This window comes from Neovison vison, chromosome 7 (assembly GCF_020171115.1).
Source record: "Neovison vison isolate M4711 chromosome 7, ASM_NN_V1, whole genome shotgun sequence".
Lineage (NCBI taxonomy): Eukaryota > Metazoa > Chordata > Mammalia > Carnivora > Mustelidae > Neogale > Neogale vison.
The window spans coordinates 193004720-193076808 of NC_058097.1; the positions used below are offsets into that span (position 1 = coordinate 193004720).

Below are 72089 nucleotides of genomic sequence, written 5' to 3' on the forward strand. Positions count from 1 at the left end.
AGATCTGGTTCCCAAAGAAGACTGACCTCTCTTCTCAGTGTCTCTAGAAGATTGCAGACCATTTTACTTAAGGGTGGGGGGCATCAATTCTGAGCTTAACCAGCATGGTAGACAGAATAGACCTCCATTATTCATTTGCCTTATTGCTTACTGTAGTGTTACTCTAGTATTACTAAAGCTTAACTGCTTGCTGAATACATTCCATCATGCCATAATTTATTTTCTATTTGCACTCATCCTATCTTTTTTCCCCTCAAATAATTTCCTTCAGGGTATTTCTCATATAGCTAGTTTAGAAGCCCACTAATAAAAGCAGAGTTACAGTTGTTCTTCAAGACAGTTTATGTTTCAAGGACCTCACATCAGAGGTTGTCTTACCTCAGAGTTGAGATAGAGACATAAACCCAGGGAGACAAGGCAATAATATAGGACAAGAGTAAAAGAGTTACTACTTCCAAACAATATATTTGCATAGAACACACACAGACATGCACACAGACACACAGACACACAGACACACAGACACATACACACACACACATGCTGGCTTTTCTCTATAAAAGAGCACAGATCATATATCCAGGATGAAAAGATAAGATGGATTTTGAGACACGTGAATATTTTATTAAAAATTAATTGAGGGGGTGCCTGGGTGGCTCAGTCAGTCAAGCTTCCTACTCCTGATTTCAGTTCAGGTCTTGATCTTAAGGTGGTCAGTTCAAGCGCTGCATTGGGCTCCATGCCCAGTGTGGAGTTAATTTATAAATAAATAAATAAATAAATAAATTTATTTCAGTATCAAGCAAGCAATTAAAAAGAAACAAAAAAGTAAATTTATTTGTTTAGTTATTTATATTTAATACATGCTCATATTAGTGTTTATTATATGCCAGTAACACAAATGTTTTACAAATATCTACTCATTTATTCCTCTAGCCATCACAGAGCGGTTAAATAACTTTATCAAGCTCACACAACCCGTAAGTAGCAAATCTAAGATTTGAACCCAGTCACCTCTTACAGTAACTACTGTGTCTTAACTGTTATGTTAACAACTTCTCAAGATCACAGATATTCTTCTGTAGAATTAGCTAGCTTACCCGCAGGCACTTTTTTCCTAGAATTTTTCCCGACTCTCTTTTACATGAAAGAACGTGATTTTAGGAGGAAAAAATAAAGCTTTGCTTTAAGGATTTTTCCAATTTTCACAATTCTACTAGATCTTATCGACCAAGCCACATTCTTTTCCTTTTAGCTTGAAAGGAACTGATTTCATTTCTTAAAGTGCACAGATTTTAGAGAGTGACTGCTCCTCCGAACACCAACTTAGAATAACATCCCCTGGTACCAATGAAGACGTTTAACTACCTCCTTTAAAGAAAATGATAAGAAAAGTAAACAAACCAAATAGATCACAGAAAATGTCATAGCTGTGATTTTATTATCCTTCTATTGGCTTCCTTAAAAAGGAGAATAAAGATATCCTGGCTTCATACATCTCTCAAGTCAACTCACGTATTCTGATAGCATCTGTTTTGGACAAGAAAACCAAGATGTTGGAGACCAATTATACCATGCCAACTGAATTTCTCCTTGTTGGATTCACAGATTATCTCCCTCTCAGAGTCACACTATTCTTGGTATTTCTCATAGTCTATACACTAACTTTGGTGGGAAATATGAGTTTAATAATCCTAGTTAATATCAACTCAAGTCTTCAAAACCCCATGTACTTTTTTCTCAGCAACCTGTCTTTCTTAGATATCTGCTATTCTTCAGCAATCGCCCCTAAAATGTTGGTCAATTTCTTAGCCTCCCGGAAAAGCATCTCTCCTTATGGCTGTGCCATACAAATGTTTTTCTTTGGTTGTTTTGCTGATGCCGAGTGCCTTATTCTAGCAGCAATGGCATATGACCGTTATGCAGCCATCTGTAACCCCTTGCTCTATTCCACACTTATGTCCAGGAGAGTCTGTGTCTGCTCCATCCTGTTGGCCTACTGCAGTGGAAGTATGACTGCGATGGTACACGTGTGCCTCACGTTCAGGCTACCATTTTGCGGCTCCAATATTGTGAATCATTTTTTCTGTGATATCCCACCTCTCCTAGCTTTGTCGTGTGCCGATACCCATATCAATGAGCTTTTGCTCTTTGCCTTGTGTGGCTTCATTCAGACGAGCACTTTTGTGGTCATATGTATCTCTTACTCCTGTATCCTTATCACTGTTTTGAGCATCAAGTCCTCAGGGGGCAGGAGCAAAACATTCTCCACCTGTACTTCCCATTTCATAGCAGTCACGCTGTTCTACGGAACGCTCCTGTTTATGTACTTACGTCCCACGACCAGCTATTCCCTAGACACGGACAAGGTCGTTGCGGTGTTTTATACTGTTGTCTTTCCTATGTTTAACCCGATAATCTACAGCTTCAGAAACAAGGATGTAAAGAATGCCCTCAAAAAGCTTTTAGAAAGAAACTGGACTTTTAAATGAATAAGAATTTAAATTATTTAAGAATATTCAAGATATAGCTTGCCCTTCCACTGTCATCATGCCATGAATGCCTAGTATGTCAACTCTTCAAAATTTGTTATCATTTTTCAGAATTAAAGATAACTCTTTCATCCCCAATATGTTAAAATAGTTTCACCCTCTCATTCAGAAATAGGCTATCCAAATCATTCTACTCTGTGAAAGATACTTGAAATAGAATAAATAAAAATAATTGCTTTCCAGTTAGTGTGCACTAAATACTTTGTGCAATACTTTGTGACTCATTATGTTCTTTATCATGTTATATCAAAGATATATGTTGAATTGTCTGTCAACCGCCCCATATGAGAAGCTCCTTGGCAGCAGGGGCTATTTTTCTTGGTTTATTGTCCCAACTCCCATATAGTATTGGATACACAGCACATTCTCATTACATGTGTGTTTAAAGGATGAAAGGCTGGAATAAATAGGTGATGTAAAGATGAGTGAGTAAATTTAGCTTTCTTTGGGAAACTGAGTCTAGATTCTGTACCTGCAGAACATTCTTCATCAGGGACATTTGATGTCATTCATAATAAGCAATGGTGATTTCACTGGCTCTTAGGAAATCAGAAGTCACATAGCAATGATCCTTTTAATATTAGGACAGTGTGAAGTTATAAGACTCTGATTGTCTTTGGGCTAGATTGATTAGTGTAAGAGATCCTCTAGTGTTCCATTCATAGTGGGTACATATGAAAACCAAAAAAGTTTGTGGAGGCCATCAAGATTATAAGCTGTATATATTACTAATTATTTGGCCATATGTTACTGAGTTACTCTTTGAGTCCCTGTCTTCAAGAAGAGGTGAACAATTGTTCTAATTATTTTATTCGGCAAATTGACAATGCAAACCAATTGAAATGTAGACACTCCTTGCTCTGGGATCACTTTTGATGATTAAATTATCAGACATTTTCTGTGGTTGATTTTGCTCCTTCAGTCTCCATTTCCATTGTTTTATCTTGACAAAGTTGAAAGAATAAGTTGTGTACATGTGAATATATAATATTCTGCATTTTCTGGTAACCCTGAAAATATGAATGACTGAATTAGTTTATACTGGTTGTAACCCTATAAATGGAGATAAGTCAATGATAAGATATTGCCCATTGCCATGGGTTGCTTTGAGGATTAAGTGAACTAATATTTGTAAAGCTATTAGCATATGTATGATCTGAGAATTAGGTGATCAAATATGTACCAATCTCCTAGAATACATGTAAAGCTTATACTGCCAGTTTTAATGTAATGGTATATCATTGTTCATTATTTTTCTACTGGTATATTACTATTTGATTTTAAAAAACAGGGAAGGTTTGATTCCCAGAAGAAATTAAGCACTTTGAAAATATCTGTGAAGCATTCCAAACATTCTGAGATGTTGCCAGAAAGCGAAAAAGAAAAAACAAAACAAAACAAAGCAAAACAAAAAAGAAAGAAAAGAAAAAAAACCCAAAAAAACAAAAATGCAGAACTCAATATTTAAATTAGTGACCTTCAGCATGTTAAAACACCTGTCCTACTATGAAGACTGTCCAAGGGCACAGTACAATACCATTAATTTGTTCTTATTTTTTAATAGTTTCTGAAACTTACGGGCCAGTTCAAAGTTTTCTTTTTTAGTGTGATTTCCTTTTTTAAAATTTGTTCCTTTTTATTTTTTTAATTTTTTATTTTTTCAGCATAACAGTATTCATTATTTTTGCACCACACCCAGCGCTCCATGCAATCCATGCCCTCTCCAATACCCACCACCTGGTTCCCCCAACCTCCCACCTACCGCCCCTTCAGAACCCTCAGATTGTTTTTCATAGTCTCTCATGGTTTACCTCCCTTTCATTGATGGGAGTGTTGTGGAATGAATTGATTTGTTCTCATCTCTGTCCATTGTGTTATGGATATAAGGTTGCATTTAAAAAATGATCAGTTTCCTTAATAGGGCCTATTAAATCTGAGACTGTTTTCATTTTTTTTAAATAAGTTAGTTTAACATAAATAAACTATAATGTATTTGGTTTTGTTGTTCCTGCTGTCATTGATTTTATTTTTTTAAGTTTTTGTTTAAATTATAGTTAGTTAACATACAGTGTAATATTAGTTTAAAATGTACAGTATAGTGATCCAACACTTCCATAGGACACCCCATGCTCATCATAGCAAGTGCCCTTCTTAATTCCCATCACCTATTTAACATACTCCCCCTGTCAATCTCCTCTCTGGTAACCATCTATTTGTTCTTTATAGTTCAGAGTCTGTTTCTTGGTTTGCCTCCTTCTCTCTCTCTCTCTCTCTCTCTTTTTTTCTTCTTGTTCATTTGTTTTATTTTATAAATTCCACATATGAATGAAATCATATGGTATTTGTCTTTCTCTGACTGACATATTTCATTTAGCATAGTACTCTAGCTCCATCCACATTGTTGCAAATGGTTAAGATTTCATTTTTTTTATGGCTGAGTATATCCCATTACATATATATCACATCTTCTTTATCCATTCATCAGTTGATGAACACTTGGGCTGTTTCCATAGTTTGTTATTGTTGACAGTGCAGCTATAAATAGCAGGGTACATGTATAACTTTGAGTTGATGTTCTTGTATTCTTTGGGTAAATACCTGCTAGTGCAAATGCTGGGTCAGAGGGTAGTTCTATTTTTAACTTTTTGAGGAACCTCCATACTGTTTTCCTGAGTGGCTGTACCATTTGGCACTTTCAACAACAATGCAAGAGGATTTTCCTTTCTTTACATCATCGTCAGCACTTATTGTTTCTTGTATTGTTGATTTTAGCCATTCTGAAAGTGTGAGGTGGTATCTCATTGTAGTTTTGATTTGTATTTCCCTGAGGACCACTGATATCAAGCATCTTTTCATGTGTCTATTGGCCATTTGTATGTCTTCTTTGGAAACCTGTCTATTCATGTCTATTCATGTCTTCTGCCCATTTTTTTTTCCAATTTATTTATTTTAAGAAAAACAGTATTCATTATTTTTTCACCACACCCAGTGCTCCATGCAAGCTGTGCCCTCTATAATACCCACCACCTGGTACCCCAACCTCCCACCCCCCGCCACTTCAAACCCCTCAGATTGTTTTTCAGAGTCCATAGTCTCTCATGGTTCACCTCCCCTTCCAATTTACCCAAAAGCACATACCCTCCCCAATGTCCATAACCCTACCCCCTTCTCCCAACCCCCTCCCCCCAGCAACCCACAATCTGCCCATTTTTTGACTACACTGTATGCATAAACTATAAAGTTGTTAAAAGTTTAGTGATTTTATTAATTATTAAGAGTTTATTAATTGTTAAGAGTTTATCTAGCCTAGAGTTCCTATTGACATTTTGGGCCTATATTTCTTTACTGGGGAGGACGAGAGGCCTATGCTGTACATTTTAAGGTGTTTAGAAGCATCCTGAATTTGTATTCACGATATGTCATTAGCATTCTCCCAATGTAGGACAACTAAATGTATCCAAACATTGCCAAATTTCTCTTTGGAGGCAAAATCACCCCCTGAATGAGAACCACTGAACTTAGTCAAGACTATTTCTTTGTCCATAAAGCAAGTGAAATACATAAGAGTGAGGTCACTGCCTGAATATATCAGAATAATAATTTGCAAAGAACATCTTAGATGAGATTTTATCTTCTTCTGCATTATTTCCCTAACGTTGATTTATTTCAAAGATCCACTACATGAACACAGAAAATTAACACATAATTTAATAAAGTAAGCACATAAATTTAAAGCTGAATGAATATATATTAAGAAGTGATCTATAGTTGAGAAAAATTATAATAAAGTGGTGTATTTTGGTCATCACATCTCATGAGATTTATTTGTCTGCTTTTATGTTGAGAGAGAGAGGATGTTACCAGAGAAGCTATATTACATTTCAGTTACAAGAAAGCAAAATAGTATACAAACTTAAAATCCTAAAAATATTGTTCCTTCTGTAATAATATCTGCATATTTAATGCAGATCTTTTTTCAGGTCAGAAATAAAGTCTATGTGATAATTCTACATCTTTATTACCTTTACATTGAGCATTGGAGTGAATTTCATGGCAGGAGTTTAAAAATACCATTTTTTCTGTGACCTGAAACCAAAACCAATTGTTGGTCATATTTAAAAGATATATTTTTTAATTTAATTTTATTTTATTTTCAGTGTTCCAAAATTCATTGTTTATGCATTACACCCAGTGCTCCAGGCAGTACGTGCCCACCTTAATACCCACCACAAGGCTCACCCATCCCCCCAACCCTCTCCCTTCTAAAACCTTCAGTTTGTTTCTCAGAGTCCACTTAAATGAAAATACAACTGTAAGTAATTTTTGTCTGAGAAATAAATAAAAAATACTTTTCTGAAATACATGAGATGTTTGTCAAGTTGATAGAGACTGGGGGTGAGTATTAATTGAGAATCCATGCTTTCTCTTAGTCAGCTGCTAAGCATGGTGAAGACATGCCATAATTTATAAAAGATACATTGTTATTTGTTCTAATTAAGTATGTATATGCCCCCTTGCATTGTTATATAAACATAGACATCATTGTTTATAAAAACCAGGATTTTATCATAACTTAGCATTTTTCTCCTATAAGAAGGTAGAAGATTTTATGTTTCATAAAAATCATTTTTGTTTTATGTGTTCTTGAACAAACTAAAGGAAAATTTCTTTTTTTTCTTGGCACCACCTCCTGGTGTCATCCCTCCTCACAGATGGAAGCAGCATCAAGTATACTGTTCTCATCAGCATTTATCCCATTTTGAGATAATGTATGATAATCTGGCTGGATCAGCCATCATTATTTGAGAAGCAGGACATGTGGCTTTTAACGTGTATCCATAGGGAGGCAACAATCCCTCCTTCTTCCCATCAGAGGACAGGGTCTAATACCCATATGTCATGGCCAAACTCTGTTTTAGCCCTTTCCTACAAACTCAAAATTCACTAGCTGGGGAAGCACCAGTTTCTAAGGCTTGATTTTGAGGCTGAAAAACAAGCCTTATAATTGAGACCTTGCAAGAAGATGAAATCCTTGTATTTCCACAAAGGGGCACTACCACACATCAGGGTGAGCCAGAGCTGAAGTCCAAATCTTTCAGGTGTAGCTATAGAAATAATGTCAGAATATGTGACCTGAATTGCCCTGTCAGCACTTGTTCTGATTGTATATTGCTCTAGTGGCTAAAAACAACCACCATTCATTTTGCTCAGGAATCTATCATGTGGGAAGAGGTAGATAAGGATAGTCTCCTTGTCCCCAATGCCTGATGTCTCATTTGGGGTCACCTGAATAGCTGAAATTGGAATAGCTGGACATTGGCAAGGCATCTCTTTTCCACGTAGTCTTAGGACATCTTGTTCTGGTCTTTCCAAGTGTTCTCTACAATAAATGGTCTTGGGATAATCCAAGAGCAAGTATTCCAAAAGCCTAAGGCAGATGCTACTAGCTTCTCATGTGCTAGCCTCAGAAGTACCAGAATATATACACAAGGGAATACTACGCAGCCATCAAAAGAAACGAAATCTTTCCATTTGCGACAACATGGATGGAACTAGAGCATATCTTGCTTAGTGAAATAAGTCAAGCGAAGAAAGACAACTATCATATGATCTCCCTGATATGAAGAAGTGGTGATGCAAATGGGGGCTTAAGTGGGTAGGAGAAGAATCCATGAAACAAGATGGGATAGGGAGGGAGACAAACCATAAGTGACTCTTAATCTCACGAAACAAACTGTGGGTTGCTGGGGGAAGGGGGGTTGGGAGAAGGGGGGTAGGGTTATGGACACTGGGGAGGGTATGTGCTTTTGGGTAAATTGGAAGGGGAGATGAACCATGAGAGACTATGGACTCTGAAAAACAATCTGAGGGGTTTGAAGTGGCGGGGGGTGGGAGGTTGGGGGTACCAGGTGGTGGGTATTATAGAGGGCACAGCTTGCATGGAGCACTGGGTGTGGTGAAAAAATAATGACTACTGTTTTTCTGAAAATAAATAAATTGAGAAAAAAAAAGAATTGTAAAAAAAAGTGAATATGGTTTCAATCCTGAGGAAAAAAAAAAAAAAAAAAGAAAGAAGTACCAGAATATCACTCTTTTTGTCTTCTGTTAAGAAGTAAGTCAGGGGGGCACCTGGGTGGCTCAGTTGTTTAAGCAACTGCCTTTGGCTCAGGTCATGATCCTGGAGCCCCAGGATCAAGTCCCACATCAGGCCCTCTGCTCATCAGGGAGCCAGCTTCTCCCTCTGCCTCTCGCCCCTTTCATGCTCTCTCTCTCTCTCTCAAATAAATAAAATCTTTGAAAAAAAAAAAAGAAGTAAGTCAGGAAGATTCCTCCAGATTCAAGGGGAGGTGTGTCCATGAATTTACAGCCATCTTTGGTCCATCACAGCATTGTATCATAATTGATTTTCTTAACTTCTCAACCCTATATACTTTTCATAGCCAACAAAGAATGTTTTGAACAAATTGGCCCTTCACTCTAATTCTTTCTTTCCTATTCCAAGGTGGTGTCTTCCATGATTTCTACCACACTATGTCAGTGATCCTTTCCATTTCCACTAAAAAGTGCTGTCGACATGATCCCTGACATTGCTGCAGGAGCACATATTTAGGATTTAGGATTGTGAACAAAGCAAAAAACGGTGTAGTGACACTTGATGCCTTTTACTAAACCAGGAACCAACCCATCTAAGATTCCTCCAAGAGAAGATGTCCAAGGATGGTGATGTACACTTTAGACAACCATCTGGGTTTTTTTCCCAATCCAGAAGGCTGTTGATGTTGATCTATATGCAACACAAGTCATGAACCATGATGCATATACCTCCTTGGCTGCTTAACAGAATAATTCTGAAGTATCAAATTCTCCAGGTCAAGCATTCTAGGCTAATTCACTTGCCCCCCACAAAGACTGGGTGGTCTTCTTGATTATATAGTATAGCATAACAGGCAGACTTTAGTTGTTTTCATCAGCTCACTTACTTCATCTGATAAAAAGACCACCACCGAGGTTATAGTTAGATGTTTTTCATTTCTTAGAAACCTGAGAAGCACCACTCCTTAACATCCAAACCAAAATGTGATGGTGAAATTGTAGGTCATGGAAAAAGTATGGAAACATGAGGATAGTTAAGCAGCAAGTCCTAGGGTACAGACCATGTTCACATGTGGCTGACAGGGGTGGACACTTGTCCACATAAAGAGATTAGTCTTATAGGAATAAATCATCCAGTAAGTAAGGTGTCCTGTGAGTCAAGCAGTCCATAGCTGTTATCACCATCATGAAAATAAATAATATAAACAAGGCTAAAATCTGTGGCTACAGCGTAAAACTGGGTAATTTTCTTAGAAACATTTTCCAGTGACCATCTGGGCGGGTATGGTACACAGAATTATGACCACCCAAAGATGCCAGCTCAACACTTATATGTCGGGAAACATCAGCATCCTCATGACTTGTTGAAGATCAAGAACTTCTGGTCCAAACCTCATAAGTGAAAATACAATAAATTAGGCAGGAGCCTAATCTACTAGCTCAGGCTTTCCGGTTAAGGAAACACCATCTTTTTTTCCTGGCTTAATCGGGGAAATGGAGTCCAGTTGCTGATGAAGATTTTGACATGTGGCTTCCCTGCTTCCTCACCTCAACACTTTCCTTTACTGTTTTCACATTGGTCTGTAGCTGATTTCCATATAACATTGCAAGAGGACAGCCTGTAAGGAATCACTCCTGAATAAGTTTACCCTTACCTGTCATTTCTAATAGCCCATCTGTCTTAGCTTTTTATATTAACAAGTACCACTTCACATTTCACTAGTGAATATATTTTCACAGAACTTATGTCAGCCACTATGATCAGTTTGAATGCTGGCATCCATTTATAGAGGAATAGGCAATGGTTGATTATTCTGCTTATGGTGCAAATTTTTCATTGATTATTCTGGAATGCAACTCAATTATTCATTTATATCTGACACCTTCAGTTATTCACACATGCACAATCTTAATTGATCCCTTCATATTTTATAATTTTTACAACTGTTATTTATTTCTACCTAAAACTGTAAAGATGGTGAGTACAGTAATACAAAATAGATTCAGTTTTTCAGCTAATCGTTAATGTACAATTTGATACACCAAGCATTCTATTAGGCACTATTAGAGAAAGACATGGAAAGATTTTGACTATGGTGCTCTGACAAAAGTCTTGTACAAGGAGGTAAAGTCTGACCTAGTTCTATAAAACAAGGCTAAAGAATGTCTGTGATCTTGAATGGGAAGGAGGCTAAATGTAATGTTTCCCAGACATAGGTCTAGATATTGAAGAATGCTGAGTATATTCTAAGAACGGCATGCTAGTGATTCTTCTTAAATTTTTCAATTTCCAATCCTTACCTGAATAAAAAATCATTCTTCATATGCTTGAACTTGAAAGTGAAATTACTTTCACTTGAAAGTGAAGGTACTTGAAAGTGAAATTACAAAAGCTTTTAAACTAATGATGGAAATTCTAATGTGTGTTCTAGGGTGCCTGGGTGGCTCAGTTGGTTAAGCATCTGTCTTCAGTTCGGGTCATGATCCTGGATCCTGGACGAGTCCCACACCGGTGCTCCCTCTCTACTTCTTCCCTCTGCTCCTGCTGCTTGCTCTCTTTCTCTCTCATAAGTAAATAAAAATGTTTTTTTTTAAAAAACCTAATATCTGTCCTAGATTATCTATTATTCTACAATTTATATTTAGAGTTATATGGATATTCTCTCTCACCCTCTCCTCTCACTCTGTCTCTTCCCCTGTCCCTTCCTTCCTTTTCCCATTCTTTCCCTCCTTCCTCCCTTCCTTCCTTTTTTCATTCCTTCCTTCCTTCTGTCCTTTCTTTCTGTCTTATTTAATACTGGATTTCATAGATGCATATAGAGAGATACATTTTTTAATCCAATGTCACCAGAATTCCATAAATGACGTGTGAGAGGCTGAATATAATGAAGTTTTCAGTGTGTAATCAGCAATTAATATAGTGATAAATCAGTATGTCAAACTTCAAATATCATTTATCTAAAAGCTAGAAATTAACGTGGATAGTTATTTTGTTTTGGAATATTGAGCAAATTATTCCCCATCTATTTCTTGAAATGTGAATTATTTGTTTACTTCAAGAACCACTTTTCCACACAGAAATGTCTTTTCACTACCAATTCTATTATTTTATTCAACAAGCAATGTTTTGCTGTAATAGACATAAAAAATCAACTTTTCTTCTTGCATTTTGATTCAGAGTGCAAAACAGGATAGTCTAATTATAAAGCTAGCAAATTATAACAATCACTTCTCTAAGGGCTCTTTAAAATTGCCATAATATATAATCTTATTTAATTAAGCTGATTATGTTTTCAATTGAATTTATAGATTTCTCTTTGTTTTCTCAAGCATATTGATCAACAAATTAAATCAACATAAGAATACAAATGCTTTATATTTTAATACATGACTATATTAATATGGTGAATTCCAAATTGTCTTATTACTTTATACTCTCTAAAATCATACTAACACTCCCTTTAATTTTCAACAAAACACTCAGTTCTAGGTCAGTTTCTGATTATGTATTTGAAGTTGGTTTAGCAAACATGATTAATCTGATGATATAATATAACAAGTTTTCTTAAACTGTGGGTTTTGTGAATTTAAGTTTATCATTTTTATAATAAATCTAACCTTCCTTGTATCCAAAATACTTCCCCATTTTTGAAGGAACTAACCCATCTCAAGAAAGTCAGAGATTCCATTTCAGAAAACTTAAGTTGTATACCAGCCAAGATATTTTTGGCCAGCAAATATAGGATTTTCTTCTTGCCATTGACACTGATCCCTTGTTCGAGTTATTGTAGCAATGACTTCACAAGTTATGAAACAGTTGGTTTTAGAGTACGTGCCATTGATTTGGCTACATTTAACCATATTGCTTTTTTCCCTCCTGCTTCTAATTTGCAACTCTAATTCATTATGTAGCTAATTCCATTCCTCACTTACTGTTTTGTTGGATTCCAAAATTCTTTTCTCTCATTACAAGGCAATATATTCTATTTTGTATCTAAAGACACTCTAATGTTGATTTATTGGAATCTTCACAACTGCATATAACTTGTGATAATTATTTGGTTTTTGTACAATATTTGGATTGACATGACTTCATGCTTTAATCTATCTGTATATATTGTGACTTACTCTGCTTTCATGTTAAAATTAACAACACACCTTCACAAAACCAACGACCACCTTCTCCCAAACATACAGTAATAAATATATTATTTGTATGATTAAAAGAGCTAAATATAAATTATGCAAAAAGCTAGTAAAGCTATGTGAAACATATGTAAAATCTTCACAGTGTCTTATGGGTCTACTCTTCAGTAGAATGGAAACTACAAAAGAATTATAAGACATAATCCACAGTTCTATGATGTCTATCGAATTATTAGAGAAAAGAAAAGCATACTATTTTATAAAAATAAACCGAAGAGAGTACAAAGTTCAATTAGTTCTGTATGTGTGTATGTGTGTAAAATCTCATAAAAATTTAATGCAAATTATTGTTAAAGTTTGGAGAGTATGATATCCTCCGTTAATATATATCAATTTCATAAGGAACCAACAAGGATGATAGAACATGTGTGAATGTCCCCATTTTATAGGAAAAAATATATAATCTCAGCTGTTTCATCATTAGAACATTTGAAGATTTGTCTGGGTAGCATATATTTCTTTAGTTCCTGCATTGTATTTATTCTCTGTTTTGTGTCTATATGCCAAGATGTATGAGTGATTTATTTATAAAAGGAAGAGTGAAGTTTTATCAAAGTGAAGGCAAAGGCATCTAGAAGACCTTCAGGGGAATGATTATCTCCAGTCTCCAGAGACCAGAAAAGATGCTAATGATTCAGCCTGTGGACATCTAAGATTTACATCCACACATAAGCTACAGTTCATGTCCCCAAAAGAAAAGCAACCAAACATTAAAAAATCTTTACCCTCAAGAATTAGTCTTTAAAGAATCATGAAAACCTGGTCTTCTCACTAGATATTCTACTTATTCTGGACTTTGTTTTGTTGTGAATATGTTTGAGAAGTGGTAATGTATGTTTATTTAAAACTTTTAATATTTCTTATCTCCCTATACTAAAATAATCTCTCATCAGCTGTACGATTTCAGAATTGTTTCCAAATAGCCAGAAAACAATGTCCTTACTTGTGGGTTATTTATTTTTCAAAGTTTTCAAAGGTTCCCATTTTATGGGGAAAAGAGCAATATTTACATAATACCTACATTCAATATTTTCCTGTATGCTTGTGTATTTATAGTATTTAATATTTTTTGTATGTAGTAATGTAAGACTAGTTACACATTTATGGAAAACTCTTTTTAAAATAGAATATCTGAGAATTACAATGTATTTTAACTATACAAGGAAAGCCATTCCTTTCATATCTATATAATAGTATTTGGGAAATGTTTTAGATATAATTTTATTTTATAAGTCCAATGGTAGTATTTTAAGAATTAGTTTCTATTTTTCTTGAGTGTGTCACTGTATCCTGTCTCTAATACAACCAGGGCATGCACACAGACATTTGATTCTCAGAGCTTAAGATTGTTTTTGCTACAAGCTGATACTTCCCACTACAACCCCAGTGTGCTGGGATACAACAGACTTCAAATCAATGTGTATTGTTTTTAAATTAGACTACCTGAGCTATAAGGCTATTGTTGATAGCGGATTATTACATTTTTATTTGTGATTATTGTTTAAGTTTTATTTTGGGGGGTTATCTGATTTTTTTGCTTCCTTTGTCTTATAAGCAAATTTTAACCATGAACTATTCAGTATATGTCATTTCAAATTATAAGTACATGTATATACTTATGAGGTTATAGAATTATGAATTTAAATATGTAAAAATATTCCATATAATGCTTAATCAGTTATATATTTATTTGTATATAATATTTTATAATAACAAGACCTATCTGATTGGTACAGTTTCAGTATCTTGCTCTCACACCCTGCCCCTTGACATTGGGTTTTGGGGGGAATTAGAATTAATGCTGATAAAAAAACAAAGATGCAAGGTGAAGTTATCCAAAGATGCAAAAGAGAAGTGCCTATGCCCTAGCATGAAATAGAAGTTTGGTATAAGGCATATTTGGGTTTGACTGTCAATTTTACCAATTAATATTTTCTTGATATAAAAGAGTTTCCCTCTCTCAATATTCATGATGTGGAAACTGAGAAGCTGGGCATGAAATCATTTCTAGTTCCAAGAATTTGAGTCACTGTAAGTAGATTGCCTAGTACATGTATACCCCACTGCTGAAGTTAATTTCTTCTCTTCAACCAACTGCAGGGTAAACATAAACACCCCAATACTATTACGGATACTGGATCATGGAGGAAACTGTACGTATATCTTTTTCATCTGAGTGATATCACCTTGTTCTGCAACTGAAAAGCTATATAAACCTGAATGCATGGCAGGTTGGAACCATACAGGGGTGAAGGAATTCCTTCTGGTAGGTTTAACTGAAAACCCTAATTTGCAGATCCCTCTCTTTTTGCTTTTTACCTTTATTTATTTCACCACTCTGGCAGGTAATTGGGGGATGATTATCTTGATCTGGTTAAATACCCAACTTCATACTCCAATGTACTTCTTCCTTAGCAACCTCTCTTTTTGTGATATCTGCTATTCTACTGTCTTTGCTCCAAAGATGTTGGTCAATTTCCTATCAAACCATAAGTCCAGCACATTTGCTGGTTGTGTTCTACAGAGTTTCTTTTTTGCAGTATATGTAACCACAGAGGGTATCCTCCTGTCTATGATGGCTTATGACCGCTATGTGGCAATAGCTAATCCCTTGTTGTATACAGTCATAATGACCCAAAGGGTTTGTGTTCAGATGGTCCTTGCATCTTACCTGGGTGGGCTCATTAACTCACTCACACACACAATCGGTTTGCTCAAATTAGATTTCTGTGGTCCTAACGTTGTGAACCATTATTTCTGTGACATTCCCCCTCTTCTGAAACTCTCTTGTTCTGATGCCCATAACAATGAAATTCTGCTTTTAATATTCTCTGGGGTCATTGCAATGTTCACTTTCACTATCATTATGGTCTCTTATACATGCATCATCATTGCCATCCAGAGAATCCGCTCTGCTGAGGGGAGGCGCAAAGCCTTCTCCACTTGTGCCTCTCATCTGACTGCTGTGACATTGTTCTATGGGTCTGTGACCTTCAGTTACATCCAGCCAAGCTCTCAGTATTCCCTGGAACAGGAGAAGGTTTCTGCTGTGTTTTATACGCTGGTGATCCCCATGCTAAACCCACTGATTTATAGCTTACGAAATAAGGATGTGAAAGATGCAGCCAAAAGGTCAATATGGTGGAAGAGAACTCCCACCTGACCCAATCTTTTCAATGGATTTGTTAACCTAACATTAAATACACAGGCTTTTCTTAAAATTGTGTCACAGACACAAATGCCCAAAAACTGTAATCAAGGTAGACTCATGAAATTGAAGATGTCTTGAGATTGACAGGAAGACTGAAAATCACTATATTTTATCATTCGTTGTTTTGTGACTTAACAATTTCATTCTCTCAAGAGCTAGTACATCTTTTTTTTCCCCTAACAAATTCTGATGCAGTACTATAAAAGAACTCACCACAGATTTAAAAGACTCTGACATTGATTCAAGTGAAAAGAACACTCCAGGGACGCCTGGGTGGCGCAGTTGGTTGGACGACTGCCTTCGGCTCAGGGCGTGATCCTGGAGTCCCGGGATCGAGTCCCACATCAGGCTCCCAGCTCCATGGGGAGTCTGCTTCGCTCTCTGACCTTCTCCTCGCTCATGCTCTCTCTCACACACTCTCTCTCTCTCTCAAATAAATAAATAAAATCTTAAAAAAAAAAAAAAAACACTCCAACAATAGGAATTTATTAAATGCATTCTTATCTCAGAGGAAAAGTGAAATAGCCTTTTGGCATGATTTTCTGGCATCAGATCTTTGTTGTTGTTGTTGTTCTAAAAATGCTATCATCCAAGTAAAGACATATATCTCCATTTTTGTATTTGAATTCTATATCTTAGTGGTTTCCTAGAATAGCCATAGAATAAAATAACTGTCATTAGTTATGATTTATTCCTTAAACACACTTCTGTTTAGTACCTTTACTTGTACCAGTTACTCTGTGAAAGCCAAACATTAAGAGATTTAAGATATGGGGCAAAAGCTGTTAGAGGAACAAATAATGGAGGGATACGGTAAATGAGTTTTCAAAATATTGTGTGAAGATGAATGCCTTACCTGATGTTACATCTCAAACTTTTGGAAATCATGACTATGTACTGGATAATATAAAATAATATTATGTCATTACTATTATAAAGAAAGATATGTGTATATAAATGGGTATATACACACACATACATATATACATATAGTAAGATAGAGATTAAGAGACTGGTGAAATAAATAAGCAATTGCAGTTAGTATCTATAGGGAAGGAACACAGGAGACATCATTTTAAATATTCTTGCAAATCTCTTATTCTTGAATCTGTTCTATAAGTTTAAAATGCTTCAAAATTTTTTAAAAAGTTAGGAAAATATGCACTTTTACTTCTGTATCAAAAGAACATCTTTGCAAAAATAATGAAAAAAAGCAAGATAAGTTAAGACATCTGTTTAATGAATTGAATGGCTTTTGAAGAAAAAAGAGTTGGAGGGCTTTATATTTCAGAGAGACGTGAACTTGGAGATGCTGGCTGACTTAGTCTCCCTGATTCAGGGCACACTTGACAATGCAGGTGAGGACTTGCATGGAGGGCCCTGGAAAGGGTTCAGCAGACTCAGGAGAGGTCCGGACAGAAATTTTCCAGGTTTCACCACACAGTGACCTTTCTTCTCAGGGAATTAGCCATATTCTGGGTCTGATCAGGCTTGAAGACCAAGTAAACAAATAAAAAGAAGGATGAGCATGTAATAAACTAGATAGATAAATTAGGTATATGATAGATGAGGATAGAAAGATGATAGATGATAGATAATGATAGATGATGATAGATAGATAGATGCTATAAATGAGAACTTCTAGGGGCACCTGTGTGGCTCAGTTGGTTAAGCACCTGACTCTTGCTTTCGGCTTGAGTCATAATCTCAGGGTCTAGAGATGGAGTCCTGTGCTGGGCTCTGTGCTGAGCATGAAGCCTGCTTAAGATTCTCTCTCTCCCTCTCCCTATGCTCCCCTCTCCCTTAATAATACATAAATAAAGAAATAAATAAATAACTTCTGAGAAACAGAGATAACATTTGGTGTTATCCCAAGCAAAACAAATATTAAAATTGCTGTCTATCAAAAGCAGGGGCTCCTGTAACCTTGTAGCTGTTCTGGGGGAAGAGAAAACAGTGGTCTTCTCAGCAGTTATTTGGCTGGAGGAGTTGAGCTGGATTATATTGGAGCTTAAACACACAGCTGTTTCCCTCTCCTCCCCTGCTCCACCCCAAGAAATTGGATGGGATGGAAGGTGGAGGGTGTAAAACACTGGTTTGGGCCACAGGGGTCAATGGAAATCCCCCACACTCTTCCTGTGCTTAGAAAACACAAAATCTTGCTGGAAGGAAGAGCTACCAAAAAATGTAAAAAACGTTTCCTCCCCAGAACATTTGCCAGATTCTGATCTTGCTGTAAGCCAGGCGAAAAGGGCTAGAGTTTTTTTTGTGTGGCACAGAAGATTCAGATGTTTGCAGATTCAAATGGAATTGGAAAGACAGTGGTATTTTTTCTCAGCCTCTAGGTGTTTGGTTGATAAGGCCTCACCAGAGGTAGAGGGCGGCGTCAGACACAAGGCTGGCAGCCTTCTCCAAATATTGGCTGCAGTTGATGTGTAAGCCTGCCTCCCTTTATTATGCTTCATTTTATTTAACTTCACAGCTACTGTGTTTTTTTACAAATGGAAAGTTCATAGCATCCCTGCATCAAAGAAGTTTATCAATGTCAGTTCTCAGACAACATTTATTTACTTTGTATCTCTGGGTCACACTTTGGTAATTCTTGCAATATTTCAAACTTTTTCAATATTGTCATATTCATTATAGTAATCTGGGATCAAGGATGACAATTCTCTGAAGGCTCAGAATGGTTAGCATTTTGTAGTAATAAAGTGTTTTTATTTTTTATCAAGCTTTTGTTTTAATTTTTTAAAATTTTTATTGTGTTGTTTTTAAATTAAGGTGTGCGCACTGGTTTTTTTTAGATGGAATGCTATTGCACACTTGCTAGACCACAGCATAATATAAACATAACTTTTATGTGTACTGGGAAACCAAAAAACTCATTTGACTCACTTTATTGCAGTGTTCTGGAACCAAACCCACAATATCTCCAAGATATGCCTATATAGGACAGGGAGCTAAGTTCACACCACCAAAGAATTAAAACTTAATTTTTCTATAGTGCTTAAAGCTAGAGAGAGAGAAAAGTGCACCTCTTAACCAATATCTTGGGAAATCTACACCCAAACAGGGAGAAGGCAGAAGAAAAATGAGGTCCAACTTCAACCCAATGCAGAACCAGCACAAATAATATTTGAATTAACTTAGCTTTTCATATGTTATGTCTTTTTAGAAAGAATGAAGCCCTCCCAGGTGGAAAGTAATGCCATCTTCACTTTCTATGTACCTTTAATCACATGCAAAGAATGAGAATTATTCTTAAGAAGAGTAAGAAAGAGTGAGAAAACATAGCAGGGTCACATAAGAGCTATGAATCTTAATTTTAATTCATATCATACATGAAGATTGACTTAAGATGGATCATAGAAGTAAATGTGTAAAAGATGAAAAAAAAAAAGAGCCTCCAGAAGTAAACATAAGTCTGTGTTTTCATAACATCAAAATTGGCAAACATTTTTCAATAAGGATATACAGGGCACCTGGGTGGCTGAGTTGGCTAAGCATGTGCCTTCGGCTCAAGTCATGATCCCAGGGTCCTGGGATTGAGTCCCTCAGCAGGGAAGGGAGTCTGCTTCTCTCTCTGCCTGCTGCTCCCATGCTTATGCTCTCTCTCTCTGACAAATTTTCAAAAGTCTTTAAAAATAAAAAAGGGTATACAAATAGTAAAATAAAAAGAATAATGGGAAAATATCTCTCTTTCATTTATTCTTTTTCCAATTTTAATTTATACTCCAGTTGCTTAACATACAGTGTAATATTAGTTTCAGGTATAGAACTGAGTGATTCAATACTTATATACAATACTCAGAGAGGTTTTGTTTTAAATAAAGATTTCTGTCCCTGGAAATACATCATTACAAGACTAAAAAGGCAAGCCACAGAATAAGAAAGAATATTCATAGAGTGTATACTGGCAAAAGATTTATCAAAAATATATTAAAAAGAACTGCCAGTCAATAAAAGACAAATAGGACAACTGAATATGGAAAAAAAAAACCCAGAAAAAATGTTTATATGAAAGTCATTCAAAATAACCAGTAAGCATATGTAAACATGTTTAATATCATTGTTCACACAATTTCCAAGAGGTGTATGAAAATGGTTCAGGTATTTTGGAGAACTGTCTGATGGTAAATTGAATATATGGCTAACTCATATTCCAAGATTCCCTAGATATGAGTGTGTATTCACAAACATACATGAACAATAATTTTTTCAGAAGTTTTATTCATAATATTTATACTTACAAACTAGAAACAAAAACCTGACCATTTAAGAGAATAAATTAATATATTTTTATATATTCACAAAATGGAAGACTAAACAGCATTTTTTAAAAAAGCCACTGATGGGGCGCCTGGGTGGCTCAGTGGGTTGGGCCGCTGCCTTCGGCTCAGGTCATGATCTCGGGGTCCTCGGATCGAGTCCTGCATCGGGCTCTCTGCTCAGCAGGGAGCCTGCTTCCCTCTCTCTCTCTCTGCCTGCCTCTCCATCTACTTGTGATTTCTCTCTGTCAAATAAATAAATAAAATCTTAAAAAAAAAAAGATAAAAAAAACACTGATGAACACTAAGGTAAATGAATGTCATAATGTTATTCTCTGTAAAGGAAAGCAGAAACAAAAAGTCCATATGTTTAAAATAAAAAAAAGAAAGAAAAGTCCATGTGTAGGATTCCATTTGTGTAAGGTTTAACAACAGATAAATTTAAGTTATGGTAATATAGCTATGAGGGAGCATTCTGTAGTGTTGGAAATATCTGTATCATTATGATCAGTGTGGTGTTTATGCTCACGTACATATACAGAAATTTGAAATGAATTGTATACTTAATTTCAAGGTGTTTTACAATGTGTGTGTATGTGCATGCATGTATGTATAATTCTTGAACAAGTGCTCAGAGGAAAAGACAAAAAATAGAATTTCAATGAAAATATGGAAAGCAAAGGGAATGGTAAATTGGAGATTTGAGGGTAATTATAAATTGTAATTGAATTTTGGCTGTACAATAATATTTTATTAGGAGGTTTAAAATAAATACAACATAAATGCATAGAAACAATAATCCAAAAGCAGTGTAAATTAATGGGACTAAACCTTCTAAGGCTTTAATAAGAGAAATGAAATAAGGAACAGAGTGCATTGTATTTATTATTTCAAATTGCATAATTTAAAACAGAAGGCAATCCATAACACAGCAAATGCAAAAGTTAGAACAATAAAAAATACAAATTGAGACATCTTAAAAACTTAATAGATAAAATATTTCTTAAATAGGACATAAAATGTTCTGACGATTAAGGAGAAATTAAGGAACACTGAATTATATCGCTACTTAAAATATATTTATAGGATGAAAAAGTAAACCAGAGTCAGTGAAAATAGTTTCCCTACATATTTATAAACTATAATAAAAATGTATAATGAAATCTTACAAACGAATAAAACTAAACATAATAGAAAAAAATTGGGGACAAGGGGGCAAAGTACTTGAAATGCACATGACACAATAAATACCAAAAATCTCCCAACTTCCAGAAAAATAAAGGAAAGTTGCTCAGCTTTATTAGTAATCTGGGGAAAGAAAATTGACCGCAATAAGATATGGTGATACAAGCTGTATATGATATCAGGGGCACGTGTCATTCAGTCGGTAGAGCAAGGGACTCTTGATCTCAGGGTTGTGAGTTTGATCCCCGTGCTAGGGGTAGAAAAAAACAAGATTTTAAAAAAATATATACAATATCAAGTGCTGAAGAGAGGAAGCAGCTACAACACTCATAAAGCAGTGATGGAGATGTTACTCACGACAACTTTGAAAAATTAATTGTCGGTCCTTAACAAACCTGCACATACGAAATGCAGAGCGTCAATGGTGTGTTATATATAAAGTATAGCTCTTAACAGAAATTTACAAGACCTACAAAGAAGCAGAAAAATGTAATACACTGGACTCGAAAAAAAAGAAGTCAGTAGAAACTGAATGACCCAGATATTCGATTGAGCAGAAAAAGACTTCAAAGTACTATTATAAATAATATGTTCAGATAACTTAAGAAAATATATAAAAAATTAAAGGAAGGTGTTATAGTAGGTATTCATCAAATAAAGCATCTCAATTTTTAAAAAGTATTAATAAAAATACCAAATGAGAATTTTGTAGTTAAACATACGGTAACTGTAATGAAAAATTCCACTAGAAAGATCCAATGACAAATATAAGGTGATAGAAGAAAGAATCAGGGATCTTGGAGCTAGACCAATGGAAATCATCCCTTTTGAAGAACAAATATGAAAAGAATGAAGGAAAATAAACAGCCAGGGATTTGTATGCCACCATTCAGCATATCAAGAGATACATAGTGCAGTTCCCGAAAAGGGGGAGAAAAGAAAGAAGTGAAAAGCAAAGCAAAACAAAATAAAGCAAAACCTGAAACCAAAACCTGGACAAAACTGCGTGTGTTTGGTAAAAAAAAAAAAATTCCAGTCAACATTTTACTGGGGATTCCTATCACATAACATATAATACACTAAAATACGTAAAAATAAGTTTCAAGAATCACAGACCTGTACCCCTAAGACAAAAAATACATTATATGTTAATTTAAAAAGAGTATATACTTAAAAAAAATAGATGAGCTTAAATGTGAAAGATAGAACAGTTCAAAAGTGAAACAAAAATACATAAGGAATAAATGTGGCGGGGGGGTGGGAGGTTGGGGTACCAGGTGGTGGGTATTATAGAGGGCACGGCTTGCATGGAGCACTGGGTGTGGTGAAAAAACAATGAATACTGTTTTTCTGAAAATAAATAAATTGGAAAAAAAATACATAAGGAATAAATGAACACTACCAAGTAATGGAACGTATAAAATGAATGAACAATACAGAAGAAAATAATACAAAATAAAATGAATAATACAAAACAAAATGCTAAAGGCATCCAGATAGAAAAGAAGCAGCACAATTCTCATTATTTTCAGGTGAAATTATCATGCATCTGAAAGACAAAACCAGGGCGCCTGGGTGACTCAGTGGGTTAAAGCCTCTGCCTTTGGCTCAGGTCATGATACTGGGATGGAGTCCCACATCTGGCTCTCTGCTCAGCAGGAAGCCTGCTTCCTCCTCTCTCTCTCTGCCTGCCTCTCTGCCTGCTTGTGATCTCTCTCTGTCAAATAAATAAATAAATAAAATCTTAAAAAAATAAAAAAAATAAAAGACAAAATCAATATACAAAAGTGAACGGTTTCTGTCTATTAATAGCAAATGATTAAAAAACTAATAAAATATTTCCATTAACAATAGGACATAATAGAGGAATAAATTCAACAGCAACAAAAAAAATCAAGACTTAAGAGTAAAATCATGAAAAGTATAAAAAATTGCTGAGAGGAATAGGAGATCTAAATTAGTAGCGATTCCCTATTAATGAATTGGAACACTCCATTCTTAGGTACTTATCCAGGAGACATGAGTAATCATGCCCATTCAAAACTTCAACTCTAGTATTTACAACTGCTTTAAAAAAAATCTTTTTTTCTTTATTTATTTGAGACAGAGAGAGCATGGAGGGTAGAGGAATAAGAGGGAGAGACTATCCAGCAGGAGTCCAATGCAGGGCTCCATCTCAAGACCCTGAAACCATGACTAGAGCCAAAACCAAGAAAAGGATGCTTAACTGACTTAGCCACCCAAATGCCACTACAACAGCTTTATTCAAAGTAGCCAAATATTGCAAATAATCCAAATGTCCATTAAGAGGTGAGTAGATAAACAAAGTATACTAATTCGTACATTATCAAGCAATAAAAAAGAAAGAAAGAACTAATGATTTATGTAACAATGTAAATGTTTCTAAAAACATTATTCTGGGGTGCCTGGGTGGCTCAGTGGGTTAAGCATTTGCCTTTGGCTCAGGTCACAATCCCAGGGTCCTGGGATTGAGACCTGCATTCTGCCTCTGTCTTTGTCTGTCTCTCTCTCTCTCTCTCATGAATAAATAAATAAAATCTTAAAAACATATAAAAATAAAAATATCATTCCGATTGAAAAAATATTCAAACCAAAAAAACTGTATTACCCCAATTTTGTGAAACTTTGCAAAAACAAATCTCACAATCATAGATAAACAACTGATCAGCAGTTTTTTGAGGTTGGAGGTCAGAGATTGGGGTTTCTTAGAAAGAGAACAAGATATTCTGGGGGTTATGGAAACATTCTGTTTTGATTATAGTAATAATTGGTCTGGAGCATATATTTGTCAAAACCCATTAAATTATACATTTAAACTGAACACTGCTTATTGGATCATAATTATTCCTCTAACTTTCATTTGAAAAAAGTTATTTTCTAAAGTGTAACACTTCAATATTTTTGTTGAATAATTTATTTAATAAATTGTTTATTTAATTTATTTAATAATTTAAATAAATTTTATTTATTTATAATTTATAATTAATTAATAATTTATAACTTAAATAAAATTATTCAATAATTTATTTAATAAATATAATTTATTTAATGCATAATTTGTATTCATTAATATAATTCTGAATTATATTTTCACAAGAAGTCTTCTTTCATGACAGAAAATCAATAAATATATGCTAAATTCATTTCAAATAATGCTGGGAATTTTTTCTGTATGTCAAATTCAATTGCACCTCTATTTATGTGCTAAATATCAATTTTTAAAATTTAACATATCCGTTTCTATTGTTAATAAAGCCATTAGATCTTATCTGGGTCTCCATTTAAGTATCTGATGATTGGTATGAGGCCATTTCCCAGAAATAAGTGTTTTAAAGACAGCATTGTATGGGACTCCTGGCTGACTCAGCGGTAGAACATTTGACTCTTGATCTTGGGGTCCTGAGTTTGAGCTCCATGTCAGGTGTAGAGATTACAAAAAAAAAAAAGAAAAGAAAGAAAAGAAAAGGGAAGGAAGGAAAAAAAAATAAGAAAATAGTATTGCATATAATCTCAGGGGGTTAATAGATCTGCAGAAGATAGAGAACATGATAGGGACTTTCTAAATATAGTGTTTTGTTTTGTTTTGTTTTTTCCCCTACACTGAGTGCCTGTGTCAACAAAGGAAAGACAAAACAGCAGGTTTCCTAAATAAAGAATAAAGTACGTGTGTTTATTTGGGGATTTAGGGATTGCAATCCGAGGGAGAGATTTAACAAAATCAGAAGTGTTCTTTGGAGAAACAAAGGAGGTTAAAGTTTTTAGAGAAGAGAGAGGAAATTCACATAAGTCATTTTGAAGGAGATGAGATCCGTATGCCAGAAGCACTGGTAGAGCTACAGTTATGCTCGGCTGTATGGGACTGGCTGCTAGGCAGAACCGTATTAAAGCAGAAAGCCCATTTCTGTCCGTTTTAACATGGAACACATCCCTGGCTTCTAGCCCCACCTTTTCAATGTCCTCCCCACTCCATTTAAGGTAATCCTCTTAGGGGCGCCTGGGTGGCTCAGTCCTTAAGTGTCTGCCTTCCGCTCAGGTCATGATCCCAGGGTCCTGGGACCCAGCCCCGAGTTGGGGTTCCTGCTCAGTGGGAGGCCTGCTTCTCCCTCTCCCACTCCCCCTGCTCCTGTGCTCTCCTTTGCCATCTCTCTCTGTCAAATAAATAAAATCTTTTAGAAAATAAAAAATGTAAAAGGTTAAAAATTTTGAAAAAGTACTAGTTTTCATTTTCTTTGATTTCCTCTTCATAATCCAAGAAAACAAAGGTGTAGATTTTTGTTAACCAGCTGCTCTTCTCCTACCTTAAAGCCCACTGGTGTTTGAGTTTTAGTTTCATGTTTATGTGTGTGTGTGTACGTGGATGTGTGCACGTGCGTTTTCTGACAAGCAGGCCCAACTACTGAATTTTCTGAGAAGCTTTTCTTGCTAAAGTACCGAGCAGGCATTACTATCTATTCTTTGCACTGTTGTTCAGAATTTATATGTTCTGTTTTGTTTTGTTTTTTCCCCCATACTTACTTGGCCCTTCATTTCCTTCTATTCATTCTAACATTCAGGAAATTAAATGCTTTCAGGGAGCCATTAAGGTCCTGAGAGTTTCCTATGTCCCTCAAGAAACACAGAGGAACTTTTAATCATGTATTTATTATATCCTTTTGATTAGAAAATTAACTCTGGGGACTCTATTCCCATTTGTACTAAAGTAAATATATAAGTAAAATTTTTGACTGTCTTGCTCTTGCTTTCATACGATGGAGGCTCTGCCTGTGGTTATCATATATTAAAGAAGTTTGAATTTCAGTCCTACTGCCTGAAACTACCATCATTTATCCAATTTTTGTATTACTGTAAGTGTTAAACAAATACAACTTTTGTGTATGATTGATTAATTGTTTTGGGAGGAATATAGAGAAATATCCATTGGAATGAGCAGTTGTAAGGTTCCTAAATAAGCTAACGTATTGAATGTTTTTTTTTTTTTTCTCTTACTGGTAAGTGAAACTCACTTATTTCACTTTCTCATATAAATATGTTTTACAAATCAGTTAAAAATGAAAAAAAAAAACAAGATGAAGGAGACATAAAAATACAGAGTATGGGGAATTTATAACTTGGCCATTTATTCTTACCCCTTATCCTACACATCAATTTCTTTTTCTACATTAACATCAAAATTTTTAGGTAACATCTACTGAAACAATGAAAAATCAATGTTTTAATCAGTGTGGAATGTTCTTCCCTGAAGGATGAATTGCATCATGTCATAATTAGATATTCCCATAGGGATTACTTACCTATCAGTGTAGATATTCTATGTCTAACAGTTACCTCATTTCTTGCTATTTCAATAATTTTGTAATGTTTTCTGAGTTTTATCGACTGTACTGAAGAAATAGTGTCTCCCAAGTAAAAGAATAATAAAACCATCAAAAACCTCTCCCTTTATTCTCAAGAGGTAAAACCATAGCCTTGTGAACTGTTTAAAATATTTATTTTTATTTTCCATAAAATGTAAAAAGGTAGTTATATTTTTTCAGACAAAATGTAATAATCAACCATTGTGTATTCAGTGGAAAAGACATAGTATATTTTAAGAAATGTGTTGCGACATCCAAAAAAATTGTAAAAAAGTATCTATATATTTTATAGGTTTGCTTTATTTTATAGGTTTACATTACTCTTTATTAGAAAAAGGTTAAAAACTCTGTTTTCTGAGTCTCCTGAGTAAGATATTTCTATTGGATTTCAAAAGCCAATCATTTCTTTTTTAAGATTTATTTTTTCATTCGACAGAGATATAGAACAAGCAGGGGGAGCTGTGGGGAAGAGGGAGAAGCAGGCTCTCCACTGAGCAGGGAACCCCATGCGGGGCTCGATCCCTGGACCCTGGGATCATGACCTTAGCGGAAGGCAGCTGCTTAACTGACAGCCTCCTAGGCGCCCCTCAAGAGCCAATTATATAAGTTGTTGTTCACATTCTAGCTCAGACTACCCTCTCCTCTCATTCTCCGTGGCATTTTTCTCAGAAACTAATACTTCTGGCTATTTTCTAAGGATGACCTTTTGGATGTTAAGGTTTTGTCTTTCATCACATTCAACTTTCAAAAATATTGTGGTATGTGAAGTAAACATGAAGGCATATGTGGAATTTCACAGTTCAAATGCTATAGTACAGTTAATCCTTTTTTTTTATTTTATTTTTTAAAGATTTTTATTTATTCGACAGACAGAGATCACAAGCAAACAGAGAGGCAGGCAGAGAGAGAAGGAAGCAGGCTCCCCACTGAGCAGAGAGCCTGATGCAGGGCTCGATCCCAGGACCCTGGGACCATGACCCGAGCTGAAGGCAGAGCCTTAACCCACTGAGCCACCCAGGTGCCCCAGTACAGTTAATTCTTATATTTTGATGTATTTGACATTAGCTACCATTAAATCCAAAGTGAGAAGTTGAAAAGAACTCCTGTGAGAAGACAGATTAAATTTCCAACCTTGGTTATTATGCTTTAAAAACCAGATTTTGCATCACATATATTTTAGAATGAATTTCACGTCAGCTTTTTTTTTTTCCTTTACATAAAAAGAGAAACATTGGGACGCCTGGGTGGCTCAGTTGGTTGGACGACTGCCTTCGGCTCAGGGCGTGATCCTGGAGTCCCGGGATCGAGTCCCACATCAGGCTCCCAGCTCCATGGGGAGTCTGCTTTGCTCTCTGACCTTCTCCTCGCTCATGCTTTCTCTCACTGTCTCTCTCAAATAAAAAAAAAAAAAAAAAAAAAAAAAAAAAAAAAAAAGAGAAACATTTAAATGCACCTTGAAGCTTAACACCATAATGTTTTATTATTTTCATTCATGGAATTTCCTTTTGGAATAGCCTTATAAACAGTACTTGAAGAGACTAGAGAGTTACTAGTTAAATTTTTCTAGTTTTATAGATAAAACAAGTGGGAAAGAAAAGTCAACAACTCAAGTTGCAAGGTGAGTTAGAGATTCCAAGTAGTCTTGATGGTGTGGCATGATCGTTCTCAATTTCATTTTTCTTATCATTAACAGGTACCAAGAAAACCACACACATGACTGATGCAAATTTTACATTGGTTACGGAATTTATCCTTTTGGGACTGACAGATCGTGCTGAACTGAAAGTGGTCCTCTTTGTTTTGTTCCTGCTGATCTATATCATTTCTTTGGTGGGGAATCTAGGAATGCTCTTTCTAATCCAAATAACCCCCAAACTCCAGACACCCATGTATCATTTCCTTAGCTGTCTGTCATTTGTTGACGCCTGCTATTCGTCAGTCTTTGCACCCAAAATGCTGCTGAACTTCTTTGTTGAACGGGAGACGATCTCTTTCTCAGCATGCATTGTGCAGTATTTTTTATTTGTGTCACTCCTTACCACTGAGGGCTTCCTGCTGGCGGCCATGGCTTACGACCGCTACATGGCCATCGTGAACCCGTTACTTTACACAGTGGCTATGACTAAATTCGTCTGCATTGCCCTGGTCATTGGGTCATGTGTAGGAGGCTTAATCAACTCACTGACACACACAGTTGGCTTGGTGAAATTGTCCTTCTGTGGGCCAAATATCATCAGTCACTTCTTCTGTGACCTTCCCCCACTATTAAAGTTGTCATGTTCTGACACATCCATGAATGAATTGTTGCTTTTAATCTTCTCTGGAGTTATTGCTATGATCACTTTCTTGATTGTGATGATCTCCTATGTTTTCATTGTTGCTGCTATCCTGAGGATCCGCTCAGCAGCAGGCAGACAGAAAGCCTTCTCCACCTGTGCGTCACATTTCACGGCGGTGACTTTATTCTATGGCTCCATAAGCTTTAGTTACATCCAGCCGAGTTCCCAGTATTCCCTAGAACAAGAAAAGGTGGTATCTGTGTTTTATACCCTGGTGATTCCTATGTTAAACCCGGTGATTTACAGCTTGAGGAACAAGGAAGTGAAAGAGGCTGTGGAAAGAGCTATAGAAATGAAATATTTTCCTTGTTAATTTCATACCATATGTGTCCCATAATAGCATTTAAGAAGTTCTCTGGATAAGAATATTTATATGAATTTATTAAAGTTTTGAGCCCAAAGGAATCTGAGAGTTTACTTAATGGGAGCCTCCTATTACACACAGCAGAAGGAAAAACGTCTGGAAGAATAACAGATACAGGAGATATGACTGGTTATTGTATAAGCTAACCTAAAAACCATAGTGAGATCTAGGCTACTTATCTCTGGACAGTTGAAGATATTTTTGTTCCTGTACATGGGTAGAAATAAATACATACAAATAGATATGCAGGCATATAAACAGACACGCAAATAGACACACAAACACAAGATTAGTAAGTAATAAAGTATCTCTTAACTCAGTATCTCTATTAAGCACAGAAATAAGCAAATACTTGTAAAGCAAAGAGGATTGGTATGTGAATTATCCACAAAGCTAACATATGCATGTTCTGAAATTAGCCTGGATTATTTATAGCTTGACTTTTTTCAAAATAAATGCAAATACTCAAAAATAATCTGAAAGAGAACTTGGGTTCTCTTTCGCCTGTGTGATATCATTCCCAGTGCTTAGTCTGGACCATTTCCCTGATCCTGACTTTGATTTCCATCACTACATACAAAACTGAACAGGACTGAACATCACACTTTTCCTACCACTCCACGTGGTAGGATTATTAATACTCAAAGAAAACTTACAGTGAAGAATTTGACTTCATGTTTAGAAAGGAGGCCTCCAAGATATTTAGGAGTCATAAATAATCAGACCCATTTCCGTTTTTCCATTAAACATCTCCCAGAATCTCCCTTAGACTTTAAAAAGGAAATTTCTTTTAAAAAGGAAATAGTATTCTATTCAGGAGGAAATCTGTGCTGTGTATTCCAGGTAGGGAAAATATCTGAACCCATTGTTTTCCCTTTGATTCAAATTGTACATATAGGTGGATAGTGATGAAATCAGGCCCATAAATATTGATTTTTCCATAGTATCTCTTCCCCCTAAATTGCTATAAAGTCTCCTTTATATGGAAACAAACCAATGTTCTAGAGAATATCTCCATTTACAAATAAAATTATGTTTGAGTTTTTGAGATTCTTTTAAATATTGAATATTAAGAAGCAACAACGCCAAGCAGCACAATGAGACAGCTGAATTGTCTTTAAATATTAATGCATGGTTTTACATGGCTCATAGATTAAACTTTTATTTTCTTTCTTCTCAGTGACAGACAAACTCATAAGTGAATGGCTCCAATATCTGTGAAGGTAGCAAATTGAAATGTGAAAAAAGATACCATATCAGCATCCTCATTATATTAGAAATGCAAGTGAAGAAATTCATGTGAAAGTTTACTTTTCAGAATGAAATAATCACACCAACAAGAACATCATATAACCTTTGTGTGGTCCTTTATAATTATCCAAAATCATGTATTTATTTTTTACTTTTTAAAAGATTTTATTTATTTATTTGAGAGAGAGAGAGAGAGAGAAAGAGAGAGAGCACAAGCCGGGTGAAGGGCAGAAAGAGAGGGAGGAGCAAACTCCCAGCTGGACAGATTGCTCAATGAAGGCTCAATGCGGGGCTCCATCCCAGGACCCAAGGGCCATGAGCTGAGCCTAAGGCAGACCCTTAGCCAACTGAGCTACCCAGGTGCCCCTAAAATTATTTAATATATTATTTGAAATTGAGTCCCATAAGGCTACATATATGTGACATTTATGTATAAGAGGCATTCCTGTAAATGAATTTGTATTAAAGTTTTGATTTTCAGAAAAAATAAAAAGGTGAAATAATAATGATAAGTGAAACTAATTTTATAACATTCTTCACAATTTTTTCAACAGTAGTCAATATCTTATGTCCTAAAGTATCAAACACAAAGTATAACATACAAGCCAGGTAATTAAAACTCATAAAAACAAATTGAACTCATCCTGTTACAATACTCACCTCAAAAAATAAGGGGCTGGCCAGGATGTAGATAAAATAGTTTACTAAGTGGACATGTGTGGGAGGGGTGTCATTATATGGAACAAAAATATGATATTTGTTTATGTTTAATATTGACCTTCAACTCATCCTAACAAAGAGTTACTGTATTACAATATATACAATAACTATATTATAATATGAACAGTACCTGAACGCTCGAATAAGATGAAAAAAAAATCACTTTCTTAAATTGTGAGGCAGATGAAGGGTGTGTGGAAGATTTGTAGCATGAAGATTGGAAAATGAGTAATATATTTTATATAATGGGTAATATATCCTATATATATATACCTGACTCATATATATATATATGTGTGTGTGTGTGTGTGTATAATTTATATATATAAGTTTATATATATACATATATATTTATATATTTATATACACACACATATTAGTAAATACAACTCAATTAAGCAGATTCCAAATATCCTTAAGTGGTTAATATACTTACTCAATTAGAAATAAATAAGGACTTCATGAATGAAATACCTGATGCTGTTTCTTCAAATTCCACATAAAATATCAGGATACAAAATTGAGAATGGGCACTTTTAGCTCGAATCCCTCTATCCCATCCCTAAAATCAGTTACTGCTCACCATAACACTTGGAGAAATCAGGACTCAGCAGATGTTTATCTAGCATGACTTTCCTCTCAGCTCACAGAGAATCTCTATTAAATGTGTGTTATTTTTTTTTTTTTAATTTCACATGGTTCAACTTGGAGTTTGTAGTTTAAAAATTGACCTAATTCATCAGAGAAATAAGTTGCTGGCACTATGTGGACAAGTCATGAGTACATTTGCATCATGGTCATGTTTGTTATTTTTTTATTTATTAAGAGACCCCACAAGTCACCATTCCCAAGATTTGAGATTTGATCTTGTGCTCTGAATGCAATAGTAATTGCATCAGCCGCAGCTCTGATGGCCCTTTACAGTTACTCTTTGGTCAGTTATGGCTTGTGAACAAATTGTGACCCTCAGCATTATGGATATCTAAGAAGCATATTGTCATCCTCTCAAAACCCTAATTTGCCATAGAATGCCCTCTAAAAATGCTCCAATGTTTGTCACCCTTCCCCTATAAAACCAGCTTGTTAAATTTTACCAATTAAATATGATTTCTTTATTTTTTTTAAGAAAGACCCATCTCTTTCTTTAGAGTTGGTATCAATTAGTCTAAGATATGTCTTATGAAGTCTTAACATTCATATATTCTCACTCTTCATTCTTAGACTGCTTAGATGTTCAGTGTTTGCTGAATCAGACCAGCATCCAGAGGGGTGCCTGGGTGGTTCAGTCGGTTAAGCGTCAGCCTTCAGCTCAGGTCATGATCTCTGGGTCCTAGGATCAAACCCTGCTTCAGGCTTCCTGCTCAGTGGAGAGCCTGCTTCTCCCTCTCCCTCTGCTACTCCCCCTGCTTGTGTTCTCTCTCTCTCTCTGTGTCAAATAAATAAATAAATAAATAAATAAGTAAAATCTTGAGGGGGTGGGGAAGAATATTATCCTGAGTCTAATTTTTCTCATACTGGATATTGCCTATCTTTTCCACTATTTTTCATGCAATATGGTTTCAAATTTCATCATTATCGTGTTCACTCCTAGTTTGTCGATATTAAAATGCTGTATGGAATAAACAGTAAAAGCAGCACCAATTTTTACATGAGACAATCATTGTATTAAGATATTGTCTTACCATTTCCCAAAGTCCACACTCAATTATTCTGAGGCATGTATAATGTGAATCATATGGATCAGGATATTCAATTAAATAAAATTACATGATTAGAGGTAATTAGGAGTTGTGAAGTGCCTGGAACATACTAGGCATTTAATAAATAAAAACAACCCCAACAAGTATCTTACTTAATATTTCTTTGCCAGAGAAAAAGCAATATTCTTGTTAGTTAAATTAATTATAATGTTCCCCATGTGTTAGTCTGTTTTAGCTATTGCTTCATTTTAATATCATTGCAAATTCTCACCCCCTTGCTCTTGTACAATTGTGTTTGTTGGTTTGGTTGCATTTGATCTGTATCAGTGACTTATTTATTCTTATTTGCTCCCTCCCCTTTTTTACTGAATGTAAATGACTACCATTTTATTCTGATTTACCACCTTTTATGTTTTTCGTTCTATCCTCCAAGGAGCAGCTTACTTAGAATTTCTAAAAATTACATTTATGTTCAACTACCACAGTGATAAAAATGTTAAACTTGATATTTATTTTAGTGTCTTAATTTGTTCAATTATCTCTTATATTAAAAATGTATGAACACACACATTTGAGCTCTATCTAGTGATTACTGATTGCTTCCCCTTCTTTTGGGTTATCTCAAATTGAAATATATGTCTATTTTCCATAATTACTAACCAATAATAATACATGTATATAGAAGCCTATGGTCATCAACACATTAAATTTAGCCCTCTTTAAAACTAAAATAAAGATAGATATATATATACAATATATATTATATATAACTATATTATGTAAATTATGATAAACACTGATGGAGTTCATTTTTAATAATTTAGGGGTTGTTTTGCAGAGGCTTATATAGTTGAGACAGGAATTTATGTGACAGTTTTCTCTAAAACTGAGAAATGGCTACATCCATGAATTGCTACAATTTAGAAAGATAGTGCTGGGACTTTACCTTCCCCAAGTCTCTCTTTGCTCTTTTAATGAAACATAGCGTCACAGAATCACTGGGGATTCCATCCTCCAAAGACCCTCAACCAAATAAAAGCACAAGTCAGGAAACTGAGAGAAAGGTCTAAGCGTCATCTCAACACCAGGTAGGTGTTATATTTATGTGTTCTAACAAAGGAATTACAAATGCCTCTCCAGTTTTCAAAAACAGCAACTCTTAATACATGCTATCAATGGAATGTGAAGAAAAATCATCAGCTTCAAATCCATTCAAATTATTGAGATAAGTGGAATAGAATTAGACCATTACCACATCAGATAGCTCTCTCTTTTTCTTTCTTTCTTTCTTTCTTTCTTAAGATTTTATTTATCTATTTAATGGAAAGAGAGAAAGCACAAGCTGGGGGAGTGGCAGAAGGAGAGGGAGAAGCAGGTCCCCTGCTTAACAGGGAACCTGATGCAGGGCTTGATCCCAGGACCCTGCTCATGACCTGAACCAAAGGCAGCTGCTTAACTGAATGAACCACGCAGGTATCTCATCAAATAGTTCTCTTAAAATAATTACTGGGCTTGCGGTGTCTGGGTGGCTCATTCAGTTAAGTTCCAATTGAATTTTGGCTCAGATCATGATCTCAGGGTGATGAGATCAAGACCTGTGTATGGCTCCCCGCTTAGAGGGAAGTCTGCCTGAGATGCTCTCCCTCCCCCTTTGCCCCTCTGGCTCATGCGTTCTCACTCTCAAATAAATCCTTAAAAAATAAATTAATTAATTAAAGTGTTCATTTCCTATTTTCTCAGGTAGCTGTATTTAGAGCTTCATATAGTTATGTAAATTACAAAAGGAAATTTATTTTAAGAAATCCTTTAAAATTTAAGTTTAATTATTACAAGCTGAGAGAGTGGTGATTTTCGCCCTGTTACCAGAGCTAATTCTTAGATTCAAAGATTAATTTATTCTGTACAACCAACTTTACAGTTAAAGAAAAATGGCATGAATGTCAGTCCAGATGAAAATTATTACTTATTAAATGAAAATCAAAGAAACACATACAAAATCAGTGACTTAAGAGGGACCTCATTGTCAAAATAACAAATTGGATTGTTTAAAGTCAAGGGAGGCAAGCAAAGGATTAGCTTGAATGGATTTGAAGCTAAACAAAACGAAACAAACAAACAAAAAAAATCAAAGATCCAAAATATTACTTTAGTCAAAAGCCATTTGTCCAGTATGTCAATAGACAGTCTGGTGTCTGTTTTACTTTGATTATACAGCAAATACTTAGGGGCTGTGCCAGACAGTTTTCATATATTTTCTTATTTAATTATCACAGCTACCTTCTGAGAAAGATTCATAGAAGAAATGGCAGTTAAGCTAGAAACTGAGACTTAGACGTGAAATCACAGTTTAATTGAGCAAAAAAGAATGTGTCCTTCTTTTTCACCTCTGGCATTTTAGTAAAGTAGACATGATCAAAGCAATCTGGTCCCAAGGTTTGCAACATTTGAATTGTTACTAACTTTACACCACACTGTGAGTAAAGGGCAGAGATCCAAATTCATGTCATTCCCCTTTTTATTCAATATCAGGGAAATATTATTCCCAAAGCCTAGATTATGAAACACCATATTCATTAATGTTCAATAAAAAGATTCAATTGTCAAATTAATATGAAGCATGCTTTATTTTTATTTCTCTTATTGGAAACTCCCAAAGTGTAACAGCCCACCATGTATTCCTATAAATCTTAGAGTGAAAAAAGCTTTCCTCAAAAATTATTTAATCCTGTGTTTCTCTAATACACCAGCTATTATAACCTCATTTCTTATGTATACTGGGATTCTATGAGAAAGCCTAAAATAAAATTAATTTAATAATCCTTTTCTTGATAAAAATCTGCATCCATGCATGATCTAATGTACCTAAAGTATACGCATTGTCCTTGAAATTAGACTTGAGGTCTTTTGACTGAAGAGATCAAAAACATATTAAAAAGTATCTTGATTCAATCTTAAAGAAAAAAACATCTGATGGACTAAGACACACCATTGACTAATAAATGCTCTTGGAAATCAGAAAATGAAATGACAAATATCTGTTGGAATAGCAAAGAACAATTTCCTGGAACAAGTGAGTTTTAAGAAAGAAGTAATGTTATGTAGAAAATGATTACTTTTTTTCACTCTCTATTCTAGACATCCTTAATTCTTTTTTTTTTTTTAAGATTTTATTTATTTATTTATTTGCCAGAGACAGAGGGAGAGAGAGCGAGTGAGCACAGGCAGACAAAGAGGAAGGCAGAGGCAGAGGGAGAAGCAGGCTCCCTGCTGAGCAAGGAGCCCGATGTGGGACTCGATCCCAGGACCCTGGGATCATGACCTGAGCCGAAGGCAGCTGCTTAGCCAACTGAGCCACCCAGGCATCCCCATCCTTAATTCTTATTTTACATTTTTTATGGATAGTCTATAAATCTAATCATGTTTATATTGTGTATATATTATTGGTAACATGTATAATATTTTATTTCTTTTATTGTTTTATTTATATATTTCTTTATTTTATTTATTATTATTTTATTTATTTATAGTTACTTATTATTTTGTCTAAGTTAAAAAGATGTCATAGACAGTAGTTTTGCTAGATGTCTCAGAAATTTACCTGTTACATACTGAGTTTTTGTGTACTTTGTTAAGGGATGTTTTACTAAAAATTCAGGGTCCTTGCCTTATGTTCTGGAATCTGGAATATGCTATTACTCCAGGTCCATCTCCTAAGCTCTTTCTGTTAAACCTACATTCCTATGAGGCTTTCCACAGGAGTTTGGATTCCTCCAAAGTTCTCACAGGGCATAAAGTCAGTTTACACCCCCAGAGGAGACTTTGAATCAACCAAAGTCTCTTATCGGGCTGACTTCTCACACTTCCTGTGGACTGTGATTGTTAACTAAGATTGTGCAATTTTCAAAACATGTTAGTTGACTGAAAGCATATATTCATGCTATACTTCGCTTATTTCCATTGTTTCTTGCTCTTTGCAGATCCCCCGTAGTGGGGGACACATAAATGGCCAACAGAAATGTCAGTGTGGTAACGGAATTCATTCTCCTGGGGCTGACTGATAACCCTGATTTGAATATTGTCCTTTTCCTGCTATTTTTCTCAATCTACCTCGCCACTGTGGTGGGCAATGTTTGCATTGTCGCAGTCATCTGGGCTAGTGCCCAGCTCCATTTGCCCAAGTACTTTTTCCTTTGTCACTTGGCTTTCTTGGATTTCTGCTATGCCTCAGTCTTTATTCCTAGAATGTTGGTGAGCTACACAACAGGATGGAAAGTCATCTCCTATCACGGTTGCCTCCTTCAGTACTCCTTCTTCAGCATGTTCCTGACCACCGAATGCTTCCTCCTGGCGGCCATGGCCTATGATCGCTATGTTGCCATTTGCCGCCCACTTCATTACAAAGGCCTCATGACCCGCACGTTCTGCGTCCACCTGGTGACTGCTTCCTACCTGGTAGGTTCCGTCAGCTCACTTACCCACCTGAGCGGCTTGCTCAGCCTGTCTTTCTGTGGGCCCAACGTCATCAATCATTACTTCTGTGATATCCCACTGCTCTTTCAACTGTCCTGTTCAGACACCCAGTACAGCAAGATTTTATTTACTATCCTCTCTGGCACGACATCAGTGACTACCTTTCTGATAGTGGTTAGTTCCTATCTGGGAATCCTCCTCACTGTCCTGAAGTTACACTCCACAAGGAGCAGGTATAAGGCATTCTCCACATGTGCGTCTCATCTAATGGTAGTGACTCTCTTCTATGGAACAGTGATATTTACTTATCTGGGCAGCAGCTCTAACTACCCACAGGACAGAGCCAAAATCCTGTCCGTGTTTTATACTCTTTTGTTGCCAATCCTAAATTTTCTGATATACAGTGTGAGAAACACAGAGGCCAAAGAAGCAATGAAAAGAATTATTTTGAGAAGAATATTGGCTCAATGACGGTGAATTTTCAAGAAGAAAATATAAAGAATGTTTATTGATTCTGTAGGCAGTTGCATTGCTAAATACCTGTGAGATTTGTTGGAGGAAAAAAAATGGTATTTTCAAATGTATTCATTATTGGCTTTGGAAACACAGATATATATATATATATAGTTATATATATATATATACATACACACACATACATATATATACACACACATATATATGTGTGTATATATATATATGTTATGTATGCATGCATATATGTACATATATATACACACACAATACATTCTGCCAGGGAGGAAATATATTTCCTCCATCCTCTTAACTTTACTTTTTGATATCTTTGAACTGACACAAGATTAACAGGCAGAGTTTGTTCATATGTATTTAAGATGTATATAAGATGTATATAAGATGCACAAAAAAAGTAGCTTGTTCAATAATTAGAGAATGGGAGTTCATATACTTAATTTAGTATGTGAAAGGCTTTTGTAGGAAGAACAAATGGGCTTTTGAGGGAACAAAGGAGAGAGAAGAGATTCTGTGATATTGCTTGTTTATATAGGGGCAAGTGGTCTACTTTGTCTTCTTTCTTGGCAGACAAAAACCCAGGGAGAAAGCAGTTACAGCAGCCTGACTCTTAGAGGTTCCTGCTTTTAGTCAGATAAGGGAAACTCTAAAAAAGGCTCTTATGCAACAATTGAATCCAAAGTGTCTCCCGTTGAAAATAATTTTATGCCACTATGTAATTTGGATCTGTTATATTTGCAAATTATTATTTTGGATCTCTACTAACTCCATGAAAATCGGTTACAGAAAGTGCCCTCAGTCTTCCTTCTGCTTTACAACTCTAGAGGAGCTGACTTATTTCACAAATGAGAAAACAAAGGATCAGTAGACATCAACGCTCACCCAAGACCAGACAAGATCAACCTCTGAGAGAATTCAAGCACACAGAAAAAGAGTGTGTGAGCAGGGGAAGGAGGGCAAAGGGAGAGGGCGAGAAGAAACTTAAGGAGGTTCCATGCGGACCATGAAGCTTGATGGGGGCGCAATCTCATGGCCCTGAGATCATGACCCAAGCCAGAGTCAGGTATCAGACACATAACGGACTGAGCCACCCAGGTGCCCCTCCACAGGCTCCTTTCTTGGGCAATTCCATTTCTGCCCATTGTTCAATATTTCTTTTTAAAGTAGGCTCCGCACAAACATAGAGCTTGAACCCACTCCCTGGAGATCAAAAGCAGCAAGCCCTACCAATAGAGCCAGCCAGGCACCCTCTGGGTCAGTTGTTTAAAAGAAATACCAAACGACAAGGCAAAGGTATTCTGTCATATCAGGTTACATTAGGATTCACTTAAAATCAGCCTTTAGGAACCTTCCATAAAACAGTTACTTGAAAATGCTGATAAAGATGTGGTATATAAATACAATGGAATATCATGCAGCCATCAAGAAACCTGAAATCTTGCCATTTGCAACGATGTGGATGGAACTACAGGGTATTATGCTAAGTGAAATAAGTCAGTCAGAGAAAGACAATTATCCTATGATCTCACTGATATGAAGAATTTGAGAAACAAGATGGAGGATCATAAGGGAAGGGAGGAAAAATGAAACAAGATGAAACCACAGAGGGAGACAAACCATAAGAGACTCTTAATCTCAGGAAACAAACTGAAGGTTGCTGGAGGGGAGGCAGGTGGGAGGGATGAGGTGGCTGGGTGATGGACATTGGGGAGGGGATGTGTTATGGTGCATGCTGTGAATTATGTAAGACTGATGAATCACAGGCCTGTACCCCTGAAACAAATAATACATTATATGTTTCAAAAAAAAAAAAAAAGAAGAAGAAGAAGAAGAAAAAGAAAATGCTGATAGTTTCTTAAACAGAATGGCTATTAGGACCCCATGTTGCATATCTTCATCATTCTATATACTATTTATTGTTCTGCTTACTCAGCTGGGCATCAAGAACTCTGTCCAGTATCACTGTTGTCAGCACAATGTTGTTGTTAAGCAAGTAAGCATAGCCTTTAACTAACAGCACTTTTGCAATAGCTAGTGAACAATGGCTTTGAGTGCGTGAAAAGAATGTTTATAAAAAAAAAAAGAATGTTTATCAAATGGAATGATATCTAGCTCATAGCAATAAATCTATCCTGTTAAAATCTGTAAGTCTGTGAATTTTTTTTCTTAGTGCTTGACAAATTTAGATAAATATGTAATATAATGTGTTAAAGCAAATTTTATTTTACTGTTTCTATACTGTCCATATTTTCTTCCAGAATAATCCCATTGTCAAATATTTTAATATAATAGCTTTTCAGTAATCACTGTTAATGTTATAATCAAGCATCCAAAAGCAAAACTATCACTTAATAAGGGAGATTTTGGACAATGGTAGGCAGTTTTCTGGATATCTCATAATCACAGACTATAATTTAATGTTATGTTGGCCTACTAAAGTGTCCATCTCCCAGTGTTACATACTTTGGAGTTTTTTTATAAAGAAATTTATATCATAATGATAAAGTCTGTATATAAATCTTTATTTTTCTAATTATTTTCATCTTAATGGATTTCTGATAATGAATTTTTTGGTAAAATACATAGAAAAATTTATTTTGATACTTCATTAAATTACTTTCCAAAAACCTTCTATAAAACCCAATTCTTTCATCAATACAATTATGTTTATTTAAAAGTTTAGTTATTTAACCTCATAGAAATAGATAATAAATGAACCTCACAATAAAATTTCATAAATAAGGGAAGTTGAAACCCATAATGTAAAAATTAATGAAGATAGAATGAATGATTGTGCTCTTTCTCCCCAAATTACTAATTGATTCAGAAGCAATTTGAGGAGATAAATTTCCTTTGTTCTTCTTAAAAAAAAAAAAAAAGACTTGAGAACATAGTCAATGGATCAAAATTAAGAAAACAGCAGAATGTTAAATCAAATAGAAAGAGTGAAATCAATGGAAATAAGCATTCTGAGAAATTATAGATAAAGGTATTGTTTAGGAATACCATTAAAACCACAAAGAGGTGCCTGGGTGGCTCAGTCATTAAGCATCTGCTTTCAGCTCAGATCATGATCTCAGGGTCCTGGGACAGAGTCCCACTGCTTGTGTTCCCTCTCTCGCTCTCTCTCTCTCTGTCAAACAAATAAATAAAATCTTTTTTTTTAAAGGTTTTATTTATCTGACAGAGAGTAGGCAGAGAGGCAGGCAAAGAGCGAGGAGGAAGCAGGTTCCCCACTGAGCAGAGAGCCCGATGCGGGACTCAATCCCAGGACCCTGAGATCATGACCTGAGTCAAAGGCAGAGGCTTAACCCACTAAGCCACCCAGGCACCCCTAAAATCTTTAATAAAAAAGAAAAGCCCACAAAGAACCTAGATGTATTTAAATATTTGTTACAAAAGTTATAAACTGGTAGAGTGAATTTTCTTAATAGTTTAAGGCTGATATATAAAAGAGCAATAAAAATTGACTTCTCTGATCTGGAAGGACATTAGTTATAAACTAAGATAGTTCCTCCAACAGTCAGTAAAGGACTTTAACCAACCAAAGTTTTCCCTGAAGTTTGCTTTTTTTTTTTTAATATTTTATTTTATTTATTTGACAGAGAGAGATCACAAGTAGGCAGAGAGGCAGGCAGAGAGAGAGAGAGAGAGAGAGGAGGAAGCAGGCTCCCTGCTGAGCAGAGAGCCCGACGCGGGACTCGATCCCAGGACCCTGAGATCATGACCCGAGCCGAAGGCAGCGGCTCAACCCACTGAGCCACCCAGGCGAAGTTTGCTTTATCTATGGCTGTGCTTTGTGATGATCTTGTTTCTGGTTATGGTTTTTCAAATTAAAGCAGTATAATTTAACATAATTTGATGACATGCAAATGAATGAATTCTTTCTTTAGATCTATGGCCAATCTGAAGATATATGTTTGATTTTGTTGCTGTTAAAACCTCCGTTAGTAGTAGAATGCTAATGATAGACATCTATCTATAGACATCTAAGGATATCTTTATTTCAAGCTATTTATAGATAGATACATAATTTGTATGGCAAAATTAAGACATTGAAGTGTTTGGCCCTACTTTAATGAACAGTGGTCAGACAATCCTGAATTAATATACATAGATGTAAATATTACACATTTCAATGATTCAATTTATTTAAGTTCTTTTGCAGAAGAAAACAAGGCAGATAAAAACATATCATGTCAATGTATACGAAATTGAAAAGGTCAGGGCACAGATTGTAATTGCTTCATTATTGAAAAAATGTCATAAAAAGAAGGGATTAGATTTGTTTTACAGTGTTTGATGGATTTAAAAAGGTATGATAAGAAAGAAATAAAATAAAATATAAAATAAAATAAAATAAAAAAACAAATAAATAAGAAACTAAAAAAAAAAAAAAGATTTGAATTAAGTACATTTGGAAATCAAAGAAATATATCTTTAACCCTAATTTGACTTCTTAGAAATACATTCAACTCAATGTAATGAGGCTTTGCAATATATGATATCCCGAGTTCAAGGGAGATGCATAGAGAATAAAGATAGCTTGAAAGATTCAAGCCAAAGATGAACAACAATTTGGTGAGAGTTTGAAAGGAGCAGTTTTAATTATCAGATGGATGTTATGTGTATTGACTTAATGCCATTTCAACAGTTAGGCATTGTGCTGATGGATATTAAATAGTTTATAACTTAGGAATTTCAAAGAGCTGAATATGGCTTCTTTTTTGGTGCCCTGTTCTTTTTTCAAAATTATAGAGATGCAAAATTGGATGAGATGTTATAATCTGTTCTTCTGGTGAGAACACCAAGTACTGAAGAAAAGGAAATGGTTGGGTAATTAGTGGCAGTCTGAATTTCATTCCCATTCCCTTATAACTGTAAATAGCATTATAGAGCAATTTCTTTTGCAAGCTAAATAAGAAAACTAAGAAAGTCTGAGAGTCACATTCATACTTTTTTTTAGATATCTGAGCATTTTATACTCACCAAAGAAATATAGTTATTTTTATGAATGTCCTTCAGATTCCTAAAACCCAGCATTTTAAAGTAATCTCACCACTGTACTTGCACCTAATTTCTATTCTTATATTATTCTTTTTCTGAAAGTATTTCCATATATTCAATCACACCAGTCAAGTATCCAGCAAATCAGCATAGATTCGTCTATCTTACTTTATTCAAATATTTATTGTTTGGGGTATTATTGACTCTGGTTCCCAAGTACCCTTAAAATCAGTTTCCTTTCCTTCATTAATCATCAGTGCTGCTGTCTCAGTTCAGGTCTTGTGGTCTTGAACCCTAACTGTTGAAATAGTCTTCTGACTTCTTCCATTGCTTCCTTGCCCTTCCCTGTGTCTCTATTCTTATAATGGAAAAAGGTTTTGGTCATAATTCTTTCCTTAATGCCACATACATTCACTCATTTTAATAAATTATACTTATCTTTAATCATGCTCCAGGGCCAAGAGCAAGAACTCCCATCTTTCTAAAGATCTTCTTGATAACATCCTTGAGAAAATTAGATTACTTCCTCCATTTTTCTATGATTGCACTGTATTGTGACAATGGATTGTGAACTTTTGATTTTACTCTTCATTCCTGTTCTTTTTTAATTTTTTAAAATATTTTATTTGTTTGACAGAGAGAGAGAGTGAGAGAGGGAACACAAGCAGGGGGAGTGGGAGAGGGAGAAGCAGGCTTCCTGATGTGCAGGGAACCAGAAGTGGGGCTCCATCCCAGGACCCAGGATCATGACCTGAGTTGAAGGCAGGTGCTTAATGACTGAGCTACCCAGGCATCCCTGAACTGTTTAGTCCTGTAAGGAAAAGACTGCATCTTATTCAAGTTCACAGTCTCAAGATTACCGGGACAGTGATGATCACAATAGCAGGTACACAATACTTATTTTTTGTACACAATACTTACTTACTTTAATAAATCAGTGAGTTAAGTATTTCAAAGAATGTTTTTGTTTTTTGTTTGTTTTGTTTTGTTTTTACTAATGATGTAATAGCATATTTAATACTGAGGAGTAAATAAAGACAAATTTTAAATTAGGAGATTTTCCACCTAGTACAGTTAAAAGAATTCAGACACTTATAGGAGTCAGGATTTCAATAATATTTAAAGTGGTGGGCATATAAATAGTAAACAAAGATATAAGGAACTATTCCAGATGCATAGTAATGAAATATATACCTAACAAAATAACCTTTGATTTATTGAGCTCTATTATATAAGGAGCTTGAAAAGATATAAATGGTCAATGGAAGTAAGGTATGATGACATTGATGATCAAGGACAATCCTCATTGAAATTAAAATTTGTCAAACCACTCTAGACTATCTTCCACTAATATGTAACAAAAAGTTGTAAGTTGGTCCCAAAGCAGTGCTTCTGGTACTTAGCTAAAGGAAACAAGTTAACATTTACTCTGAATTACTTAAAAAAAAAAAAAGAGAGAGAGAGATAGATAGAGAGAAAGAGAGAAAGAGAGAGAGAAATCATGATGAATGTAATGTCCAACGGTGGAGAAAACAGTTTAATACACGTGGGTGTACAGATGTAATAGATTATTGCAACCTCATTTATACAAGATATTTTGTATATAGTATTTAATTTCATCTTGACAAACACATGAGGAGGTACTACTTTGTCGTTTTGTAGATACGGATGCTGAGGATGAAAGAGATTAAAAAACGTTCACATGGTCATAAGGTAGTAAATGGTATTTCAAGACATAAACTCAGAATTATGTTTCTTAAATCTATGCATTTTTAACTATAGTGCAGTCTTCATTTGAAAAGTTATAATTACAGAGATTGGAAATTCAAAAGCATCAAAAATATGTCTGACATATTCTTAAGAGAAAAATATGGGTGCACACATAAAAATAGAATATGCAGTCCAGATTCTGGTTTCCAAATATCATACTCCCATAAAAGATGGCAAGGCTTCTTGGAGAAGTAGTTGTTTCTGGAGCTGAGTCCAGGAAAATATAAGATGAGCCTGGAGCTTATTGTGCTGCCAGAATGTAAGAGGTGAGAGGATAAGAAAAGCATGACCAAAGAATAAAGTATGTAACAGTTAATTCAATGATGGTTCCATAGCAGACCTGAAATAATTTAAGCAACAAAGTAAATGATGGTAGTGCTGGATAATCCAAAGAAAAAAGTAATTATAGTGAGTGCATATCCATGTAACTAGCCAACTAAATAAATATACACAAGAAAGAACAACTCTTCCTTACAGAATAATTTCATTTAAAATAATTTCATTTAAAATATGTCCTTTCATAAAGGTGGCAGGGAAGGTGAAGAAAGAAGACCCTTGCTCCTCCCAAAGCTGAAGCCAAAGCAAAGTCTTTGAAGGCCAAGAAAGCTAAAAGACAGTCACAGCCACAAAAAATGACCTGCACATCACCTGCCTTCTCAAGGCCTAAGACACTGCTCTCTGAAGGCAACTCAAATATATTCCAAAGAGCACCCCCAGGAGAAACAAGCTTGACCACCATGCCATCATCAAGTTCTCCCTGACAACTGATTCAGCCATGAAGAAAATAGAAGACACCAGCTTGCTTGTGTGCATTGTACATGTCAAGGCCAATAAGCACCAGATCAAACAGGCTGTCAGGAAGCTCTATGACATTGAGATGCCCAAGGTCAACACCCTCAGGCCTAATGGAGAGAAGAAGGCATATGTTCCACTGGCTCTTTGAAGATGATACTTTGAATGTTGCCAACAAAATCAGGATCAACTAAACTGCGTCCAGAAGCCTAAATCTAAATCTTTTCCCCAAAATAAATATATAAATAAGTAAAAAATAAAATAAATTGAAAGAATGGGAAAATGGAAATTTGCAACGACAACAACAACAACAACAACAACAACAACAAAACACATAATAATAATTGGCAGAGGGAACATTTTGGTGGGTGCCCAAAAGAATAAAGAGAATATTTACATAGTCTAAATTACCTTCCTCAAGTGTATTTAAATTACAAAGCAAAGTCCTAACTTTATAGTGAAAAAGTCCCAGACACTATAGTAAATAAGTGATCCAGTTTAAATCACTAGTAATATCACTCATTGACATCATGTATTCCCAGAGAAGATGAAAGGGCAATACACCCCCTCTCTGGCATATTTTCCTGTAATGAACTACCTCCATTTAAACACAATAAAAATATCAGGGAATCTTCTACTAAGTGCTTGATGAGTAATCTTGACAAGTTTCATAGTCACAAAAGAAAAGGAAAGAAAATGGGAAAGTCAGAGATCACAGGAGACTAGGGAGTGATGACATTAACCCAGCACGATGTTCTGGATTGGATCCTGGAACAGGGAAAAAAAAAAAAAATTGTGGAAAAACTGGTGAAATTGAATGAAATACACAGTTTAGTTAGTATTATTGATTCAATGTAAATTTTTTTAGTGGCAATAATTGTACGTGGTTAAGTAAGATGTTAACTTTATAAAGCTGGATAAAGTACAACTCAAAACTGTAAATCTAAAAGTATCTAAATAAAATACTGAATCTAGCTGACACCTAGAACTCAAAATGGCTGATATAAGCAAATATGAATTCAACTGAGATGACACTCATTAAATTTATTAAATGTCCACTGATCCTATACCATGGTCAACCATAAGCCTAGAGGTTCACCACATATCAGACTATCAAAGAACTAAGCCAAATTTTGAATCTTGAAAGAAGCAACTAACTCTAAGTGATGTGAAAGCAGAGGCAAGATCATTCTCATCTTTGAAGTCTGAGAAAGCTTAATGTATGCACATCTCATAGATATTGCATGTTTGATTCTAGATCTGTACAATAAAGCAAGTCAAATGATTTTTTTGGTTTCCCAGTGCCAATAAGAGATATATTTGCATTATGCTGTAGTCTGTTAAGTGTGTAATAGCATCATGTCTAGAAAACCAATCTGCACACTTTAAAAGTGCTTTATTGACAAAAATGCTAACCATCATCTGAGCTTTCAGTGAGCCTTTTTTTTTTTTTTTTTTTTTTTTTTTTTTTGCTGGTGGAAGTTCCTGCCTTAATGTTGGTGGCAACTAATTGATCAGGGTAGTAGTTGGTAAAGTTTGGAGTCACTGAGGCAATTTCTTAAAATAAGATGACAATGAAGTTTGCTACCTCAGTAGATTCTTTCTTTCACAAATGATATGATTTGTGATTCTTTTTTTTTTTAAGATCTTATTTATTTATTTGACAGACAGAGATCACAAGTAGGCGGAAAGGCAGGCAGCGAGAGAAGGGGAGGGAAGCAGGCTCCCTGCTGAGCAGAGAGCCCGATGTGGGGCTCGATCCCAGGACCCTGGGATCATGACCTGAGCTGAAGGCAGAGGCTTTAACCTGCTGAGCCACCCAGGTGCCCCACCATGTGATTCTTTTTGATAACATTTTACTCACAGTAGAACTTTGTTAAAATTGGAGTCAATTCTCCCAAACCCTCTCACTGGTTTATCAACTAAGTGTATGTAATATTCTAAGTCCTTTGTTATTTCAATATTCTTTGTGGCTTTTTCACCATGAGTAGAGTCCATTTCAAGAAATCATGTTCTTTGCTCATTCATAAGAATCAATTCCTCATCATTACAGTTTTATCATGAGATTGCATCAATTCATATATAATAATGATAACATTTCAAATATTGCAAGAATTACCAAAGTGTGACGAAGAGACATGAAATGAGTAAATGATATTGGAAAATGACACCTAGAATCTTGTTGACACAGGGTTGCCACAAACCTTCAATTTGTTAAAAAACAAATAAACAATAACAATAACAACAACCCACAATATCTGTGAAGCCCATAAAGTAAAATGCAATAAAACAGTCTTGTCTGTACCTGTCACTTAATAGATGCTTAATAAATGTATGTTGAAGGGTCTGGATGATCCAGTCAACCATCCAACTCTTGATTTCAGCTCAGATCATGATCTCAGGGTTGTGAGACTGAGCCCCACGTCAGGCACAGTGCTGGGCATGGAGTCTGCTTAAGATCCTTTCTCTTCCTCTGCCCCTCCCTCCCTGTTCCTTCTCTCTCTCAAAATATATATATACATACATACATAAAAATGTTCATTGAAAAAATGAGTAAGAGAATGGGTGGAAAAATGAGTTTTCAGGTATACAATCCAAGTCTTTCAAAGTGTTATTTTTTCAGGATATATAGAAGAGCAAAACCAAACATCTACTCCATTTCTTTTGTCTCAATATCTGAGTACACCGATTATCTATAAATGGTATGGTACATATATAATAGATTTTACTCCTTCTTAAGAATCTCTGAATGACAAGTAGGATTAGAGATGCATTTTTCTCTTTCCCAATGAAGTATCTTTCTGGTTTCATCGTCATAATACCAAAATTTAAGTAAACATAAGTAAATAAGAGACTATAAGAATTACAGAAGAAAAATAATTTAATTAGACAAGTCTGTGAGATCCTTCAAACCTGATGTTTGTCAATCATCCATGGACATGAGGCATTTTTTAAAAATTTACTTTTGTGGGTCTGATCCTACTAACCCAGAATGTTTTTTAGGGGTGGGACTAGGAAGTTTCTTCAAAAAAATAAACAAACAACAAATGGGATAATGATGTAAAATGAATTCCTATCAGTCTATCATGAAACTCAGAGCAGAGTAGAGTCTGATTTTTTTACTTCAAGTTTCATATTTATTTTCCTAGATAGCACGTTTGTTCTCAATCAGGATTTTGTGCATACACCATTGAACACAGTCAGCTAAAAATCACTCAGTGCCTGCAATAATAATAAATATGTAGATGATTTGTTGACATCGTAGTAGCATAATTTCAATATACAATAATACCATTTGATCAGTAAATAGGAAAAAGTTTATTTTTCCTTGCTGGGAGGGTTGTCTAGGAAGCCCAGGCAGAGGCAACAGTAATCTGATACTCTCTGGCATTGTGTATCTCATATATTTTTATAATATTTAGTGCTTTAGAAAAGCTTCATATATATACATATGTATGATATATACATTATATTATAATTACATCATATATACATATATATTGCATATATGTAATATCACATCATTGTATATGTGTTGTTAAATATATGATTGTATATTATATATCACATCATATTATAGTCAATTATATTATATAATATTTTAATATATTTAAGTATATTGTTTATAATATATAAACATATATCATGTATATATTACATATATGTTAATATTAAAACCCAAGTTTCAAAACTATATCAATTACATTTTTCAGTATGTTTATATAACCATTTAAACTGAAATAATGCAAAAGGAAGGAATATGTATTGCTGAAAACTTCCACTGGAAATGTATCTCAGGCAAATTAAGGATAGGCTTTGGGGTACAATTAAAATGCAAATCTCAAGGGATGCTAATTGGCCAATTCCTTTATGATACAAGCTTGAGAATTTAAGGAACAGATGCTGCTATGAGAAGACTGTTAACACACTAGATTTCTGAAGATAATCCTTTGTTTTGAGACTGCTTTAAAAATACATGAAGAACAAGACAAATCTTGAATATGAATCTAGGTTTGAGCTAAAACATTAAATTTTAATTATCAAGAAAGCATATAAAAATAAAGTTATCTTAGTTAACTTAGATGTTTTATTCTGTTTTGTCAATGGAAGGTAATAGACACATTACCCAGAACTGTCCTCAACACCAGCATTTTTTTCATCAATTCCATAAAATTACTAGAGGTCCATTATATAGGAAATTTAGCTCTGGGCTAAACCACAGCAACAGATCAAAGCCATCGTATTAACAATTCATGAGATCCAGAACTGTAAATGAGGCAAGTGTCTGTCAAAAATTAATGGTGAATTTGGTGAATATTGCGTGTTTTCTCTCTTGTCCTCTGACTAACCTGAAAATAACTGGAATATGTCTCACAGAGAAGGTGTCCTCTGGATATCTAATTCCCAGGTGAGTCTAATCTTATCATCTTCTTTCTGTAACTCTGTGTGTGTGTGTGAGTGTGTGTTTCTCACACTGCAAACCTTTTCCTTTCTACATGCTTGCCTATCCCTTCTAGTAAGACTTAAGAAAAGTGCTCCTAATAACAGGCAAGACAAAATTCCTTCATTGACTAAATGCTTGTTAAACAAATTGGTAAAGAATAGGGGCTCTTGTGAAGGTGGGACATTATTAACAAATGATTAAGTCTAATTGATAGAACGTCAAGTCCCTTTGGGTCCACTCAGATGGAGTGTCAAACATCAGAAACAAACTTGCATTATCCACCCTATTTATGTCAACTGAATTAGGCAAACATGTTCTCTGATTTTCTAATAAGATCACCTTGTATTTTAACCCTTTGTTGTAAATATAGCAAATCGCATTTATTTTACTATTTATAGTCTTTTTATTTTTGACTTGGAGATTGCCGTTTTGGGTTATGCATTGGTTATTGCTTGATGTCATTGATAACCATGTGCTCTATGTTGGGAGCAAACATGTTTGCTGAGTGCATATGCAAAACAATTTGACTATATTATACACGAGTCAAAGAAATGATTAGATGTATAAATGTGACTCTATAAAGTATCTGTTAGGAGTTGACAAATTAAGACCGCCACACAAGTGTATCATTAAATTCACGAATTATAGAACCTTCTCTCCTTAATAACCTTTATACTTTCTAAAAGTATCATATATAATTAATTCCAGTAGATAAATTGCTAAATGTATGATTCGGGGCCCAATGATAGGCTGAGGTAGAAGAGGTTGCGTACCAGGGGGAATCTTCCAAAAATCCTTCCAGATAGCTATCTTTTAGAGGGCTACCAATTCCACACAACTGTCAGCTTAGAAGTTTTTACTACTATCTGCCAGTTCTAATTTTTAAAAAAATGGAAAATCGTGTATAGATTATCAATTAAGTCAAAGTCACTAACTCTGAACTTGCCATCATTTACTGTCTCATTATTGGAGTCTAAGTCAACTCTGATTATTAGGTCTTTAAGTTTGAATCATTCTCTAATTTTCATTACTGTCATTCAGCAGGTAAGTCAAAGGCCCGAGTTGATACAAATGACTGGGAACAATCTCACTGAGGTGACCTTCTTCATCCTTTCTGGATTTGCAAATCACCCTGAACTGCAAGTCAGTCTTTTCTTAATGTTTCTCTTTATTTATCTGTTCACTGTTTTGGGAAACGTTGGGCTCATCATGTTAATCAGAATAGACTCTCAACTTCACACCCCAATGTACTTTTTCCTTAGCAACTTAGCATTCATTGACATATTTTATTCTTCCACTGTAACACCCAAGGCACTGGTAAATTTCCAGTCCCAACAGAAAACCATCTCTTTTGTTGCCTGCTTTGTTCAAATGTACTTTTTTGTGGGGTTGGTGTGCAGTGAGTGTTTTCTTCTGGGATCGATGGCCTATGACCGCTACATAGCAATCTGCAATCCCTTATTATATTCAATGATTATGTCCCAGAAAGTGTGCAACTGGCTGGGAGTCCTGCCATATGCAATAGGCTTCACAAATTCTCTGGTATCAGTCCGTGTGATAAGCAGCTTGGCATTTTGTGATTCCAGCATCAATCATTTCTTCTGTGACACCACAGCTCTTTTGGCCCTGTCCTGTGCAGATGCTTTCAGCACAGAAATGGTCATCTTTGTTTTAGCTGGGATCACACTTCTCAGTTCCCTGCTCCTCATCACGGTCACCTACACTGCCATCATCTTAGCCATCCTGAGGATCCAATCTGCAGCAGGGAGACAGAAGGCCTTTTCCACCTGTGCATCCCACCTCATGGGAGTAACTATCTTCTATGGGTCCCTGATTTTCACGTACTTGCAGCCTGATAACACATCATCCTTGACCCAGGCACAGGTAGCATCTGTCTTCTATACCATTGTCATTCCAATGCTGAATCCACTAATCTATAGTCTGAGGAACAAAGATGTGAAAAATGCTCTCCTGAGAGTCATACATAGAAAACTTTTGTCATGACACATCTGTGCACGTTACCATGCAAACACAGTTGGATGGCTTTAGGCACTCAATCGCTCCAACAGTCATGGTGTAAACTCAAAAGGCTTAATGTAAACTAAATGATAACTTAGAGACTTGAAATTTGGGTGGTGAATTATTACTTTCTTTGTTTATATTGAATATTAAACTGGTATATTAGGAGTTCATTTCAGCATGTAGCTTATATATACCAAGCACCATGACAACAGGCACTGGTTGATATAGAAAATCTCCTGATCGTGTGGATTAGTTTTACCACACAGTTAAAATTTGGATCATTTGTCTGTGAAACGTGAGCTTTGCTGACAAAGAAAATGATGTTTATGGAGTATGGTCTCTATCAAATGCAGCAGAGTTTAATTTCTAAAAAAACATAATGTGCTTTCCAAAGTTCAAACATTTGGTAAGCATTTCAGTGTGTGCCTGTGTGTGTGTGTGTGTGTGTGTGTGTAAATAAAGCACTAGCTATGGCACAATTCCTAAGGCATTTGGAAGTATCTTACAGAGATTCTTGCTGTTCCAAATCAGGCAGAGATACTTGGTGAAGTCTATAGTATTAGAAGGAAAAACTGGGTTTTTATTTTGTTTTTCCTTAAAAAGAGATCGCAATTAATGGACTCCCCCAGGCATTGTTAGAAAATGTTACTACTGGAAAAGATGTGTCCTTCAGTACTGTCTTTACCATGCATTAATCACTGAGCAGTAAACCAAGGAACTGGAAATCAGTTTAAAATGTATGTTGAAAGGAACGGCAGATAAATTTGATGAAGCACTTCTACAAGAAAATGAGTGTGATCTATATTTTTTTCTGTCCAACAAAAATGTAAGCTCTTTCAGAGAAGTTTGCTTATTCATAATTGTGCTCTCCATATTTAGGAAATGTAACATGGACAAAATATGGAGGTAAATACTTTCTTTGTTGTCTGTTTGCTGGTGGAAGTACAGTGATCAATCCATAAAGGTGAAACAGCCTGTCTTTCTCCATTTATAGCTTTCTTGAGTAGAATCTGGATAGTCATGTGCATATTGGCACTCAAAAAATTATTAGCTTAATTGAAAATTCTTATCTCTAGAATTCTTTCAAAAACATTTCTCATTTATATGTTAAAATCGGCATAGTAATTAACAGATATATTTCTTTTCAAAGGATTTTTTCCCTCAATGGTTGGGATATGGAAATAAGTATATACAGAATTATACTTGATATATATGATTTTAAATAATTGGAGTACCCTCATATACCATACACTACAAACAAACCTCCTATTAAAAAAATCAGTTTTCAGGGTGCCTGTGTGGCTCAGTCTTTAAGCATTTGCCTTTAGCTCAGCTTTAAGGGTCCTGGGATCAAGCCCCACATTGGACTCCCTACTCCCCCAGAAGCCTGCTTCTCCCTCTCCCACTCCCCCTGCTTGTGTTCCTTCTCTCACTGTCTCTTTCTTTGTCAAATATATAAAGTCAAGAAAGAAAGAAAAAAGAAGAAAAGAAAGGAAGGAAAATAAAGAGAGAAATAAATGAAGAAAGATAAGAAAATCAGTTTTCAGTCTTGGGAGTGGCTGATGGTAATGTATGTGAAAAGATCTATATGTGCGTATATACATATATTTGCTTTGGAATTTTTAATTTTCTTCTCTGATCTATATAACTAGGGCTTACTCATGCAAACTTCATTTTACAATGCAACATTTTACCCTACAAACTGTTATAAGTAACAACTTATGAAACATATTGTGCTTAGATATGGACCTACTGAGGCTATTATCTATCTCATTAAAATCACCTTTATTAAGCCTATGTGAGAATTTTTTTCCTTTTAAGCATAGTGTCAGATTCAGATTGGCCCTTCTGAAGATTTTTCATAATTGAGAACTATTAAACTGATTATATTTCCCTTCTTCTTCCTTTTTCCACCAAAGATTTTCATCCATGCATTCTAAATACAATGCTCAATTTTTTATAATTTTGTAGCTTTTGCACATTATTTATATTAGCACATATAGTCTAATTGTATGTTATTTTTATCTTACATTGCGTGTGTATTCTGCTGTAAATAATTTCAAGATTTAATATTTGTTTAACATGAATAAAGCTATGTATCTAATTGCTTTGTTATATTATTAATATTTTCTTGGTGATCTCTGCCTAGGAGCAAAAACAGAACACACTTTTCTTGCTCATTGTAAGAAGTAGAAATATATTTTATTTGTCCAAAATTATGATTAAATGCCCATTTATGTTTTTCAATATGTTCTTCATGTTTCTTGCTGGTCATCATTCTTTCCTCCAGATGCATTTTGTACCTTCCTTCTGGACTCTGTAATATACATCTTTTTACAAGGGTTGTGCCTATCTTTGTCTTTTCTTCAGTCTTTCCTTCTGCTAGACTCTCCCAGAACTTTTGCCATTGACCAATCCAGAAAACCAACTCCATAATCTCTAGGACTATGTCCCAGAAGTGATTATAGTATGTTTAATTTGCCAGTTATCTTCTTCTTAAAAAAATACTCTGGAAAAATCATTCAATTTAAAATATGTTTGCCTTATCAGGCCTCAATATAAAGATGCTGAGTGTTACTGAGTATTCTTTTCTTTTTTTTTTTCAGGCTGTTAAACCTGTGGTGCCTTTGTCATATACTTGTTAAACCTGTGTATTCCTTGACCATGCATTCTATTTCACCACCTTTAACATACCTTTTATAGCAAAACAAAAAATTTTAAGATTATTCTTCTTAACTTGTTTTATTTTAGGAAGTCCTGAAGAAATTCCTGAATAAACAACAAATTGCGGGGCACCTGGGTGGCTCAGTGGGTTAAGCCTCTGCCTTTGGCTCAGGTCATGATCTCAGGGTCCTGGGATCGAGTCCCACATCGGGCTCTCTGCTCGGCGGGGAGCCTGCTTTCCCCCTCTCTCTGCCTGCCTCTCTGCCTACTTGTGATCTCTCTCTCTGTGTCAAAAAAATAAATAAAGTCTTAAAAAATTTTTAAAAGAAACAACAAATTGCTCAATGAAAATAAAACATATTGATTACAATTGACTTCTTGATATCAGGTAGAGATAGACTCACACTTGTGCTCATACAAAGATCAGAGGCTTATTCAGAAAGAAATGTCAGAATATTGCCTGATAATTGGAGAAAGTAGTGTCGAATAAATCAGGATTTTGCACTTTCCCTTTCAAAATGGGTAGATAAGCTGTCTGAAAATGACTAAAAGGCAACAAATAAGAAAGGAAAATTCATTTCAGGAAAGAAAACTAGAAATAGTGATATTATGAAGTATAACAATACTAGAGAAAATATAACTGATTTTATATTTATTAAGTGTAATTCGTTCTAAATCACGAAGACTATCAGGGTGAGTCAAAGTGCAAACTCCCCAATGTTTATAACAGCATTATCAGTAATAGGCAAATTATGGAAAGAGTCCAAATGTCCATCAACTAATGAATGGATGAGAATGTAGTATATGTACACACACACACACACACACACACACACACAGAGAGAGAGAGAGAGAGAGAGAGAGAGAGAGGAATATTACTCAGCCATCAAAAAGAATGAACTCTCACTATTTACAATGACATGGATGAAGCTAGAGAGTATTGGGCTAATCAAAAGGAGTCAGAGAAAGACAAAGAACACATGATTTCACTCATGTGGAATTTAGGAAACAAAACAAATGAACATGAAGTTAAAAAAAAAAAAAAAAGAGGAGAGAGAGAGAGCGATTGCGTGCCAAACCAAGAAATAGATTCTTTATTATAGAGAACAAACTGAGGGTTACTGGAGGGGAGGTGGGTGGGAGATGGGCTAAATAGGTGAAGGGGATTAAGGAGGGCACTTGTGATGAGTACTGGGTGTTGTATGTAAGTGGTGAGTTACTAAATTCACTAAATTCTACACCAGAAACCAACATTACACTGTGTGTTAACTAACTGGAATTTATTTTTGATTTTTTTTTTTTTAATTTGTCAGAGAGAGAGAGAGCAAGCAAAGGCAGACAGAGTGGCAGGCAGAGGCAGAGGGAGAATCAGGCTCCCCACCGAGCAAGGAGCCCAATGTGAGACTTGATCCCAGGATGCTGGGATCATGACCTGAGCCGAAGGCAGCCACTTAACCAACTGAGCCACCACCCAGACGTCCCACTAACTGGAATTTAAATAAAAATTTGGAGAAAAAGGTACAAACTCCAGTGTGGTTTTTAACACAATTAGTACCAAAATAAAGTGATGTGAAACATTAGGAATGTAACTAAACCAAGGGAGAGTTTGTTCAATTAATGCACAGACAAACCAATAAAAACAGACACTAAGCCTTTGCAATAGAGAAAGATAAGCTATTTATTGGAAGGGCAAAACCAGGGAGAATGGCGAGCTAATTCTCTGAAGTCCTGAACACCTGATGCCTTGCGAGTGAGGATTTTTAAGGGCAAAATCTGGGGCAGTCTCCTGAGTAGGTGAAGGCATTGACTGGAAGCCTATGAGGTCATCCTAGCAACTGTCCTGTATCCTCTGGAGGTCTCTTCCATTTCAAGAGACTTGGAATCTGAAAATATTTCTTTATTCTTTATATCAGAGAGTTCATTAGGTACAACTGATGATTCTATCTCTAGGGTAATGCTGGCTCACTCCTTGTCCTCTAGGTTCCTTTGAAGGACAAGCATCCTTATCCTTTGAACTTAGGCTTACGTGTTCCTTGACTGCTCCTATGCTTGGGGTTCATGGAACCTCCTGTGTTCATTCTTCCATCTGAACTGACAAGATGGACCCCAGCGTCTGGAAGAAGAAATGAATTTTGCAGTACATTATTTTTATTATTCCATTTGCCTGAGCCCCACTTCTGCAGATATTTTTGGGTCTACTTCACTTTTTTCAGTGTGACCCTCTACCTGGAAAAAAAAAAAAAAAAAGATTAAGAGAGTAAGTCCAACGTTCTCCAAGCACTCTCTTCCCTTTGCTTTTCTCCATAGCACTTGTCACCATTGACATACAGATACTTCACTGGCATTTCTCTGGTCACCCCAGACCCCAGCACAGAATGATACTTACCACATGGTCCTTACTATTCCTCTAACTGCAAGGTCCATCCAATGCATGGAGCCTTTGTACGGATGTTCCTTTTGTCTGAAACACTGTTCTCCCATGTACCAATATGATTAACTCTTCCTTCCTTCAAATCTTCTCTCAAATGCCAATTTTTCATTGAAGCCTACCTTACCCACACGATTTCTGATTGCTTCCTCATGCCCCTACTCCAGGACTCTCCATCCCCTAAGCTGTTCCACATTTTAGTTTTGTATAGTACTTTCCCCTCCTAACATGTTGTATCACTATTTTTTGTATTTTTTTTTTGTTTCCCCCTGCTAAGGGTCTATAAATATAATAATATTTCCCAAAGCAATGCTTCCTCAAACAACAAACCAGACATATTTGAAGCTAAAGGTGTGTGCATATTCAGGAAGGGGCTTACACAATAGGGGATTCAGCATAGAATGGGAGGGGGTTGGGGAAGTCATCTTAAGGTGAGAGAGTCCAGGTCCTGGCTGATCAAAGTCTGGAGAGAGCAGGCAAAGGCTAGTGTCATCAAGTCTCTGGCTCCAATTGGTTCAGTATTTGAGTGCTCAAAGAGGTTTAAATTCTGCAAAAATAACCCAAGAATATGCTTTAGTTAAGAAGTGCTGGTCAGGCATATATCACAAGATGGCCAGGACCTAAAATGATTTTTCTCATGTTAAGAAAGCTTTGTCTTGTCTCTTTTTTGGGGGACAACTAACTCTTTCTGCTTGTAATCTTCCATGTAAAAAAGAATCATTCAGCTTATTAAACTTTTGTTTTTCTTTTGTTACTATGTCATGTATTATGGGAGAAGAGGTATGCCTAAAACAAGAATCTAGAAAAGTAAAGATTGTTTTTCCTTCCCTACAAAAGGAACAGAGGGAATAAAATGATAAAACTTAGATAACAATTGATGAATTTGAAAGCAAGAAAAACAGAAATAGCTTCTTCACTACCCCAGTCAAAAATTTAGAGCATCACGAAGGAAAATCAAACCATCAGACTTTTCACTGTGTGGCTTCTAAGGGAAAAGGCAATTATTTTCTCAAACCAAACATAGCCGCATTTAGTCCTTGAACTTTTGTTCTTGGAAACATGCCAAGCAATCTTCCTTGGAAATTGGTCCACAGGGATGACCATACATCAGATTATCGTGAGTCCCCAGTATATGAGGTGCCCTGGAATTATCAGGGCAAGACCTACTCTGCTCTTCTTATGTTCACGCTAGCTTCCTGGTATTCTTTTTAGAAATAATTTCCTGGCAGATTTTCCATTTGACCAAGACCTGAACAAGATTTCTAGGTTGATTAATTTTTGTCTCATAATAAAAGAAAATGAATACACTAAAATTTAAAAAGAACTTATCTCAAAAAAAAGAGGTATTATATCACAGAAATTTCCAACTCAAATGGTTATCAAATTTGATTTGTGGGAAAAACTTGAGGTTGACAAACTTCTAAGCAGATAATATTGGAAAGGATTTTTTCCTCCAGATTTGGCTCACAGTAAGTATTATTCTCTCAAAGTTAGAGGTCTTCAGTTAGGATTGAATTTAATGGGAACATTATCAGAATAGTATGCATATACCTCTTATTTAGACCTTCCCCCAAATAATGCCAGGATTTGTGAAATCGGAAATATAGAGTTAATGGAATCAGAGTCTATAAATAAAGAACATAGTTAATTTTGAATAATCACGTTAAGAAAATATCTTATCTTTTAAAAATTAAAGCTAACATGTGGTCTATAATTTAAATATATCTTACTAAAGTCCCCTAAATTTGAAATCTGTAATTTGTATTAAATAATATTGAAAAAAAAGACACAATAATTAAGACTTGTTTTTATATCACCATTTGTTGTATACCCAACTTCTTTTCCAGGTTTGCTGAAATTTATTGTAAGCAGGAATATGGTATTATATGCATGCTCTCTGGGGACAGTCTATCTCGGTAGAATCAGAGTGCTAACACTGTGTAGCACTGACTCTGGATAAGTTACTTAAACTGTGCCCTTTTTCTTGTCTTAAAAATTGTGGCTAACAATGACACTTATGGAAGAAGAGTCTCACAAGAACTAAATGCATTAAGAAGTATTTAGAACTGGATCAGTCTCATTTTAATTATTCGATATAGTAGCTTTAATTATATTGTATTTAAATGTCAATTTATGTCTACTTTTATAGTTGGCAATCCAATTAAGATTGTTTTTCAGTCATGGTCTTTAAACCACTCGAGTTTCTAGAAACACAGTTATAAATATGGCATGTGGTTTCTATAAACACAAGCCCTTTTGAAGTCATTCCTGCTAAATATCAAATTTGATTTCTTCACAGTGCACAGCAGCTGGCACTATGGGTAGAAAGAATAACACACAGGTACCTGACTTCATCCTTCTGGGGTTGACAGATTCTGAAGAGGCCCAGCGGGTCCTCTTCGTGCTGTTTCTGCTCATATACCTGGTTACCATGCTGGGCAATGCAGGGATGGTACTGATAATCCGCCTGGATCTCCAGCTGCACACTCCCATGTACTTTTTCCTCAGTCACCTCTCATTTCTGGACCTTAGTTACTCAACTGTCATCCTACCGAAAACCTTAGAGAACCTACTGACCTCCAGCAAGTATATTTCCTATGTGAGCTGCTTCACCCAGATGTACTTTTTCGTTTTCTTGGGGGCCACAGAATGTTTCCTTCTCTCCTCCATGGCCTTTGATCGCTATGTTGCTATCTGCAATCCTTTGCACTACCCAGTGGTTATGTCCACAAGATTCTGCTGTTCCCTCGTCTTTGCGTCCTATTCGATTGGCTTTGCGGACTCCTTTGTTAATGTACTTTGCATGAGCAGATTGCATTTCTGTGACTCCAATGTGATCCATCACTTTTTCTGTGACACATCCCCAGTTTTAGCCCTGTCTTGCACAGACACAAATGACATAGAAATCATGATATTTATTGTCGCTGGCTCCACCCTAATGGTGTCTCTTATCACGATATCTGTGTCCTATGCGTCCATTCTGTCGACTATCCTGAAAATTACTTCCACTTCAGGAAAGCGAAAAACCTTCTCTACGTGTGCCTCTCATCTCCTAGGAGTCACTATCTTTTACGGCACTATGATTTTTACTTATTTAAAGCCAAGTAGTTCTTACTCCTTGGGAAAGGATCAAGTGGCTTCTGTTTTTTACACTATTGTGATCCCCATGCTGAATCCACTCATTTATAGCCTTAGGAACAAAGAAGTGAAAAATGCTTTCATTCGAGTCATGCAAAAGGGAGAGGGCTCTGGGCACTTGAAATAAGCAATGCTAAACTTTTAAGCTCATCCTGAATCATCCTCTCTACAGTGTATTTCCTTTATCTCCAAAACCAACTGAATCCTTTAATTTGTTTGTATTTCCATCGAACCATTCTTTACTTCACCAAATATGATCTTGGATATTTCCAGGAAGATGTCTTTAGAAATTCCAAGTTATAATAGAAAGCCAGTGGGTATGTTTTAAATCTATGATCTAAATATGTGTGTTTGGGGGCACCTGGCTAGCTCAGTGGGCTAAGCCTCAGTCTCTTAGTTTTGGCTCAGGTCATGATCTCAAGGTCATGGGATCCAGCCCCTCATTGGGCTCCATGCTCAGTGTGGAGTATGCTTGAAATTCTCTCTCTCCCTTTCCTCTGCCCCTCCCAATAAATAAATAATAATAAGTAAATAAATAAATCTTTAAAAAATAATATATGTGTTTTTAAGAGCAACTGATATGCAAAATGAGACAATATAGTTGTCTTCTTTTAAACAATTAACAGTCTAACTTCAGGGAATTTTATTATGGAAAAGAGCTCCATTTGGGGTACAATGATAGCTGTTTCAGCTATTTCATTTACTAATATGGAGAAAAAAAATACAGCAATTACCAGAAATTGTTATGGAATCAAGGATTTGGATTTTAAATCTACTAACCTTCAGCTGTATAACCCTTAATGGATCAGCCTCAGTTTCCTCAACTGCACAAGATAAATAATAAGACTAGGGCCAATGACTTAACTATAAAGATTAAATCAGATAATGGATGTAAAGCATTCAAGGGAGTTCTAATAGATGCTGGTCAGTATCATTAGAAGGCTTACTTTCCTGCAATAATTTTTTAAAGATTTTATTTATTTTTTGACAGACTGAAAAAGAGAGAGAGAGAGCACATAAGCAGGCAGAGGGAGAGGAAGAAGCAAACTCCCAGCTGAGTAGGAAGCCCAGTGCAGGGTTCTATCCCAAGACCCTGAGATCCTGACCTGAGCTGAAGGCAGATGCTTACCCAATTGAGCCACCCATTGCCCTTCCTGTACTATTTTTAATGCACAATGGCTTTTTCTTAAAAAAAAAAAAAATTCACTTGTGGGGCACCTGGGTGGCTTATTTGGTTAAGTGCACAGTCTTGATTTCAGCTCAGATCATAATCTCAGGGTCTTGGGATGGAGCCCTGCATTGGGTTCCACATTCACTGCAGAGTCTGCTTTAAATTTTCCCTCTCCCTCTCCTTCAGCTCTCCCCCCTGGCAAAATAAATAAATACATAAATAAGTAATCTTTAAAAAAGAGAATATTCCCTTGTGTTTTATAAATTACTTTTGGCGAATTTATTTGACAAACAACTAAGGAAAAACTCAACTCTTCACAATTTTGAATTTAAAATGGTGTCTGTTAACATTGGGCAACATGCTAACCATGGACACCACGAACAAGAAGAAGGGGATAGAAACGCCGTAGCAGTCATTACAGCTTGGTGTGTGTTCCTCTGGATCTACAGTCATGAACACATGTGCATATATTACTTACATAAGTAAAATTTCTGTCATTTTCTATGTGCTTTTCAGCAGCTTTCTTTATACACTTACAAGCTTAACCTTTGATAATGCCTTTGTCACTGAAATATGAGATGAATGTGTATGAATATTTGGGAAAAAGAATGAAAAACTCTCCTCTTGCAAGGCTTTGAATCTGAAATGTAAATGCTTGAAATTTAAAAATCTGTATGCAGTGCTATCTCTTTGGTGGCTACCTGCTAAATATTTTTTTTAAAACTTACCTTTCTGTAACTTGTCAATAAACTTCAGGCAACTGCTGCTTTTCCGTGTGTGTGTGTGTGTGTGTGTGTGTGTGTGTTTACATTACAGGTATCTCCTAAGTTTTATAAGTTTGCTATGGTCACTAAAAATAAATTTTGAATTAAATGTTTGACTCATTTGTTCTAATCTTTTTAACAGAGACGAGTTGTAAAACCAGGAAATGATAGTGAATTCAGAATTTGTAGCAACCCGTAACTGTAGTCATACTGCTGAAATTTCCTTTATTTTTCCTTTTTCCCTCTACATAATCTGAGCTAGTTTTCATTTTTCTCTGCTGTGTAGATGTTAAGAGTGTATTCTTCCATTTTCCAAGAATTTGATTTTTTTGCTTAAACTCTTGTAATTTGTTTTCATTTCAACCAGTAATACAGAATTTTTATTTCTGAAATGTAACTATAGTTTACTATTTTTCCTAAATACTTTCTAAAGTTTTAAAATAAAATGCAAAAGTACAATTTCTCTTTTATAAGTTACAAGTTTAAAAGTTTTTCACTAACTGAAAATGTCAACAAAACTATTCATATTTTTAAATATGCATTATTTTCCTCCATTTAGTTTATTTTAAAATTTCCATTCTCATATATCATTCCACTTAAAATTATCATGACTCATTTTTGCTTTGGTATACATGTGGTCTAGACTCTTTATTGTTATTGTTACTTGTTTTTGTTTGTAATTAGTAATAAGTATATGATAAATATTTATTGCTTAATAATATGCTTTTATAGTTGGCCATTCATTTTGCATCTTCACTATGTCATTTAATGTATTTACAGGCCTTTTCATTTTTCTTTTCTATAAACTATGTTTTCACCTGTTGTTTCTGTTGATATATACTTTTATGATTAGGAAATGTATCCTGTTGGTTTGAGTTGGCAAAAATGGCTAAGAGATTCTGTGATTTTGTAGACAGCACTTAAGTTGAACAGATGCTAATTAAATTAAAATAAATTGTAATTAAAGTAGGGTTACCACATCTTCTTTACAGGCGCCTGGGTGGCTCAGTGGGTTGAGCTGCTGCCTTCGGCTCAGGTCATGATCTCAGGGTCCTGGGATCGAGGCCCGCATCGGGCTCTCTGCTCAGCAGGGAGCCTGCTTCCTCCTCTCTCTCTGCCTGCCTCTCTGCCTGCTTGTGATCTCTCTCTGTCAAATAAATAAATAAAATCTTTTAAAAAAAAAAAAGAAGTGTGTATGTTATTACAAATATGTAATATAATCTATGCATGATATAGAAGATTTAGACTATTTGTGTTCACCCTATGAAATTGTTATATTAGTGCATACCATATTGTACATAGGATGTGGCCAGACATAATTTAAGATATATTCTTCTTGCCATACAAAAATGTAATTTAGGGCACCTGGGTGGCTCAGTGGGTTAAGCCACTGCCTTCGGCTCGGGACATGATCTCAGGGTCTTGGGATCGAGTCCCGCATGGAGCTCTCTGCTCAGCAGGGAGCCTGCTTCCCTCTCTCTCTGTCTGCCTCTCTGTCTACTTGTGATCTCTCTGTCAAATAAATAAATAAAATCTTAAAAAAAAATGTAATTTATTACAAATATGATAAAGAATATAAGAGTAGACTAGAGCATGAAAAAAATAGGAAAAGCTGTGTCTGCTTCCAAATAATTGACAAATATAGTATCTATATGATTTCAATAATGTATTTTTCAGGATTTACTGTATGCTAGACAATACTCAGAGGCATATATGTATACATTAACATAGTTTATCTTCACAAGATAGGTACTAGCAATATCCAAATGTTAATCTCATATAGTGGAAAGCAATCTTTCTATTCCTTCAGGCAAAGATGTAAGAATAATCCATAATTGCCTTGTTATGTCACATTCCTGACATCCACTCCAATGGCATCCTATGTGGACCCTAAAAACAAAATATACCCAGAGTCTATCTCTCAGCACATTCTCTTTCACCACACTGGCCCAAAGGACCCCAGTCTCAGAAGCACTGCTGCAGCCCCTTGACCTTAGCTCTCTTGAATCTAATCTCAGTATAAAAGCTAGAGTGGTAAAACAGTAAATTGGATCATATCACTTCTACAAATCCAACCAGACTTTACTAAGAATGAAAAGCAAAACTTTTACAGGAACCCACTGATCCAAAATGATGTTGTCTCCACTCCTTACATCTAATAACTCATTCCTGGTCATCGTATTGTTGAACATCATATTGTTCATCATATTTACTTTGTTTCAATAACATGTCCTCCTGGGACACCTTTAAGCATCCAACTCTTAATTTCAGCTCAGATCATGATCTCAGGGTTGTGGGATGGAGCCCCACATCAGGCTCTGTGCTCAACAAAGTGTCTACTTCATCTCTATCTCTGTACCCCTTTCCCTCTGCTCCTCCCCCTGCTTGTGCTTGCTCTCTCTCTAAAATAAATAAATTTTTTAAATCTTAAAAAAAAAATGTATGCACTCCTAGCTCTCCCTGTGCACATTAGTCTCAACAGTGCCTAGAATGATCCTTTTCATCTCTTCATCCTGAAACTTCCTTTTCATAAGCAAATGTGTATTAAAACTTCTTTTTCAAATGCAAATGCAATATTTCTTTCTTATTCTTTTCTTAATAAGAATATCCCTTACCACCTGATTTAAAATTGTACCTTCTTCTTGCCCTTTTCTGTGCTTCATTTATTTCCAATAACGGTTTCTCTCCAGCTAATAAATATATATATTTGACATTATATATGTGTGTGTGTACACACACACACACACACACACACACACATATATATATATATATGTATGCACCATGCCTAGCGTGGAGCCCAATGTGGGACTTGAACTCACGACCCTGAGATCAAGACCTGAGCTGAGTTCAAGAGTCAGACTCTTAACCAACTGAGCCACTCAGGCACCCCAACCACCATTTTATATATGTAGCTTGTATCCTTTATTACTTGTATTCCTCCCCTACCCCTATATCATAAGCCAGGATTTTTACTTACTGTGTATAGTGTTGTATCCCATCACCCACAATACTGCCTTAATAAATGTTTCTGAAGGAAGAATTTTGCAGACAGTAAATCTGGAGCACAAAGAGATTACATAACTGGTTCATGGCCACTCCATGTTAAAGAAAAATTTCACGCAGGAACTCAACATTCTTCATCACTCTGGCTAAGAATACCACTATTATCAGAGGTGAAAACAGAGAATTCATCATCATTGTAAAAGAGCTTTAAATAAAACACCAGGGCTGTTAAGACGTGCATGTTTCTGATACGCTAAAATTGCTGATGGAAGACAGCGTGATTTTGACTAGCTAAATTTTCTCAAACATGCAGGCACAGTCCTACTTACAGAAAGAGTGATTCTGAAAGAAGAAAGAACAGAGTATGCTGGTCTAACAAAGGGATTCAGAAACAGTGTCTCAACAAAGAAGAAACAAGTACCCTCTGTTGTAACAATGTTGCAGAGTTTAGGGGGCTAGGGTCTCTGGATGCCTCCAAGGTTTCTTCTATATTGTTGCATTGGTGTCCCCCAGATCTGGTCCTCTTCAGCATCATTAAAGAGGGGTCACCTAATACTCTGCCCATTGCAGTCTGAGAGAAAGGGGAGGTTTTCACATCGGGGAAACAATTCCCTGATTTTTTTTTTTTCATACAGACTTCTAAGGAGTAATTCAATTTACTTAATAGATATAGGACCATTCAGGTCACCCATTTCCTCTGATAAGATCACCTTTAAGCAATTGTACATTTCATCTAATTTTCAAAATTATTAATAAAGAGTTCTTTGTAATATTCTATTACTACCCTTTTAATATTTCTGGGGACCAAGTGACAGCCCTTTTTTCATTCCTGATATTGGTAATGAGTATCTTCTCTCTTTTCAGTGGTGGCCATGGGAATTTTAATATGTATATTTAATATAATACAGTTAACCTAGAATAACATACAACATAACTTTTAATGTCAGAAGCTTAGAGCCAATTTTTCTCTATTTTTTATTCTATTTTTGTCATATATCCAATAATTAATGCATCAACATAGTTTTACTTCATTTACTCTTTAAAGAAATTATAATTAAATATCCAATATATGTTATGTTTATCTTCATTTTAGATATTTTTAGTTTTATTCATTTCTTTGTGTAGACACATGTTTTCTTCTGTTATACTTCTTTTGGCTAGATAATTGTTGAAGCACAAGTTTGCTTGATATAAATTATTTCAGTGTGTGTATATTTATTTCCTGAAAAAATCTATTTTGTTTATACATCTTTTAAAAGATTTTATTTATTTAGTTGACAGAGTGATAGAAAGAGAGCACAAGTAGGGAGAGGGAGAAGCAGCCTCCTTGCTGAGCAGGGAGGCCAAGGCCGGGCTCCATCCCAAGACCTTTGGATCATGACCTGAGCCAAAGAAGGCAGACACTTAACCAGCTGAGCCAGCCAAGTGCCCCTTGTTTTTATTTTTTTTTAAGATATTCCAAACATTTCTATGGATATTAAATTTGGGATTAATAGTGACGATATTTCACTCCTTTAAGTATTTCATTATATCTGGTGTGAGTCATTTCTTATGGCATCTGCTATATCCTTATATTTTCTCTTCTGTATGTGACATGCATGTTCCTCTGAGTGCTTTCATAATTTTCTATTTATCTTTATTATTAATCAGTGATACTAATGAGTCTAGGTGTGTTTCATTGGTTGATTTGTTTGCTTTTTGTACTTTTCCTTTCTAGGGTCTACTTTTTTGATTCATGGTTTGATATTTCCTTTCCTTAATTTTAGAAGTCTTGGCCATTATATTTTCAAACATTTCTTCTGATTAATTCCTTCTCTATTTTTTGTTCTGTATATTAGACTGTTTGATATTATGTCACAATTGTTAGATACATTTTTCTCATTTTTTCCCATTGTTTGCTTAATTCCTATTGTTTATCATCAAGTTTTCTGATTTTTTTCCTCATTTTTTTGATCTACTGATGACCTGTTGAAGGAATTGTTTGTCTCTAATACTGAGAGAGTCTGGGTGTGTGTTGAATGTCCATCATTGGACACTTCTTTGTGGTTTCTGTCTGTTGACGAAATATAGACTCACGTATATATTGTTTACTGTCTCCAGAGATCTTATTTTTTTAAGATTATTTATTTTACAAAGAAGAGAGATGGACATGGGGAGAAGCAGAAGGATAGGGAGAGGATCTCAGGCAGCTTGGTGCTGAGTGTGGAGCTGGATGTGGGCTGATTCTCACAACCCTGAGATTGTGACCTGAGCCAAAATCGAGAGTCAGATCATTAACCAATTGAGCCACTCAGGTGCCCTGATGACTAGACCTTTTAACCTAGTAATTTAAATCTCTGGGAATATCTTGTTTTTGAAAAGCTGCTTTTATTACTATTCTTATGAGCTATTCTTACTATTCTTGGCTGGGAACAGTAGAGAACACTTAGAGTGAAGGTAAATCCACTTTCTAGGCTTCTCTGCTCTTCCCAACAGCCCAAATTACTGGATTTAACATATGTTATGTGTGTATATATGTAAAATATATGTATGTATATGTTAAATGTGTGTGTATACACACACACACGTATATATGTATACACATATATATATATATATATATATATATATATGAATGTATGCTTAATTTAGCTAATTTCTTTCTACCTTCTTGCACGGTGGCCACATCTTTCTCCCACCTTTTGCTGAAGGTGAAAACACTTCATTTATCTCCTCTCTCCCTGGAGGAGCTTGTCTCCCCAAGTAATTCAGATTACTTTGGTGTTTTCAAACTCTGCTCTTTGACAAAGTCATGAAAAGTTAAAATTTGTAGATTATCTGGATTTTTAAAAAACATTATTGCAGCTCTCTACATCTTAAATGAAAGTGGAAATTTTATACATGTATTTTTTATTTAAAATTGTAATTACAGTGCCTTTAACATAGTGTTGTTTTAACTTTAGGTATACCATACAGTGATTCAGCAGTTACATATATTACTCAGTGCTTGTCAAGATAACTGTACTCTTTTTTGTCTTAATGTGAATTTTTTTTTAAGAGTTTATATTTATTTGGCAGAGAGAGATCACAAGTAGGCAGAGAAGCAGGCGGGGGTGAGGGACAGGTAGTAGGTTCCCTGCTGATTAGATAGCCCAATGTGGGGCTTGATCCCAGGACCCTGAGATCATGACCTGAGCTGAAGGCAGAGGCTTAACCCACTGAGCCACCCAGGCACCCAAAGATAAGTGTACTCTTAAACCCTTCACCTACTTATACACTGTTTTAAGTCCCATCCAGTGCTGGAATTTCAAATATCTCCTTTCTAGATAACAACACATGTATCAGTACAATATTTATTGGGATTCTAGTTCTGCATCTTGAAAATGTAATGGAATCTCAGAATCAGCATAGCTATAACTGGTAAAACTGATCTCCTTCCTTCCTTCCTTCCTTTTCCTTCCTGCCTTCCTTCCTTCCTCTCTCTCTACCCCTCTCTTTTTTTGCTTTTTATTTTGTCTTCATCTTATTTATCATCCATGCTCAAAACCTGACAAGTCTATGTGTTTCAGTAAAAGGAATAAATTACCAAATCTGGTGGAAACCACTTTAAATGTATTCCTCTCTCTCTTGTTTCTGCTAATGACTTAAAGAAGATTTTCAGTACTCCATAAATTATACTCTGAAAGCCAAATGATGCAGTTGGCAAAGTGAAAAAAAAAAAAAAAATCAGTGTATTCTTTCATTTCATGTACCAAGGCTCTTAAAAGTAGGGACAAACTTTTTGGTTTTACTTAATGCTAAAAATGTCCTTTATTTATGAAATAATTTCTCCTGAAATTGTTTTTCATTACCTCTTTTAATCTTCGTTCCTGAAGCTGCAAGATTATAGGAACAGGAAGCAAAATTATGTGTGCGGGTCACTGGGTGATACAGTGAGTGGTGCCACTTCCATTGGAACCTTTTGAATCCTGGACCTATGAATGTTGTCTATATATAGAAGAGATAGCACCATGTACTAGAGGCATGGAGCTATTACATATATAGAACATATAGAACATAAATAACCTTTATTTATGATCTTTATTTTTCAAATAAGAAGACTTAAGACACTAATAAGCAGAAACAAAATATTTTTATCATAACTTCTTCAACTGGACACAATGTATTTCATCCTTCATTGATTCAATTTAATGGTTTAGTGTGAAAAATATCATTAATTAATAAACCAATTTTTTTGAAACACTCTTTTCATTGCCTCTTTTACATCTTTGTTCCTTAAACTGTAGATGATGGGATTCAGCATGGGAATCACAATTGTGTAAAAGATCGACACGATCATGTCATGGTCCAAAGCATAGCTGGAACTTGGTCTCATATACATGAAAAGGATGGTTCCATAATAAATTGTCACTCCAGTTAGGTGAGAACCACATGTAGAAAAGACTTTCTGCCTCCCCTCAGCAGAATGCATCCTCAGAATGGCCAACAGAATGAAACCATAGGAGATCAGAACAATCATGATAGTGACTAGCTCAATAGTGCCCACAAAGTAGAAGAGCAGCAGCTGGTTGGTGTGGGTGTCAGAACAAGGAATGGCAAGTAGTGGAGGGATGTCACAAAAGACGTGTCTAATTTCATTGGATGCACAGAAGGAGAGGTTAAATGTGGCCACTGTGTGTACAGAAGCATTCAAAATGCCACCAACGTAGGAAGCAACGATGAGGGACACATAGACTCTGGGTGACATGCTCACGGAATAGAGGAGAGGGTTGTAGATTGCCACGTAGCGGTCATAAGCCATGGCAGCCAAGAGGAAGCATTCTGTGGTCCCAAAAGTAACAGCAAGAAGCATCTGGGCTGCACATCCAGGGACTGAAATGACTTTATTCTTTGACATAAAATCTACTAACATATTTGGGGTAATTACTGAGGAAAAACAGGCATCCACAGATGATAACACACTCAGAAAATAGTACATGGGGTTGTGGAGCCGGGAATCCCCAATGACCAATAAAACTAAAAGTAAGTTCCCCATCATAGTAAAGAGATAGATTGCTAGAAACAAGAAGAACAAGATTATCTGTAGCTCAGGCTTCTCTGTGAAGCCCTTCAGTATAAATATGGTGACTTCAGTGACATTCTTCATGTTGGTACCTCATGGAACAAACTTGAAGATATTCATAATTCATATTAATATGACAAAAGTGAGCAGCTGTACAAGTCAAGGAAAGTGAACTCCATCTCATATTTATTTTATGGCCATGCATAATTTCCCAGCAGCTGATCAGAAGACAGTGACAAGATGGTGGGTCAAAGGTTGATGCCACTCACTGCAGAATTAAATGGAAGATTTGAATTTTTACTCAGTGGCTCAACTTATGTCATTTTTAACACTATGAGATCAAATGTTTAATTTACCAATGAATTCTATTAGCTATTTTCCTTTTAAATCACATTAAAACACAAAATGAACAGGTAAGTATAATTTTTCTTATAACATACAAACACAAGATAGTATATCAGTGAACACAACATTGCAATTCACACCAGAATTCTAAACCTGTCAGAAATTCTGTAAAATTGCTACAAGCTACTCATCTGCAGAATTATGGCAAAATTCAATCCCAGGTCTCCCTCAGAGAGCATGCACTTTTCACTTTTCTTCATTGATTCTTACTATACCATAGCTTCATTCTGCAATTTACTTCCCTCCACAGCACCTCCCCTAAAATTAAAAAAAAAAACAAAAAACACGATTTTTTATGTATTTGAATATATTTAAGTCATTAAGACTAGAGAAACATGAACATAAGGAGTAATCAGAAGTGGCTTCTACAATACATGGCTAGCAAAATAATCTTTAAAAAATTACTATTTTCCTTATTATATCAACATATAAGCCCCCTGAGCGGTGAATAAGTCAAATGTTCTTTGGCTCTTTAGCGATAAATTTTATCTTATTTTCACTTTGAGCTGGTCTGTCTTCTGATATGAGGAAAATGAACCCACACATCCGCTTGGAGCCTTTTATTACTTTTACAAACAGAAATTCATTATTTTCCATTACCTTTGTTTTATTCCAGGAAGTGTTGTTTTCCATTTCTTAGACAGACTCTTCATAAATCTAGTCTGTAATGAATGCATTCTATTCACCTATAGAATAGGCAATGAGGCTTTAGTATGGGGGATTTCATAGTATATTTAACTTTGTTGTCTTAGGTTTCATATCTTAAATATGCAGCAAATTATCTGAAAATTTCTCTTACCCACAGAATAGCAAAGGCAGGTTTAGGTACATTATGGATAGGGTTCATTTAGATCGCTTATATCCACTTACTTGGCTGTTTATAAACCCCACAGGAGATGCCCATACAGGAATATGCCCCAATTATCTTTGGTGCAAAATAACAACACAAGAATTTACTCAGTAATGAAAAAGTAAGAGGTCTGGAATAATGTACCACATTAATGTTTTATAAAATAAATAGTTATTCTATTCCTGGTTTAAAATAATGATTTAAATATGTATACGTTGACACTAGATAAGAAATCTTTAGCTCGGAGACATACTTTTATATAATAGCTCTGATACTTGGTTAGAACTAACTTCTCTGAGAACTGATTTCCTCCTTTTGGCAATAGGAGCCATTTTATTAGAGTCACCCAAATGTATTACAC

At 35.5% G+C, this 72089-nt stretch overlaps 7 protein-coding genes across 7 annotated transcripts; 6 read left to right on the plus strand and 1 right to left on the minus strand.

Moving 5' to 3' along the window:
- The first annotated feature begins 1553 nt into the window (after positions 1-1553).
- On the plus strand, positions 1554-2492 carry LOC122913648 (olfactory receptor 5AS1). The gene has a single exon (XM_044260300.1). The coding sequence runs from the start codon at positions 1554-1556 to the stop codon at positions 2490-2492; it is 939 nt and encodes a 312-aa protein (XP_044116235.1).
- Positions 2493-15063: 12571 nt separating this feature from the next.
- LOC122914421 (olfactory receptor 1052-like) lies at positions 15064-16014 on the plus strand. The gene has a single exon (XM_044261036.1). The coding sequence runs from the start codon at positions 15076-15078 to the stop codon at positions 16012-16014; it is 939 nt and encodes a 312-aa protein (XP_044116971.1). The 5' UTR covers positions 15064-15075.
- A 10785-nt stretch (positions 16015-26799) lies between these two features.
- Positions 26800-29542, plus strand: LOC122914422 (olfactory receptor 1052-like). Its single transcript, XM_044261037.1, has 2 exons — positions 26800-26836; positions 28572-29542. Exon 2 carries the CDS (start codon positions 28604-28606, stop codon positions 29540-29542), a length of 939 nt encoding a protein of 312 aa, XP_044116972.1. The 5' UTR covers positions 26800-26836; positions 28572-28603.
- A 7709-nt stretch (positions 29543-37251) lies between these two features.
- On the plus strand, positions 37252-38205 carry LOC122914423 (olfactory receptor 1052-like). The gene has a single exon (XM_044261038.1). It carries the CDS (start codon positions 37267-37269, stop codon positions 38203-38205), a length of 939 nt encoding a protein of 312 aa, XP_044116973.1. The 5' UTR covers positions 37252-37266.
- Positions 38206-51310: 13105 nt separating this feature from the next.
- On the plus strand, positions 51311-52243 carry LOC122913649 (olfactory receptor 8I2). Its single transcript, XM_044260301.1, has one exon. It carries the CDS (start codon positions 51311-51313, stop codon positions 52241-52243), a length of 933 nt encoding a protein of 310 aa, XP_044116236.1.
- A 7427-nt stretch (positions 52244-59670) lies between these two features.
- Positions 59671-60618, plus strand: LOC122913650 (olfactory receptor 8H1-like). The gene has a single exon (XM_044260302.1). The coding sequence runs from the start codon at positions 59671-59673 to the stop codon at positions 60616-60618; it is 948 nt and encodes a 315-aa protein (XP_044116237.1).
- A 9006-nt stretch (positions 60619-69624) lies between these two features.
- LOC122914424 (olfactory receptor 5T2-like) lies at positions 69625-70593 on the minus strand. The gene has a single exon (XM_044261039.1). It carries the CDS (start codon positions 70555-70557, stop codon positions 69625-69627), a length of 933 nt encoding a protein of 310 aa, XP_044116974.1. The 5' UTR covers positions 70558-70593.
- Between the last annotated feature and the right edge of the window lie 1496 nt (positions 70594-72089).

Bases quoted from the DNA above. Each gene is read 5' to 3' on its own strand.
- LOC122914422 (XM_044261037.1), top strand. From the start codon at position 28,604: ATGACTGATGCAAATTTTACATTGGTTACGGAATTTATCCTTTTGGGA.
- LOC122913649 (XM_044260301.1), top strand. From the start codon at position 51,311: ATGACTGGGAACAATCTCACTGAGGTGACCTTCTTCATCCTTTCTGGA.
- LOC122914423 (XM_044261038.1), top strand. From the start codon at position 37,267: ATGGCCAACAGAAATGTCAGTGTGGTAACGGAATTCATTCTCCTGGGG.
- LOC122913648 (XM_044260300.1), top strand. From the start codon at position 1,554: ATGTTGGAGACCAATTATACCATGCCAACTGAATTTCTCCTTGTTGGA.
- LOC122914424 (XM_044261039.1), bottom strand. From the start codon at position 70,557: ATGAAGAATGTCACTGAAGTCACCATATTTATACTGAAGGGCTTCACA.
- LOC122913650 (XM_044260302.1), top strand. From the start codon at position 59,671: ATGGGTAGAAAGAATAACACACAGGTACCTGACTTCATCCTTCTGGGG.
- LOC122914421 (XM_044261036.1), top strand. From the start codon at position 15,076: ATGGCAGGTTGGAACCATACAGGGGTGAAGGAATTCCTTCTGGTAGGT.